Source organism: Lycorma delicatula, chromosome 3 (genome assembly GCF_047948215.1).
Source record: "Lycorma delicatula isolate Av1 chromosome 3, ASM4794821v1, whole genome shotgun sequence".
In the NCBI taxonomy this organism is placed as follows: Eukaryota; Metazoa; Arthropoda; class Insecta; order Hemiptera; family Fulgoridae; genus Lycorma; species Lycorma delicatula.
In genome coordinates this window covers 48,948,787-49,012,816 of record NC_134457.1, presented here as the reverse complement: position 1 = coordinate 49,012,816, position 64,030 = coordinate 48,948,787, and the positions used below count along the sequence as shown (strand labels likewise).

General features: G+C 30.1%; 1 protein-coding gene across 1 annotated transcript; it reads left to right on the top strand.

Moving 5' to 3' along the window:
• Positions 1–15,196: 15,196 nt before the first annotated feature.
• Positions 15,197–52,383, top strand: LOC142321125 (uncharacterized). Its single transcript, XM_075359117.1, has 5 exons — positions 15,197–15,239; positions 21,741–21,845; positions 40,159–40,292; positions 45,560–45,712; positions 51,289–52,383. The coding sequence occupies exons 1-5, from the start codon at positions 15,197–15,199 to the stop codon at positions 51,325–51,327; spliced, it is 474 nt and encodes a 157-aa protein (XP_075215232.1). The 3' UTR covers positions 51,328–52,383.
• Positions 52,384–64,030: the final 11,647 nt, after the last annotated feature.

Genomic DNA, 64,030 nt, shown 5'->3' with positions numbered 1-64,030 from the left:
TAAGATCCAACACATGGACCACATCACTCCCCAGAGCACTGGTGGCATTGGGTTTACTCACGCAAGTAAACCACTCCTCCCGCCAGAATCTCTTGCACAGGACAACTACTTCCTCCTCGTTGACTCTCGATGACCAACACTCTGCTGGAGCTTCAGGACAATGTCTTTAATCTCCTTCTTAGTTTTGGTGTTCTCTTTTACAAGCAGAGTCAGTTTCCTGACTTCTTTATCAACCACCCTGACTGCTTTCAACACCTCAGTGTCAGATCTATACCCCATAAGATCCACCATCTTCTTTCCCAGGCGCTGACTCCCAAATTCAACTGGACCATCCTCCTTAGCAGGTGCCTCTGCAGCCTGCCTACAAATGGAAGACCTAGACAGGCTTTTACGTGGCCTAAACCCATTGTCCTGTAACATTTCACAGCAAAATATCCATTGGTCACATGCGAACAATCATGATCATGTTGAAGAACTGGCCAATATATTCCACCTGACCTCAACTAAGAACACATCTATTTAGATATACTTTTAACTAAAGATGTTTGTCTCTACGTATTGAAAGATTCTTTATTATAATACATTATATTTCTTACTTTTATTTATAATATTTATACAAAGTGTGATGTCAATAACAAAAAATATTAATGTTTGGGTTAAGTTTTCTTTGTCTACACCATTCTTTTTTTTTTCTCATGCGATCATTGTTCTGCAGTACATACTTCACAATCACAATTATTTGCAGTACATACTTCACAATTGTTTGCAGCACTTCACAATCAGTAGCATATTTTATCAAATTACAAAAGAATTCTTTGATTAGTATAAATAAACTTCATAAAGAAATACTGAATTGATTGTATAAAATATTATAATCCAGTTAATTAAAATTCTGCAAAAAAAGAAAGAAAAATTTCTTAGTATATTAAGAGTTTTTTAAAAATAAATTACAGTAATAAACAATCTATGTAGAATTCAAAGTTCATTATTAATTATTATTATTATTATTATAATAACGCATTATTATTGCATTTCATTATTAGAACTTCATGTATTTTGGGAAAGAGCAAAATACAAAATTAATATTTGTCGTTGCCAGGGGAATCCAACAACCTGGTAGATTTTCCAAGATGGAGGAGTTTACTACAGAGTGGTTATGTCTGAAAGGAGGTAGTGTTTGTCATTTTATCTGCTCATACTGACTTACAGTAAAAGTACACGTGTGATTGCAGGTAAAAAAGAAGGAAAAATCCAGTTATTGAAAATGTAATAAGAAGTAAAATAAGATAAATAATAGTAGATTAAGCATTCAATCAACCACAAGGATATGAATACTAGCACTGGAATGGAAAATCTGAATAAAAAAATGAACAAGGCTGACAGTCGGTTTATGCATGTAATGAAGATTGAGAAGGAGCATAACTGAAAGAATCTGTGTAAGAGGAAATACAAGCCTGAATGAAGATCACAGAGGTGATGGCACAGTAAAGGAAGTTAGGGATAATTCAAGAGTATTTAGCAGCAAAGGAACCTTACAAACAAGAGAAGGTTGTTTCCAACAGATAGCTGGATGAAAGGAAAGAAGAATCTGCACTCAACTCACCGGATTGGCAAGTCTTCAAACATTGTTATTATTCATTAAAATGAGTAAATTCCGCTCATTAAAATTCAGTTATCTCATGATATGTTGATCTGAGAGTTAATATGATTATCTATTAAATTATAAAATGATTAAAAAAAATTAATTAAAAGATTGTTTACTATGAATATAAATTATCTAATCATTTTGAGTTTTACTCTAGTATTTTTACTACTCGGTCTGGTGATCAAAAATCATTCTCTGAGGGTTTTCGTGCAAAATGTATCTTGTTACTGTGTCGAACTGTTTTTAACAGTTTTACAGATTGAAAAATTATTGTTCATCAGCAGGTTTACAAGCTGTTGAATAACTATCAGACCTTTATGTCTACTGTGGAGAGGTTGACTCTGTTGAACATACTGTCTTTAACTGCCACCACTGGGAGCAATCGCAGGCAGAATGTTATCAGGCAGTGGGACATCTAGATCCTGATAATGTTACAGGCTGCATGCTCAGGTGCAGGGGGAGTTGGGCTGTGGATAGAGTGCAAGGTGGAGGGTAGTTAGCTACACTACCATCAGATCGCGCCTGATGACAGGTGGAAGAGCTTTTTCTCCCCCTACGGAAAAAAAAAACTGTTGAATAAGGTTTTCAACAAATATCTACACTGCATCTTATGATTTTTTTAAAAAGTGTCCGAATTTAATATCCTGGAGAAAGAATTGATATCGGTTTAAATCACTTCATTATCTTGTACTTAGTTAATTTAATTGTTTTTTGTCTGTAGAGAAATATAATTTAATAATCATAAAATTTTATAAAGATTGTACTAACCGTCATACTCATGCTATTATTAGTAAAGTTAGTTTCATTTAAGTAAATAATCACTTTGCCGGCCTCCATGGCGCAAATGGTAGTGTCTTGGCCTTTCATTTGGAGGTCTCTGGTTTGAATCCCGCTCAGACATGACATTTTCACACGCTACTTGTCATTCATCTCATCCTTTGAAACAATAACTAATGGTGGTCCTGGAGGTTAAAAAAAAAAAAAATCGAGTAAATAATCACTTAGAGAAGGAGTAATACACAAAGTTCTTCTAGAATTATCACTTTATACAAATTCTGTTTTAATCTAAATGAAAATAAAAAAAAGTTTAACATGAATAATGAAGTTTAATGAAAATGAAGTTTAAAGTAAAATGAAAATGTAAAAAGTTTAAAAATTATTGCAAATAGTAAAAGCTGGTGTTTTGTTATTTTAATTGCGAAATTGTTTCAAATAAAACCAGTTTATTTAACTAAGTTTGAAGATCAGCACGATTAGATTTAATAAATATTAAAATATTGATATTAAATATTTTAACATTTACTATTACAGATATCACACACTTATTCTAACCTATTTTTAACTGTATTTTTCAGCAACTATAAAGACAGAATTCATCCACTGGATGATGTCAAGCTACAAATCTAGTGAACGGTTAGGCTTAAATAGATAGGTGTTTTTTTAAATAGATTAAAATTTTTTCAGTGTTAATAATTTACTGTTTTTGTTAGGATTCAGTTAATGGTGGGTATAGGAAACTCAGCCTGAGTCTAACGAAAAACAAATATTAAATGGCTAAAATATAACTGGATTTAGATCATCTTGAGATATAGTATAATAAAATTTAATTTAACAGTATTATTTTTCCAATAAACTAGATTGCAAAAACCATACAAAACTGAGTATTTAACTTTAATTCTCTTTAAAGTAACAATTGTTGTTACTTTAACAACATTAATGTCTGTTGCTTTTCTGTTTTGCTTGAATTATTTATTAGCTAACTTCCCACATTGCATTTTTTTAAGATATAACAATATCTTTAGTTTTTCATTACAAATTCTATCCACCATTCTACTTGCACCACAACATTTCCTCATAATTTATAATTTTTTATCTTGTTAGTTTTTCCTGTATGCTGTTCTGATATTCTATAGCTGGAGTTTTGTCTCTCTTATGTTAATGTTTTGTCTCTCTTAGCGCAATTTATGTCTGTAAAAAGAATCAAGTAAACCCTATGAGAAATTTCAAACTTAGTAAACAGGTGGTTATTTTTGTAACTAGAGATCTCCTAAAAAAGAGAAGAACTTTCTTTCTACTTGTACAACTAGTATTCTTCCCCAAACTTATTTATATGAATATTGAATCTGTGCAATTATTAAAATAAACTGAGTAACTTAGTGAAAAGAGATATTAAAAACAGATTTGAAAAAAGGAGAACTAAAATTTTCTTCTCACAATCTGTTGCGCCTAAAATGGCCATACAGAAAAATTGTTGTGATGCTGTTTTCTCTGCATAAAAATCCCTTGTGCAAAATCTTTACAACTATTAAAAAAAATTAAACTTAAAACTAGTACACTTGATTCACCTTGTGACACATAAAATGTTCCACATAGTAAAAATCTTCACAAGTCTATTATTAACAAATAAGGCTATGTTAATAGGCTAGTTGACTGTTTTTGAGAAACCGGTTTATATTATGCTTCACGGTCTATTTTATTAAAATATAAATGTTATAATACATAAATGATCATTTACACAATGTATTTTGCATTTTTATAAAGTAATTAAAATTTTTCACCAAAAATCTCCAAACTGTCATTGCCTCTCTTATGACACCACACCTTATAAAACAATCAGATGTTTAGTGGAGTCTTTAAGATGTTTCTAAAATGACTAAGTTTAAAATGAATTCAAAGTTTGACAAGTACTGTGTAGTGCCTCAGTGTGAAAGTACTACCATTAAAACTTCAAACAAATTGTTTATTCAACTGTATATATGTTAATTTATTTAGTAAGATCCAAATTGTGAACAAAATCCTTCATCTTTGGGTGGCTATAGATTCTAAACTTCAAAGGCCGGTGAAGAAATTGTATTAACTTTTTCTATATGCTAGGTAGATGAAATTTTATTGTCTAGTAACACAGATTGAAGTCTTAAAGTAGGAGTATCCTGCCCATGAAGCACAGGTCTTAATAATGTCAATGGTAGATTAATGAACTGAATAGCATCTTTTTTAACTAGATATTTTGCAAACAAAAAATTGAAATTATTTTGTTTTTCACACTATACTATTTGAATACCAATCAGCATAGATGAATGAATCCCTTTGTATTACTGTACTTTGTATTAAATTTTCTGCACAAGATATACAGAAGAGATGCAAAGCCCGTGGTTTTTTTTTTCTATTTCATAAGTTCATTTTAAAATATGCCAATCAAATTTTGCTACACCTCATTAACAACCACTTATACTGTCTGGTATAAGTTTGTTACACTGTCCAAAGTATTTGCTCAGCCTTCTATTCAGATTAGCAATTTTTAATGTCATGCAAACAAAACCCATGTAACATAATGCAAATTAAGACAGATTACTTATAAGAGGGGATCCAGTGAGTTTGCTAAATAACATTTAACTTATCAGGTTAGCAGTGCTGTTGGTGGAAAGCAGCCTATCTTTAATAGCCCACCGAGGTGGTCTAGTGGTTAACTCATCATCGCAAATCAGCTGATTTTGAAGTTAAGAGTTCTAAGGTTCAAATCTTAGTAAAGGGAGTTACTTTTATACAGATTTGAATACTAGATTGTGGATACCGGTGTTCTTTAGTGGTTGGGTCTCAATTAACCACACATCTCAGGAATGGTCGACCTGATGCCGTACAAGACTACACTTCATTTTCATTCGCACATATCATCCTCATTCATCCCCTGAAGTAATACCTTATGGTAATTCCGAAAGCTAAACAAAAAAACAGAGAGCCCATCTTTAGTATGACATAAAATAAAACTTGTACTAGACTATGGCAAATGCAGATTTAAGATGCTTACATAATTAATATAATGTTCTATAGTGAATACAGCAACTCTTTTACTACTAAAAGTAGGGTAACAACAACAACATCTAAAATATAGTATTATGCAAAATCTTTACAAATAATTATTGAAAAAATTCAATTTAAAACTAGCGTCATTGATTCATCTTCAGACACATAAAATGTTCCATATAATCAAAATCTTCACAAGTTTGTGTTATTTATAATAAATAAGACTAATTAATTATACTTGTTTATTTTTACTAAAACTGTTTAAACTCAAATGCAGCATTCCACGAAATGTTTTACCATTTATGATGTCAAAAATTAAAATTGTCTTACAAAAAAAAAACCCCTTCAGTTATTTTGTAAAAGAAATCTGATCATGAGGTTTTACATTGTTTTTCTATAATCTAATTAAATTTAAAATTATACTCACTCATGTCATCTAGATGTTGATTGTGTTAATCTTAATCTGATCATCATTTTGACTTTTGAAATTAGTTTTTTCATCTTATTTTTTGTTATACATTCATCACATGTACAATTTTCTAAGCATTACTTTAGTATGTTGTTCCAGCTTTAAGTAGTTGAAATATTGCAATTTTCTGTAGCTGAAACAAACTTGAAACAATCTGGAGAAATATTAGTATAAAAATAATAAAATAGATTAACAAGTTATTAATATTTTAATTCTTTTGGAATCCATTTTTCATTCATTTTTTATTCTTCATCACACCATTTTTTTCAACATCGATTAGTTAAAATATTACATAATCTATACCTGAAAAAAATATTCTGAAACAAAATTAGTAAAAATATCAAGGCGGTTGATAAAAATACAGTTTGGTGTACTTGAAATATACATACATAATAAATAAAACAGTACTTCAGAAAATTCCGATCAGGTTAACATGGCTTAACAACATGTACTTAATCTAATCTTAAATAAATAAAAAAACAATATTAAAATAATACCCTACTTTATAATCGGCCCTACTGTGGATGGGGTATGGAACGCGAACGCGACTTAACATAATTAATTCTAACTTAAAGTATATAATGAATCTGTAAAAAAACACAACACACATAACATGATTAAAAAACAATTACAACCTACTGAGGGGCCTACTGGAGAAACGCGATTTTTCCTTAATTCTAACATGCAAATTTACTCTAACATGCACATATTTGTAAAATAAAACAAGAATATATAATTACCTGAAAAAGAAACTTAATTCTACTGGAAAAGGAGCACTAGTTACGAAGTAAGTGGTCCGTCCTCCCTTTAATCGTTATTATAAAACTAAATAGTTAAGCCACATTAACGCTGTTCACTCTTAACCTATGTAAGTAATCGTTGTCGTACCTGCAACAAAAGATAAAATAAACGATGTTAGTATTATATATGTACCGTTGGTAACAAAAATTTATTTATTTAGTAGCATTAAGAAAAAACATACTATCTAATTGATAGCTATTCTATAGCAATGTTATAATTCAATTTTATTATTTAAAAGAGTGGAAAAGAGCGACTTAAAAGAGCTTGTGTATCTATTTATTTATTGATCTAAGAAAACAAGACCGTTTATCCAAAATACTTAATTAAAAGGAACATTGTTAATCGTTATAATAGAATTAATAGTTAAAACTGTAACTTAATGGTTCAAGAAACTCATTTTCTACATTTTTTAACAAAAAGAAATAAAATAGTATTCTTTCACGTCAATTTATGTTTATTGTTTTGAATCGAACAGAATAGAATTTTTGTGTTTTAATATTTAATTATGTTTATTAATAACTTTTTATTCGTTTTTTGATTAATAATAAATTAAAAGAAAATTTTTCATTACTAAAAGATTTAATTAATTAATTTGGTTCTTTATATTCGGAGAACTTTTTTTTATAAATACTTTTAATAATAGTGATAAACATAGAGTATTTTTATAATTAAAAAAATGTAGCAAATTAATAATAAATGTTAAAAAATGTATTAAAAAGTAAAAATATTTAATTATTTATTTATATTTATTTATATTAATAATAGAATATTATTAATTTAATAATACATTTACAATTATCAGTGGCAACTTGTAACTAAAATTAGGTGGGGGGTGCTGCTCCAGATTTTCCAATTTTTTTCTGGGCCTTTTCAAGGTAGGGGTAAAGTTTTCTGTAAAATAAAAAAACAGAAAAAAACAATGAATCATAGAATAGCTGGAAGCAGGATAATAACCTAATTCTACATTTTATCGCATTCAAGAATATGATTTGTGCGCTTAAAAACCGTATTCGGTTGAACATTAAGCTTAGGATTATATATTGTACAAGTATAAAGAAAAAGGGACATTATATTAAATGTTATTAATAATATCAAGTGGAAATAGGGGATGCTGCAGTTCCACAGTGCCTATACGCAAGCCGCCACTGATGTATATTATAATATATTAATATTAACCTTTTTGTTTTGCTTAAAAAAGTATTTTCAATACGTAAATTAAACGTTTTAAAAACTTTTACACATCACATTCATTAGTATGAATGTGATTTATTATGTAATTGATCTAGTGATGTATCTTATGTAATTGGATTACATAAGAATGAAAAAGTCTATCGATTATACTAACAGTAACAACACCACACCTGTTATCTAAACTGTACATTGTAATGGTTAAATATTTAGAATGATTGTTAAATAGATAACATAAGATTTTTTTTTAATTCCATTTTAAAAATATTTACATAAGTAACAAAAATTTATAAAATAAATTAGTTTTATAAATTTTTACTATAGTTATACTATAGTACATAATATTATAGTTCAATTTTATAAGAAAAAGAAAAATCATAAAAATTTACCTGATGTGGCAAATATTGATTGATATGATGAGATAATCATGACTTTCAGTACTAATCAAGTTCATATTACGTATAAAATATTTAAAGGGTAGATACATAAAGGGTAAGTCAGTTTTATTGAATTAAATCTCTGTAGAAATTGAAATATTTTTATTCTTTTACTTCATTTATATATACATTTGTTATAATAATTTGATGAATAATACACAAAGATATAAAATATAATTATTTTAAAAATGATAATACTTCTCTTACAAAAAAAAATTACGGTTAACTGACATACTATAATATTTCTGTCTGTCCCCTCCCCCCAAATTATAATAGTAGTATAACTTACCTTAATTTTATTGCCCTGTGGTGGTAGAGGCCTTCAATTGCAGCCCACGATAACAACCAGGTTGATTCGTCTTCTTTCTTCTGATTCCTCAAACACGATCGACCAGCACTTTTATGAATCATCTGGATATCAAGGTACAGAGAAATCCACCGGTATAGACTTGGCACCGGCGGATACGAAGCTGAAGAACTGCAAAGAAGGCCACTGTACCGCCGAACTGGATAATGATGCCTTCTTAAAACTAAAAGTTCAAATCAGGGTTTGCTGTTTTTTTACGATCATAGGCAATAATCCATTTTCATGAAACAACATGAAAATAATTAAAGGTATAAGAACATAAGAGATTTATTCCGAACATATTAAAATAATTCAAGTTGAAATTATTTCATACTCGTAATAATCGTATTTAAAAATAAGAAAAAATTATAAAAGATTTTATTATATGCTTTAAATAAATATCTGATTTACAGATTTAATTCACCGATTTTGAGCTTGCCCTGATTCAAACAAAACACATAATAAAAACAAAATAATATTGCAGAAGTATGTAGATGATGACTGAAGATCGCTGAGAGGATAAGGGCCAGGGTGGACTATACCCCCCCTTAATGAAAAAGTATATAGTAAAAGTTAAAAAGAAATTAAATGATTTTCATTAATTACACTAATTCTAAAATTATTTTCTAGCTACCAATTAAATAAACTAATCTGAAAAATCTAAATTAAAAAAAAAGCTTTAAAAAAGCAAACTTTATAATTAATTTTACCGTTAAATTTTAATTCGCTTTATAAAATCAGAGTAATATAACTAAAAATGAGCTTTTATTAAAATAAAAATAAAAATGTTAAATGTAAATTAACTTCTAGTGAAAAGAAAAATTAAATGAACAGTCTAAATATTAAAAAAATTATAATTTTGAAAAAAAAGAGTATTCCCCTTGGGCGGATAATCGGGAGGACTGATGCTGAAGCGATGAACTGAAGAAAATGTAGACTGTAGCTCGCTGGATGGGGTAAAGGGCCAAGGTGGAGTATCCCCCCTTTATTGAATAATAATAAGTTTAATTATTTAAATAAATGTAATTATTGTTAAAAAAAATTAATTATTAATCTATGTTTAAAAGTCATTATTAAAACAAATAATAAATTACATCCCCTTAATGGAAATAAATTCCTTACATAATAAAATTAATTTGAATTGAATTAAAAAAATTTCTTTAAAAAAATATAAAATGAAAAACAATTTAAAATTGTGCATTTAAAAATATTTTTAACTTAAAAAAAAACTATTAAAGCAGTTATGTATTTTCATTAAAAATCTAAATTAAAAATACTATTAAAACTAGAAAATAAATAAAATTTAAAGAAATTATTTGAATATAAAAAGTACAGTTTTGAAAAAAATGGGGTGTTTCTTTTGGGTGGATATTAGGGAGGACTGCTGCTGATGGAACTGCTGTAGTCAGACCTGTAAAGAAACAGCACAAAAATATATATGGGTATTAACATTAGTAACACCCATCTTATACCATTCGCTTATCCACATTTACGGTTTATGCGTAACCCCGTATCGAAGAAAACGGCCGGTGTCCGACGCGGTTGAACGCGTACGCGTCGCGCACTCACTTATTGAAATATTACAACATATTTATGCTTCTTACATATCAGCTGAAGAAATTAATTATATGCAGATCATGTATAGCAATATCTGTAAGACCATAATTGTGTAATATTTCCTACAGATATATACATTTGTATTCTGTAATCAGAGCACACTTGTTTTTGCTGATATGTACTATTCCCTGCAAAGGCAGGAAACATTCAGTTATCCATTGACATTGTACGCTGTACACTGCAAAGCAGAGCACAGATAATGGTACCTGATATATGTTACATACTCAAGTACCAAACATTTATGCTAGTTACTGTTAATTCAACATTGAATTGTAATCTTATTACTATTCACCCTAACTGGAACATAAGACAAGAACAATATTATCATTTAAGTGGCTTTCACACTGAAAAATGCCGAGTTATAATGAAGTTAATTAAATTTAATGCCGATGTATTTATAAAATTCATTACAATAAAGAGTAGTAGATATTATAATTGTCACAAGTTATATTCTTATGAGTGCCATATTTTCATAGTATATTACACAGAGAGTTCCTAATCAAAAATAAATTTATGATTATATGTTTTAACATTTCCAGTCATTCTAGAAGCTTTCACATACTGCTTCATGCTTTGCCACCCAAACCGTTTCAACCTTGTCCTCAAATAACAATCTCTACAATATGTTGTAAGAACAAATTAATTTTTATCGGAATATAATTTATCTATATAATCTAGAATAAGAAAACAAATACTCTAGGAATGGAAGAATATTCTCTTCTGAAAATTACTAGGTGAGCAAAGATAAAGGCAATATAATGTTTCACAGACGGTTAGTTTACCGGGTTAGAACGGTTGTAACTCGATGATATTATTTAAATATCTAGAAAAAACATAAAACCCCCATTGCAGAACACGTATAGAAATATCTGTAAGACCATAATTTTGTAATCTTTTCTACAGATTTTTCATTTGTATTCTGTAATCAGAACGCATTTGTTTTTGCTGATATGTCTTATTCCTTGCAAAGGCAGGAATAATACAAGGTTTACTGGGTTATTTACGAGTAATTCTTATTAACCGTGTCTTAGAAAAATTAAGAGAACGGGAGAAAAAGACGAAAAAAATTGGAACACTGAAATAAAACCGGGTCGGAAGTTGAAAGTTATTTGAATTAATTACCAAACCTTTCCTAACGACACTGCAATTTTCTAAAAAAATCACACAGTAGGAGAACAAGTAAACCGTATAAAAGAAATCGCAGATAAAGTAGGGTTCAAAATTTCCATCGATAAAGCAAAATTCATGACCGATAACAAAGATTCTATTCAAAATATGGAAAAATGAACAAAGTTAATAAATTTAAATATCTCTGAGAAATAATCCAAGTTAACGGTTTAGATAAAGAAGTCAGTCGGTTAAAAACAAGATGACGTTGTTCTTACATTTTATTTTTATTAAAGAATTCTACTGTGAGCAACTTAAAAAAAGAAAAAAATATGATACAAACAAGGGAAAAAAGAAAACGCCCCTAAAACTGTTTCTCATATAATTAATAACTAATTATCTTAACCTCAAACAATCAGATTTTAGTTAATTCTTTGAATACTTTGTCGACCACAAATAAATTAACCAGCAGTTATTCTTAAACTTAATGACCTAAGTTTAAATATATTACGGCAACATATATAATATACATAAAAATCCACCACCAGTTAGTTTGCTTATAAACTACCCAAATTAATAGTTAATAGTTAGTATATGATTAGTAGTTAAGACACAGATTCTTCTTATAAACTACCCAAATTAATGGTTAATAGTTAGTATATGATTACTAGTGAAGACAGGAGATAGTTAAGACAGATTTTTTTTTATGTGTATATTAATGTCACCATAGTTAAGCAAAGCAAAATCTTTTTAAACATTAACATAGAGAAAATATCAATCTGCAACTTTTCTCCAAAGAAATTAAAAATTTAATCTGATTGAGGGGTTAAAATTATAATTATTACTGTTATGTGTATATTTTTATATAAACTATAATTTTAACTTATCCCTTTGTTTTTTATTATTATTATTATTGAATGAACAAATGAAGTAAAAGTTCTTTTTGATTTTCACGAATGTCCTGATACTTTTAGTAATCGTTTCATGTTTTATTGTACAATTTATTTGTACTTATAAACCCTTCCTGCAAGTTTTTACAAATTTTAAGTAATTTTTACATATTGGTTAATATTTTTATTGTCTTTTTCCACAATTAAATCTTAATTGCCTTCTATTTGTAATTTTGGTTTGAATCAACACTCTCAGAGTATATAATCGACTATATATATAAAGGCAAATCAAGTACATTAAGAACACACCGAAATTGTTGTGGACAAATTTCAAACAAATTAAAAATACGAAAAAATTTAGGTACTCGGGTGAAGTTAACAGACTAAATGAAATGGACAAGGGAACAAACATTGTCAGTACCAGTAAATTCTAACATCCTATGGCCTAACAAATAACATATACAATATGAAACAGATCTCAAGGATGGGCAAGATCAGTTACTATACAACGGTAATCCAAACGCAAAGCTCTGAACAAAGGGGAATAGGTAAATTGGAACCTGCTGAAAGACTGATACAAGGAAAATCCTAGGGCCCAGAAAGACTAACGAAAGGGGTCCAGAAGGAGAAGAAAGAATACGGTAATCAAAAGCGGTCAAAAGAAAGAAGGAAGTTGGACATTGAAAGAATGAAGGAGTATTGCAGGGCTAAAAAACTAGCTGGTTAACTAATTTTTGTGATTCTACAGTGACCGGTGATGAAAAAAATTGTTTAAAGATTTTATAAGAGGTGATGGTTAAAGTCGGTTTGTATCATGTGACTTAAGATGCAATCGGTTTCTGTTTCAGCTTTCTAGAAATATGGAACCGCATGAAAATTAAACATAAATCTTAAACTATCTTTCATTGTAAATAATTAATTAATTAAAATGAGAAATAATTCATTCATAACGATTAAGATCTCTTGTGTGATAAATGAATGAATATATCTGTTGATAATTAACATATGTAACAATAAAGCTATGTAACATTTTTTAACTGTTTTTTGAAAAAAAAAGTATATTATTTTCAGTCAAACGGTGGGTTTGAGGGGTTGAAATTGAATTTTCTTTACGTTTTGAGGTATGAGAAGTACAAAAATATCATTCACTTAAAATTTAAGTTCCTTATATACATTAGCGTACATCATTTTCATTGAAACTTAGGTATGCTGTAGTAGTGTAACTGATGTTGTGCATGTGAAAATTTGATGAAGACCGGTTGAGTTATTGAACTCATGTAGTGAGTGCATTGTACTGTGAAAATCAGTGCATTTCATACTGCGAAATAGCGAAGGTCTCATAAATGAAAAGTTTTGTCAAAACTGTGCGAGAATTCATTGTAATTATAGAAGTTTATTGTTTGAAATGTTTGAAGATTTTGTGTATGTGTAAGTATGATTTTTTTGTTAACAGTGCTAGATATCACAATCAGATTTTAATTAACTGAAAATTACTTTTAAAAATCGTGAAAAAATTATAGAAGTATAGACTAAATAAGGTCACTTTTGTGTATGCAAAAAGCCTAACAACTTATTTATGTCCTACTTGAATTCCATATTACTAAAATAATATTAGATGAAAAATAATCTGTAAATATGTACAAAGCATATAGTAAATAAATGTAATATTACTAATAAAAACTGAATTCATTTTGTTATCTAGGATCTATAAGTGATCTCAGAACTAATGAAAGCATAATATTACTGCCAACTTATAGCATAATATTCTACTGGTCTCGTTCCATCATTTTAATAAACATTATCCAATTTAAAATTTTTAATTAAACAGTTACTTAAAAAATTCCAGTAATAACTGGTTTTAATTTTAAACCGATGCATTTTTGATTAAATACATTGAATATTTACATTTTTTTTTTTGTTGAGGAAATGAACTAGTCATTACCCCAAAAACTTCTTAAGCTATAGATGCAAATTAAAATTTTAAGCAGCAGTTTATTCACAACAGCCTTGATATGAAAGCTGTCTATGTAATCTGGTTCATTACCTCAACTGAAATAGTCAGTATATGCAATAATCCTTGGTGCATTTTTTTTATTAATTATTTCAACAATAATTAATTTTTTTGCATACACCTTTTTTCAGCATATGCAATAATCATGCATTTTTCTCTTATTAATTATTTAAACAATAATTAATCTTTCTGCATACACCTTTTTTGTAGTATATGTAACAATCTTTGGCGTACACTTTTTTATTATAAATAATTTAATAAATAAATTGATAAACATTTTACCAATAAATTAATAGATTGTAGAACTATTTTTAAAATAAACTACTTTGCATAATCTTCACCTAATTTAGTCTGTAGCAAATTTCAACTGATTGCATCATCTTTTTTTTTCAAATTGTAGGAATTCATATATTTTTAAAAATATCAGTCATATATATATATATATAAAGAGCAAACAGCTGTATATTGAACAAACTACAAATTATTAGAATTTGCAATTTATAAAAACCAAAATGTTGCCATGAATGCATGGGCAAAAGACTACAGCCTTGAAACAATTTTTTATTAAAAAAAATATATGAAATTTAAAAAATGAGAAAATCATATTAACATATAAAAGTCATAACAATAAATATTATATTAAATAAAATTTAAATGATTTATCTATTTCTAAAAATGAATTTTCTAATTTTTTAACATTGGACAGTCTAAAGCACGTGGCTTTATAATAAATCAGTAACCAGCCAAAATTGAATATTAATTTGTATAATTAATTTAAATACTTAAAAACTATTATTCCTCGCATAAATATGCTGCTTTTCAATAAGTTTACCCTAATTTTACCTTAAATCCAGGAAAATAACTTTTTAAGCTAATACGAAACGATGAACGATGTTGTCGGTTCGGAATCTGAACAAGTTTTGACAGGTTTGTGGGTTCTACAAAAGATTTGAGTCTGATAATAATCATCCGCGGTCATCTATTTTTGTTTACTAGAATATTTTTTTAAAAATACGTTTATAACTTTTAAATAAATAATATTTGTAAATAAAACTAAATAATATATATTAATTAATGTATTAATTACAATCGGTTAATAGTTTTACTTATTTACTTATTTATACAATTAGGTACTATTTTAAATACAGATCTCTTTATTAAAATTTAAGTTGGCAAAATGAGAGACCGTTGTTTTTTTATCGGTTTTACTTAACGTGTATAATTATTTGTAACATGATTTTTTTTTTACAATAGAAAATGTAATAAATAAAGTTACAAATATAAATAACAAACAACATTAAATAAAAATATTTTCAAAATATACATCTTTAGAAGAAATCCCGTAATCAGTTTAGTCTGATAACCTCATATGTTTCGTGATAACCAAATCATATGTTTCGCGATAACCAAATCATATGTTTCGCGATTTCTAATTTACTTAAACCGTTTTGTCTACCTAACCTACACAAGATAGGTAAACTTACTTATATGAAAAACTATGTTCGTAAAGGTATTAAATTCTTGTTGTGTTATTTTAAATTAATTAGTTAAGCTTAAGTATATCAAAAATTAATTAAATTACAAATAATCTTTTTAGTTTTAATGTAGTGAGGTTATATTATTTTTTCCTTCAGTTGTGTGTAACTACTCGTGACAATGTTAAAAAAACTGCTGAAAAATTAATTTTATCTTGCGGGGTTGATACACGCAACCAAAAAAATTACTGAATCAGAGATTTATAGAGGGTTAAAAATTAATCCACTTTTATGGAATGAATACAGTATGTGGTTTCCAATACGATAGTATTTAGAAACGTCTTTCATTGAAACTGTTCCGAAATCGACGATTCTTTCCACTTACTTCAATTATTTTTTTTTAATTGATTATCGTAGATTTCTATATTAAAAAAATATCGTTACATCGTGTCCTCTAACCAGATTTTTTTTCACAGTTTTCTTTTATATAAAAAACGCTTAGCCCTTGAATATAACACCGTCTGATAAAAAAGTTTTTTTTTTTAATAAAAAACACTTATCATCATGAATTTGTTTGATTTTCAGAAATATTAATTACTAAATTAATACATCATTTTTCTTTCCGACCCTTCATTATTTATGTTACCGCCCTCAGTAAAAATTTAAATTATTACTTTTTTGAATTTATTTGTAGTTATTTTGTAATTTAGATCTGTAATTCAAGATGTTTCTGTATTTTAGGTTAATATTATGCAACCTAATCTATTTGTCGGCCTCCGTGGCGCGAGTGGTAGCGTCTCGGCCTTTCATCCGGAGGTCCCAGGTTCGAACCCGGTCAGGCATGGCATTTTCACACGCGCTACAAATTGTTCATCTCATCCTTTGAAGCGATAACTTAACTATGGACCCGGAGGTAAAAAAAATTAATCTATTTTACACGTTTCATTAGTATGTAACCTCTGGTGTCATTTTTATAATACATTTAGCTTCAATTATTGTAATATACGTATAAAATAAAACAGATTGTTAAATTACGGGTTAATATTAATTTTATTATAATAAACGGTATGAAAATAATAATTGCGAGAAGATAGTACTGTCGGATAAAACGTTCTGGGTTCGATTTCGGGTTACGCTTGACATTATCTTACATTATTATCAAAATTCATAAGTGGAAAAAAAACAATTTAAAAAAAAATGCGCGTGATAGTGAGCGGTTAACTCGCATGGTGCGAGTGATAGCGTCTCGGCCTTTCATCCAGAGGTCGCGAGTTCGAATCCCGGTCAGGCATGATATTTTCACACGCTATAAAATTGCTATTTCATCTCATTCTGTGAAGCGATACATAACGGTTGGTCCGGAGGAAAAGAAAAAAATATGCGGGTACTCTGGATGTTGTCATTGCGAGTAAAATAAATTAACTTAAAAAAAAACCTATTATAAATGTTAATTCATGTCGGATAACGTTATAAATCATCCTGCAATCATAAACGGAACTGCTTGCCGACGCGCTGTCTACATTTTACTTTGCGATGTGATATGCGAGTCACCCTCTCCAATCGCCGCCACACCAGTCCTTGATCAAGGTTAAACTACTAGCGCGGTGCGGTACACCCGTTGGCGTAAAGTACATTTTAACAAAAATAATAATTAACGAATAAATACGCGTACTTACAACATAAATACGTAAAAGATACTTTTTAATACGATATAATTTATTTCAATATTGAAATAAGAAAATAAATTTAAAAAATTATAAATATAATTAACAAACTTAACCTACGCTCGCTTCGCTCGCTAGTCAAGGTTAGCGAGTGTAGGTTAACTTTGGTTAAATTACATTTATAATTATTACAAACATAATTATCAACAGACAAATGCTTCAACATATAAACGAATGCCTCATTAACCTTGACCTTTATCATTTTACCATCATTTCTCCTCCTTAATATTACCTAATAGTAGTATATGTTATTTTGTATCGATTAAAAAAAAAATATATATTTTTTGTGGCAGGCATTTTACGAAAAATTACCCAAATTGATTTTAAACGGAGTATTTTATAAATATTACAAATGAAATTATGTTTTGAAATGCGATTATGTTATGAGAATCCAACCCAGGATCTTCAACTTAAGCTTTTTTTTTATTAGCGATACTCGGATATACATTACGAATTTAAGTACTTATGATCCAAGCCGGGAACGAACCCGAGACCATTTCATCATATCTCAAGATTGTTTTTTTTTTAATATTGTTTTTTATCATAATGCATAATATTTTTTAATGAAACTGTTAAATAAAATTAAACTGCGTTCTGAGGAAAGATTAAGTCTATTTTTTAACGTTATTTAATGTTTATTATAACATTAAGTATGTGATTTTGTGCTGAAACCGAGAATCAAAATCGCGACTTTAAATTTTTCAGTCTTTTTTAATAGGTGATAGCTAAATAAAATTTTTAAACCCGAAAATCAAACTCGCCGGCTTTCATTATATCTATCTTTTTTAATGAACTTATATATAGATGAAATTTACATTAGAAAAATTTAACTCTGTAGAAATCAAATCGAGTTTAAATTTATTTATTTATTTTTTAAACGATTATCCGTGCAATAAATATCTTTATAATCGAATCTTCAAGTTATGATTATTTTTTTTTTAACGCGTAAAACTCATACAAGTATTACAGATATGGAGTGATGCCCGAGCTGTAACCGAACCCTAAAAATCAAATATAAATTTAATACCAAAATATAATCTTCTTTAAAAATAATTCCAAACTTTTTTTTTTAACATAGGACGGTTAAGAAGTTATAACGAAAAGAACTGAAAATTATATGACGCTTTAACTCTCGACCAGTACAAAACCTGACTAGTTCTGCTCGCGGAAACGATAATACTATTTTAATTCAATAATTTATTACTATTAAATATTCACTGTATTAGGTTGGAGGTTGTGTGGAAAATTTGAAGTGAATTAAAATTTCAAGCGTGACCGGGATACGAACCCGGGACCTTTCGGATAAGAGGGAAGATATTATTACTCCACCTCGCCGGTCGCCGAGGTGATTAGTTTATATGCGCTCAAGTATTACATTACATTTACTTACATAAACTTAAAAGAATCGTAATAGAAAGTACATGCGATAGAAGATAAAAAGTCTGAAATTTTATAGGATGTGATTTTTAGTGACGGTCTAACAAAATAATTAATTTAAAAATATTAAAAATAATGTTTAATTTTAAGTTTGCTTTCACCGGTTTATTTTATTTATTTAATTAGTTTTTTGTTGTTGTTTTCACTTGAGCGTTATACGTAAATATAATTATTGAGAAAAATACTAATTCTAAACCGAGAACTGAATCTGAGATCTTTAGTTTACTCTTATTTTCAGTATATGAAACCTGGCTAAAATTGTGATCCGGTGTCAAGTCGAGAATCAAATCCGTATCTTTCAATATATCAGTCGGTTTCTCTACTGCATTACCGAGATGACAAAATTGATTACAGAAATGAAATGAGACACGAAAAATTATAATTATATGTTACTTGTGATCTCTAAATATAATTTTTGAATTAAATCCATACTAAATGTGTGTTTGCGTGTTCGTGTACACAAACATAAATATTAAACTGTCGTTGTTGGTCGGTTGGTTGTGTTATGAGAGATGAAACAACGCAGTCTACGAAGTGCACTTTAGAGGGCGGGCTTGTTTTCCTAATTTATTTTTGCTGTGGCGGTTGACGGTTTGTTGTTTATCCGGACGTTTGTTGCAGGGGAGCGCAGAGAAATTACGTGGTGACAGAACGAAGCTTATGAAATACAGCGGTCAGTCTCGGCTCGGGTTTACGCAGTTCAAATTAGGTTATCGTTTCTGTGTTCACTGTTGTTTAACAGCTATTGTTACATCATTATTTTAGATAGATGATCCTTAATTATTGACTGAGGTAAGTTTTTCTTATATTATTTTAGTATACCTTAAAATAAGTGTTATTATTTTTGTTTGCCTGTTATAGGTACTTATAACAAAACTTTAATTATTATGACGATGCAAAAAATGTGCTAACAATGAAAAATGCTTAACGGGCATTAAACTGAAACAGAAAGACCTGATTAACCAAATTTTATTTGAAAATTACAAACGTCAAACAAAACTTTAATTGTGAGGCTATTCCTCTGAAACGTGTTGTTTACAAAAATAAAAAAGCGTTATAAGGATACCTTTTACGCCACATACGTATATTCGCTCAAATATGACTGCAAAAGTTCTTAGTGGGTACCAAAACGTTGGTTATGCATTTTTTTTTTGTCTTTTGCCATGTTGATTCTATGTGATTGGTGTATACACCAGTTTGAGGGTCAACGAAATTTTTAGAATTATAGATTGTAAAATGGGTGTATCCAAGATCCTTAAGATTACTGTAAGCTAACCTAACCTAACCTAACAATAAAAAAAAAATTGGGGTGGAACAAACTGCATAAGTACCCTATAGTATCCATACTTATTGTGTAATGCATTTTAGAATACAATTTGTACTCTCTTATTTTTACAAAATAAATTTATAACTATTTCTTCATATAATATCCAAACATTTCTAAAACTGTTTTCTATTTTATAATACCAGCGAAATAATATCTCAAAGATAAACAGAAATGAAACAAGTTAGACGCATGGTTTTAAATTTTAGGTTAATCGGCCGATATAAATAATTAATGAAGTAAAATTACTGCACAATCTGAACCTACTGTACGAAGCAAAATATGGTTAATGTGTTAAAAACGATTATTTTAGGCAATCTAAAATCTTAGTTGCAAATCATCTGTCAGGGACAAATTCTTTACACACTTTCTGGACCCAAGCCGAGAATCGAACCTTACATCTTCGATATAACAGGCAAGTACGCCTGTGCCATCAATGCGGTGATAAATTAAATTAATTTCTAGTTTTGATTTCAGTTACAAAGCAATATTTGTAGTTTATAAAATAATATTGTGTTTCTAACCTAGAAAAATAATTTATTCAAAAATGTCAAGTTCTACCTCTACAATTTTTTAATTAAACTGTACAGTAGACTATACAAATTATTATTTTTTAGATATTTTAATTAAATTTCATTTTTTTATTTACAAAGATACTATTAAAAAAAGTACAAATACGCCTTGGATCAAACCAGACTGTTTTCATGTAACATGACAAAGGTAAAGAGGCAGTGGTACATTTTCCTTAGTCTACTATTGCAGTAAATGTAAAACCTCTTTTTGCTCTTTTCCTTGATTTTTTTCTTTCGTTCATAAAAACTCTAACTTTTTAATTCATAAAGATAACTCGCATTTTACAAGTAATTCACTGCAATCTTAAATATTTAAAATGTGTAATCTCTAATTTGTACCTTTTGAAAACTGCTAGCTGATATATGTTTAATCATTTTTAATATGTAATACATAGGGTTCCATATTTCAATAAATGTAAGTCGCTCGGTTTACTATTTTGTTTTTTTCGAAATTCAAAAGGCCGGTAAACAAAAAAAACTGTAAAAAAAGTGTTTTCCTAGTTTTCTTCGAAGATGTAAATGTTGCATTCATTTTTCTTTAAATAACTTCTTCATAAGCTAACGTAAAAAGGTAGAAACCAGTTATATTAAGATTTATTGTTGAATTTTATTGAAGCTTAAGTTCAGGTGTATGCTTTCATTTGCTAGATTACATATTTTTTTTTAATTATTAATTTTAATTTTAAAAAGAATAATGCCTGATCTCGGTCTAAGTAAAACTATAATTAGTGTAACAAAAATATTTTTCCTTCTAGAAAGAAATTGTTTTACTTTATATGCAATTTAAAAATCGATATAAAAAAATAAATATATATACATACTGTATATATGTGTTATACAGACATTGAAGATTGAATATCTAGCTTTATACTAAGACTTAGCATTCTTCTTTGCAGAATCAGAACGAGAAACAATCTACAAAATTAACCGATTGAAAGAAGTAACAGAAAAAGCAGGCTTGCAGATCTTCTTTTCGAAGTCAGAAATAAAGACAAGTGCCGGTAAATATTCCAAAAAGTCAATAGAAACAAAGCTTGGCAAATATGATCACAGATCATTTTAAATATCTTTGAGAAACAATTTGTAGAAAGGTGAATTAGCGATTAAAACAAAAAAAAAAAACACAAATCATAACAACATAACTTACAGAAAAAGTATTTATTTTCAATAAAAAGAACTTTTATATAAATGTAAAATTTAGACATAGCACAGTTGTACAACCAGTTATTCTGTACTGCATGGAAACTACAGATGTAACTGGAATAGAAAATATACTCAAGATAGAAATAAGATTTATAATAAGGTTATAAATCGCAGAAGGTTAAGATTTATAAGACTGAGAACAAATAAAGAGATTATGATAAATTGAAGACCTGGAAGTAACAATAAGAAAGCGATGACTAAAATTCTATGGACAAATGAACCGATCAAAGCTAAACAAAACAAGTCTTTAATAATCTCTGGAATTATAAAGGTCAAGGTCGCTATGTAAATAGAAAAGAAGAACATTACAGCAGATGACTGTCCAGATCTGTTTCTCAAACAGGAGGGGGGGGGGGTGCTTGATAACACTAAATGGGGCATGCAAATATATCTAAAAGAAAAAATTATTAAAAAAATTTATTTATTTACTGAAAGGAAAGCAAAACAAAATACATTTTGACTTAATAATAAAATACACATTTACACTGATATAATACACTTATAAATAGGATGGTATCAGTAGTGCACAATGTATTTAATAATAATTAACTTATAAATTCTAAATTAAAAACAAGTTTAATAATTTTACACTGGTCAACAAAATTAATTTTTTTGTTTGTTAAATAAAATGGCTATTTCTTGTAGTATTTTTTATGCTAATTCTTATATGTTAATGAATTTGGTACTTACGTAATAATGCCACCGCAGCTACAGCTTTATTTAAAAACAAAGTAGTCAATCGGATTTCAGTGGAAAATGGGCCGATATAGAGTTTAACATAGATTCAAATCAGTCTCTTTATTAATTTTAATAAATGGTTATTTATATTTATTTATTTTATAAATATAATTTAACCAAACTTAACCTACGCTCGCTCACTTCACTCGCTAACCTTGACTAATTACCAGGAGTGTTTTGATTATTTAAATAATAAATAATTTCAATAATTACTGAATTTATTAAATAAATTCTCAAAAAATTACGGTGTTAATTAGTCAAGGTTAGCGAGCGAAGGTTAAGTTTGGTTAAATTATATTTATGAAATAAATAAATATAAACAACCATTTATTATAATTAATAAAGAGACTGTTCATTTTCCACCAAAATCCGATTGACTACTTTGTTTTTAAATAAAGCTGAAAAGCTGAAGCTGTGGTGGCGTTAATACATAAGTACCATTTATTTTTACATTAGTTTGTTTTTTTTTACAGATAATGAACGAGCCTGTAAATAATTTTTTAACAATGAAGCTCTGCCTCTTAGTAAAAATATTAAATTAGAGAATGAACCGGATAATGTAGGAGTTATGATATACATTTTTTTACCAAATCATAGGACGGGAACGAATACATCATTTGAGCATGTAAGTTTAAATTTTTTTTTTGTTGTTTATTTGGCTGTCTGAGGATTATGAAGCAATATTTTACATTCATTCCTCATATTTCTTTGTTTTCTTTCCTGATTTTCCATCAATTTTTCATTCGTTTACTTTGTTTTTGCCTTCTCTCTTTTGACCAAATGTTGCTGTTTTTTGTTTCTCCTTCTCTTTGAAATCTATGAAATCTTGTAGTGGTTTTCTGAATATTGTTCTATATTGCACAATCTCCTTCAGATATCTTCATTTCATTTAGGAACACTAAAATTTATTGATTTGCATTGTTTTTGCTGTAAATATAGTTGAAGATCTTTTTTCTGAGCTTGAAAAAAGATCTGGCTCTTCATTTTTTGATGTAATCTGACATTTCTCAATTTCATTGTGTTTGTAAATATCTTTATTACTTCTTAATTTGCTTCCATTTTCTTGTACTTTTAGTAGTTGTAGCATTTTTCTCAACTTTTTACTTACTTTTTTTTTTATTTGACTTATTTCATTTGATTTCAAACTAAAGATGCATCTGATGCAAACTGGTTGTTTACGCCATTGCGTAAAGTTGCGTTATTTCCTATGAATTCAAAGCTAGGGTTGGGCCTTGTTTGTTACAGGCTTGGTAAATTCATTATGTTCCGTATTGGGCTTGTCATATTTGTATCTGTTTGATTATATTTCTTTGAGACCTGGCGTCAGCCAGACGAGAGATTCTGTCATCTTAATAGTGACCGCGTGCTCTTTTCTTGTATTATTTATTGTTGCCTTCACGCACCTTTTCTTTCTTTCGCTCTCATACTAATACATGCACACATCTCTTGTTTTTTACACACTCTCTCTCCTGTCCACTGCCTAGGTTTGGTTTCTCCCTCTTTTCATTCACGCCATCTTTTCGGCTGAGTAGATCAGACATTCACCATGTACAGTCGACTGAGACTTTTTCTCTCAAACTTTGTGATAATTACTTTCATCATATTCATACGCATAAACGTCGTGGGCATTCTCTCTTGCTCTTCTCGTCAGCCTTTTGTGAATTTAGCAGATTCCTACATTTCGTCTCGTTTCTTCGACAAGTTAATTTTCAAGTTCAGTATATCATGTCTCTGATGAAAGTGCTTCATTTACTACAAACCAGCCAATTCTATTGACGCCGAATCTTCTCCAGCTGCTTACTACAATTTCATCAATGCAGAATTTCTCCAAACTCATTCCTACAAATCTGAGACACCACGTCCTGCTCAACCTCTAAACCACGTTTCACCCCTGTATTCCTGATATACCATTGCAGACAGACTACGCTTAGGATTACTGTATATATTCATATGTACTTGCTTTCACGAGTTCATCTCTTGCTAATATTTGTGTGTGATACAGGCAAGTGCAAATTATTCATATTAAACGTTTATGTTATCATTGTTCGTGTGTATCCCATTTTATGGGTTATTAAATGCAAACTATCGTTCTTATCAAATCTACTTTTAATTTAAACACTACTTCAGAATTATAAAACTTATGTGCAATATATTTCATATATTATTATTGATAACTATTATTATATTTTGTGTTGTTCATCAAAAGTTTGTGTTCAAACGTCAGTTACTCAGAGTAAATTACCATTACTTGAAATGTTTATTGCAATTAACTCGTATCATTTAAACTAATTTAACTTGTTAATCGCCGAGATTAAGTATTATCTACTCATGAACTATATTCATATTACTTCTTATATTAATCTAAAGAAAATTACTCAAGATGTGAAGTTACGTTTTTGGACTTTGTAATTTTATATTTTCAAGAAAGCTTACTACGAAAATGAACTCTATTTATATGTTTACTTATTTCAATTTGATTATTGTAATTAAATCTTTTTTATACTGGAAGATTATCGTGGCTTTTTTTCTACTAAACTAGAATTACACGTTTTAATTATTTAATGCTAAGCTGGATGTTCATAATTCAGAAAAGGCCAGTGCCAATGATACGTACGAATTACTGTAGTTTATTTTTCTAGGTTAATGACATTTGTTCATTGCTGATTTTCATTATTACAGCATATGTCAGTAATGCAATAGTTTTCCAGTCATATTATGTTTATTGATTTTTGTTTTTCTAAGTATATAATTGTAAATAACGTGGTTTATGTTCTCTTGTTTTCAGGCTTTGTTAAATTGTAGATTTTCAAAATGTGTATTTGAAAAATGTATATTCATGTATTTTCTCATTTAATATCATTATTCATATGTTGATTCATCTGATATTTCTTATATAGAATTAAGTTATGTTTATTTCATAATTTCTTCTAATTTTTTAAGGTTATGATTTAACATAAGTTCAGTTGTTTTCTTTCTAATTAAAGTCCAAATTCTTTTGGCAAATACAAGCTGTGTGTTCTTTTATTTTTGTTAACTGTACCCAACATGGGTCCTCCCCAGTTTTATTTAGTGGTGTGTTCAAATTTGTTTCATCTTCTTACCACTCTCTTATTGCTTTCCCTAGGACACAGATAAAATATTTTTAAGCTGATTCATTCCCTTGTCTTACTAGTGTTTTAATTTCTAATTCTTCTGACACCTCTAATTTTGTATTTGTCAGAGTCTGTTTAATAATGTAAAATTGTTTCGGGATTTATACCAAATAATAAGGTTGTTAAATAAAGAAGAAATTCTGTTGATTGAGTTGTAAGTCTTTTTGAAATCTATGAAGAGAATTACTTAGTTTTTATTATACCTTGTCATTTTTCCCTTATTTTTTTAAGGTTCAAGATTTGTTCTGGACTTCTATTTCTGAATCCTTCTTGGTATTCGCCCAGTTGTTAGTCTATAATTAATTTCATTCTATTTGGAAGTGCTTTCAGATTTAAGAGGAAATCCTTTTGTAGTTATTTATTCTGTTTTATCTTTTTGTTTGTGTAATATATGCATTAATGCATTTTTCAATCTTGTGAAATTTTTTTCAGTTTTCTATATCTCTTCTAGGAAGAAGTTCTTTACTTTTTCTTGTCTATTTTCATGATTCTTTCTGTAATTCTGTTGCAATCAAGCTATCACCTGCTACCTTGTTTTTTTTTCTGGATAATCTTTCAAAGTACTTGCTTCAGTTTTGGAATTGTCTTTTTTGTTAAGACCTAACTTTCCATTTTTATCCAAAGAAATGGCTGGATGATTAACAGCAATTTACCACTTTATTTATTCAAATAAACGGGCATGAAACCCATTAATACAAAATCAAGGTATTAACAGTAGTACTTAATCTAGTATTATAAATGTCTAACCACCTTAAGTTACTTTACATAGTAAAGGTAGCCTAGTAATAGGTGATCTCCTTTGAGAATCGACTGAAACAAAAATATTGAAAATTACATCTAACCAATCTAGTTGTTTGTATATGAAAGTCAAAAGGAGACAATAAATTAGGATAGCCAATAAAATTTTATTGGTAAATATTAAATCTATCCTCATCAGATGTGTTTCATTACTTGCTACTTTTAACAAATTTGAAATATGAATTAAGTTATGATGAGCAAAGTGCATAGAATCACTGATTTTATAGGCAGCACGTTTAAGAAAGATTGTATGAGGTATGTCTGTTGAATTTAATTGCAAATCAGTAAAAGGTCACCAGACAACAGAGCGTTTAGTACTGGATATAAAAAAGCATATCCTTAAAGTTCTGAAGAGTTAATATTTCTAAAATTTGTAGAGAATAACTTAGGATAACTTGCTATCAAAATACAGCGTCGTTCACGGGAACCGGATGTCTTTGAAGTGGGTTGTACGTGGCTGGTGTCTGACGTTTCCTTTGTTCATAGCATTTACATTTTAGTCGTTGAGATGGAGCCGTGGACGCTAGACCAACGCCTGTACGCGTATGACAGTTTTGTGCGAAAAGACGTATCCGTAACTGCTGTTCAGCGAGATTTCCGCCGTTAGTTTAATATCCATCGTAATGCAAGTGTCCCTTCTCGTAACACAATATTGCGATGGGTAAACAACCTTCGAACAAGCAGTTCAATATTGAAGAAAAAACCACCGGATTCCCGACAAACTGCTAGCACTTCGGAGAACATCGAACGAGTAAGGGAAGCCATTGTTCGAACCCCACGCCGCTCTATTCAGAGGCATTCAGCAGCGCTTCAAATGAGCACAAGTACGGTAAGACGAATTCTGCATACAGACCTGCATTTCCATCTTTACAAGATAGCCGTCGTGCAGCAGTTAAACAAGCAAGATTTCACGCAGCAATTACAATTTTGTCGACATATGCTTACCATTTTTGAAGAAAATGAAAAATTTGTTATCTTTAATGAGTGACGAAGCCCATTTTCATCAGAATGGCTTCGTCAACAAACAGAATTGCCGGTATCGGGCAGAAAGAACTCACATCAGCTTCCTGAGAGACCACTTCATAGCCCAAAGGTGAATGTCTAGTGTGCAATAGGAAAGATCGGTGTTATTGGACTATATTTTTTTGAAGAAAATGACGTTGCCGTAACTGTAACAGCTGATCGTTACATTGCATATGTTGAATACGTTTTTCATCCCTGAGTTACAAAACCGGGGAATCGATTTTCAAAATGTGTTATTGCGATGGAGCGACAGTGCACACAGCGAGGGCAATGATGGCTGTTCTCCGTAACTTGTTTCCGGGACGGATCGTTTCCAGATTCGGTGACATTCCTCGCCCCCCTCGGTCCCCCGACTTGAGTAGTTGTGATTTTTTTCTGTGGTGGTTTCTGAAATCACGTGTGTATGGCAATAAACTGCGTACATTGGAGAACCAAAAGATCGCAATTCATCATCACGTCACCCAGATTGATGTAGACATGCTGCAAAGAATTGAGGCCAGTTACCGTGAAAGGCTGCAACAATGTATTGCCCAAAATGGACATCACTTGCCGGACATAATTTTTTGTTCATGAGTAAGTAACAAATGCTTTGATTTAACAAGTATTTCATTACCAATAAAACATTTTTAAACTAAATATTCAATTTTTTATGATTATTTTAAAAACATCCAGTTCCTGTGAATGACCCTGTATAAGTCTTTAACAGTAGCTATATTTTGTGTTGTAATATTATTCAGTAAATAATTATGTCAGCATTAGCAGACCTTCCAAATTGAATATGAAAACATTCTTTTTAAGTTACAAGAAATGCAATTTGTCGCATCATTTTTGCATAGAGCTTAAGTCAATTTGAAGTAATTGAATATCAACTATATTTGTAATAGGCTTAAACAATTTCATATCATTTGCAAATAAAAAAAAAAAATGGGAATAGCAGATTATTAAACTAATGTCATTTATAAATATTATGAAAATTGGAGATCCCAGATGCATGACTTGTCACACTCCACATCTAACATAAAAGACTTAGAGGTAAAATTACCAATTTTAATACAAGAAATTCAACTTGTACAAAATAAATATACACAAGACAATAATTCATTATTAAATATACACAAAGCAAGCATTCTAATAAGTAATTTTATTTTAATTATATCAAATGCACCACACAATTCATTATAAATTGCTTCAAGATAATAATAATCATTTAGCGCATCTAGAATATCTTCCATATATGCACATAAGTTCATTTGTGTAATTTACTTTCAAAAAAACCAAGTTGTTCAGAAGTATAAATTACTGTATGCATGTTCTAATTTCCATACTAACTAAAATAAACTAAGAGTTCGGCAGAAACATTGCATTTGCTGATAGGACAATAATTATTGATATCTGAATGTTACGACTAGGAAAACCAACAGTATTAAAATAATTATTGAAGAGCTTAGTTAAGAACTGTAAAAAAAAGGCAGAGCATTTCTTAACTAAAAGATGAATATTTTCTGGGTCCATCAAAGAATTATTAAATTGTCAAATGATCTCATCAGCACCATTCTTAGTTAAAATAATTTAACTGAAGCATTCATATCAGTTAAATGTAATATCAGTCTAGGAAAAATCATTGTTAGTATAGACAGTCTCGCATGTTAAGCAAAATGTTCTACAATACCATCCCCCTCAGCATATTCATTTTAAAAACGAATATGAGATGGATGAGATGTATTGTTGTCATTTTTATTAGTAAATTAAAAAAAAAAATTGGGAACAGTATATAAAAATTTCTCAACTTTAACAATGTAATTTAATAATAAATCTTTATGACTCAGAGTATTACATTCAATTTGTTTTTAAATAATTCTTAATATTAAGTAGATATTTGTTGTATTTGAAGCCTATAGAACTTTTCCTTATTAATATTTGCGATAATAAGTTCACTACAGAAACGCTTTGGAAAATTAATTTTTTTTATAAGTACTTTTGTTGTATACTTATCAACAATATTAATGTTCAATTAGGTCAATCCATTTCAAGTGACCCAAAGGTGGTTGGTTGCTTGACCAATTCAAATAAGAATGAAACTTACCCACTTGTTTTCTACGTATCTCAGGACCTTAAAACTATTTTCTCTAAATTTTTTATTTAAGTAGTTTACCTATGGCGGCCATTTTTGTTACAGTGCGCACTCCTATTTTTGTGATTGTAAGGGTTTATGGAAAAAATCTTAACTAAAAACCTATTGATCCTGGAAGGATAAAACAAAAAGCAATTTATTCATATTTCCTCAAGGTAAAAGATTGGTCTAGTTAATTTTTTTATCTATCTCTCTTCTTTCTATGAGAGAATTACCTACAAATAAAGCTGAATATGAAAAACTGTGAAATTTCACTTTTGGTAATTTTTTTCAAGAGGCGTGGATGGCTTACAAAGTTTGAATTATTTTTTTTTATGTATAAGTATATGTTAGTAGATTTACCGTAAATCATATTAATGGTGATATACTTAACCCTAAATTTTTATGAATTTTTGAAAACTAATTTTTTTTAAAAATGCGTATTTTGTCTTCAAATAACTGATGGGGCTGATGATAAAAATCTCAAATTTGTACAACTTAGTGTTTTTGTAGATGGACCTGCTCACATCCTTACAGAGTGTCACAAATTTCATCCTGTTTTCAGAAGTGTTTATTAAATAAGTTTGACTTAATAACATTATATTTGCAGATTTTAAATCAGTTAAATTATTACATTATTTTCAAGTAATTTAGCATAAAACAATGTTCTGTAGGAATTTATGTGGATGAAGAGTGTTGTAAAACAGTGTATGGTATAGTACCAAAAGAACTCATAAAAATTTGTGAATTTAATGATGAAAACAACTTATTTTTTATTTGTTAATTCAGATGTTGTCACTAATGTTTGTAAATATCTTGAAAAAAAGTTAAAATGTCAAAATTCAGTCACCTGTATGGACAGCTCTGTTGTGACCATTTGAGAACTCAAAAAAAAACACTTAGGAAAAATTTTTTATCATACACTACAAAATTCGATTCCCATGCTCCATGCACAAGCTTCAAGCTTATGGGGTGATGTATAAAAAATGAATAATAATAAATAAATATTATTTAGGATCAAACTTTAGTAAATGTTTAATCTTACAAAATTAATATTTTTGTAATCTGGTATGTATTTATCACATATAAGATTAGAATCCAAAATCTTACGCAAGATTATCTCTAAAGATAAATTATATTTTATTTATCACGATAAAAAATTCCATCATAAGAAATATGAATGCTACGTCAGTAATATTAGAAAAACCAAATCAAGTGAATTACCACAACAATTTATCAATTTGTTTGATTGTAAAAGATTACGATTTGTAGAAAAATCTGTAAGGTGAGGACCTAAATTTGGAATAACATTTAGCAAAAGAAACATTTTGTAGGTTTTCCCATACTAAACCTTGCACATTAAAGTCACTTAATAATAATAATTGAACTATGACTGTACTGTTAATGTATGTGGTAAGTGAATTAAAGATACAATTTATCTTTATAATAATAATTACAAACATATTTACTTTGTGGCATTCATTTTTTTTTGTTACAGAAAAAAGATTTACTATGATTGAAAGAGGAACTAGGAACTGCTTGATGTTAATAGTGATATTCCAAAAGATCCTTTGGCAATTGAAGAGACCAACTTAGTTAAATCAGAAAATATAAAAGTTGAACATGATGTGGTAAGGGTTAGATTTTTCATACTGTAGAACACCAATCCAGATGGACCTTTGCAAGGCTAAATCTGGAAATTTAAAAAAGGTTTTATCATATTTATTGGACTGATCATTCTAATGTTTAACGGGCAACACACAAAATAAAAACAATAAAATATGAGAAAAAAATAAAAAAGATCTCAATAAAATTAAAAAGAAATTTTGAAAATAAAGAAAAAAATATATTTTGAACCCCCTCAATCCATTCTACCAAATCTACTCCTCCATCACCTTGTATACTGTAGGATATGGTTGAAGAACCACCTAACCCCAGGGCATTAAAGTTCTTTAAAATCAAAAATATGAAAAAGAAAAATTGGATCTCATACAGCTAACTTTTATAAATTTTCCTGAAATTATTTATCTTTAACTACCTTTACTTATGAACATTAATCAGTGGAAGATTAGAGGTCTTTGGTGTCCTGCACTGAGGATATAGAGTGTCGACGTGCGCACTTGAACCACTAATTATGTGCTTTTAAGAAACACAGCTCCTCTACAACAGGATACAGTAACACTGAGAGGCTATTTCAGTGAGAGATGTCTAGTAGACAGTAGAGAGAATGGTGGATGTTGGGTAAAGTTAAAAAATAAAAAAACACACAGCTAGTATTTGCCAAAAGAAATTGGACTTTAATTATGTAAAACAACTGAACTTATGTTAAAGCATAACCTTAAATTGAATGAAATTATGAAATAAACATAACTTAATTTCACATAAGAAATATCAACTGAAATCAGCATATCAGTAATAATATTATTAAAATGAGATTTACAATTATATACTTAGAAAAACAAAACATCAATAAACATAATATGACTGGAAAACTATTGCATTACTGACAAATGCTGTAATATTGAAAAATTAGCAATGAACAAATGTCATAAACTTAGAAAAATAAATTAAAGTAAATCTTGATTGGCATTGGCCTTTCCTGATTTATGAACCACAAACTTAACGTTAAATAATGTAAAAATGTAATTCTAGTTTGACGTAGAAAAATACACAATAATATTACAGTACAAAAGAGTTAATTACAATATAATCACACTGAACTTAATTGAGCACATGAAATGGGTTGCAGCTGAACAATGACAGCCTTCTGTAAGTGACCTGTCGTGACTGTACTAAAGTGAAATTGAAACTTGAACGGCATAGGTAGGATGAACTGAATGTTCCACAAATTTGAATGATAACATAAAGGTTTAACGTAATTAGTAATAAAAAACTGAACTGTGTGTAATAAAAAAAAAAACTGTGTGTATTAGTAAGGGGACGAAAAAATAACGGGTGTATGAAAAGGGTAGTCAGAAATAACTCGATAGAATAATAGGCGCGGTCGCTAAGGATGACGGTGGGAGGGTCGAACACAAGAACAATAATAAAAACAGGTGGGCTTTACAGACCCAGCAATACGAAACCAAGTGGAATTCAAACATTCCTTGTAACAAAGCAACGGGACCTACCCTAGCTTGGAATTCGTAGAAATAATGGAAAAACTTTATGCCAGAATGGCGTAAACAGTGGAGTTGCTATTTTCATGAGGAATAAGGTTTCAGCTGTAAGGATTCCACTAGCCACCCTTATTCCTGTTGTTGCTGTAAAGGTAGGTCCCCTTCAAATTTCTTATCTGCAATTTGTATCTCTCATCGAACTCTTGAGTTCAATGCCTTAGAAATCTCAAATTTCCTTACACAAATCCCATCGCAGTCATTAATAGTAGGAGACTTCAATGCCCACCATATTTCCTGAGGCTCATTTTTCTGCTCCTCTCAAGGAAATATAAACAGAATGAGACAAGACTTGACTTTTGTCTACTGAATGATGAATTGCACACATTCATGTCCTTATCATCTGATACATTGTCTAACATTGACTGCTCTGTATTGCTGAGTTTATTCCCTTATCTTAATTGGTCTGTTTGTGATCACCTTAATGACAGTGATCACAGACCAGTTATTATTGCTTTTGGTGTTGGCTGCAAGTTGGAAAAAATGCGACAGATGGATTGTTGAAAAGGTAGATTGGAATGGTTATCATAAAGCCTTCCCATTACAGTATGATGATGTTGCAAACATCTTCGATCAACTTTCCTCTTTTTCATCCATGATACTTGAGAATGCTAATAGAGATATCCCACAAAACATCAAGTAAACCTAGGCGTCCTTCCGTTCCTTGGTGGAATGATGGTTGCCAAAATGCTATTAGGAATTGACGGCAGGCACTATGTAAATTTAACCGTAGGCCTACAACTTAACATTAAATTTATACCGTAGGGCTAGAGCAGTATGTTATCGAGTATTCTTGGACGCTAGGAGGAAGTCATGGAAAAAATACGTAGACACCATCTCACTCACTACTCCCATGTCTATATGTGGAAAAAGATCCGTGCAATTTGTGGATCATCGAAACAATCTATTCTCGGTCTTATTCATTAAGAACTCATTACATCACCTTCTGCTGTGGCAAGTAACTTGGCAGATTTATTCCATTCGGTGTACCTCACCTCATCGTACAGTAATGAATTTCTGAGGCTGCAATTACAAGGTGGAAGAACTATTGTTAAACGTTAGTGATTCGGTTGGTGAACTAATAAACGCTTCATTTTCATTCAATGAGTTGTCACATGCACTTAAAAACTCATGTGACACCTCCCTGGACCTGACAATATTCTCTATATCCTCATACACCTTCCAAATTCAGCACTACAAGACCTATTGTGTATTTATAATGCCCTATTCTTCTCACAAGTTTCCCCTTTGACCTGGTCAGAAGTCATTGTCGTACCAGTGCTCAAGCCTGGTAAAGACAAAGGAAGCCCTTTAAGGTACCGCCCTATCTCTGACAAGCATCTTATGCAAAGTAATGGAGAGAATGGTGAACCGCAGGCTTACATGGTACTTAGAGAGATATAACCTTTTATCTTCAGACCAGTGTGGTTTCCGACAAGGACGATCTTCCATTGACCATTTAATGTCATTAGAAACAGCTATTCAAAATGCTTTCCTACTATGCCAGCGCCTTGTTGCTATCTTCTTTGATATCAGGAAGGGGTTCAACCCCTGGTGATGTCATATTCTTAATCCCCTAAAAGAATGGGGAGTAAAGCGCAACATGGTTGCTTTTATCGACGCTTTCTTAAATGAACAAACTTTCTGTGTTCATGTTGAAGATTGTGTATCGGGTAGCATCATCTTAGAGAATGCAGTACCTCAAGGAAGTGTTTTAAGTGCCACCTGCTTCATGTTAGTTATTTGTTGATGATTTTGCTGTATACATTATGTCATGTTCAACAGCCACAGCAGAGAGACTACTACAGAATGCTATATCTCGCCTTGAAGCTTGGTTCTGGGTTACCGGCTTCACCTTCTCATCTGAGAAAACAAAATGTGTAGTCTTTTCTCGGCTGCAGGACCCTTCTATTCCACAAAATTTTTCAACAAAGAGCAAATTGCTATCACTCCTGATTTCAAGCTTTTAGGTTTATTTTTTGATAGTCGCCTTATGTGGGTCAATACATCAAAGAATTAAAAACAAAATGTTCCAAACTTTTAGATATGCTGCAAGTTCTTAGCAACACCAATTGGGGAGGCGATTGGTCATGTATGCAACATTTTGGTCATTTGTGATATGTGGTTGTGTCGCCTACTCTTCAGCATGTCGTACTGTGCCTAAACTGCTGGATGCTATACATCGTGCTTTCCTTCGGCTTGCCACAGGTGCATTTAGATCAAGTCTTTATCGTAAGCTAACTTGATTGCAATGAGCCATCACTTTGATGGCTCATTTCAATCAATAGAATAGATGGAACCAGTTTTTAGCATCACATTTTGCCTGTATCTAAGAAGAGTCATTTTGCCTGTATCACTTGTCTTTTGACTCAGTCCTTGGGAATCCAAATTTAGGAAAGTATGAGGACCATCCACGTTGTACTGCACCTGTAGGTGTTTATACCGCACCTGTAGCTGCTTGTACCAGATGGCTATTGCACCTTATAAATGTTGACCCCCTTTTATTTTTTCATTATATCCGTGCTCATATGGAGAATAGGTGGAGAATCAACCTTATAAATTTTATGTTTGACCTTACGATTTACATTAAAGAATCAACATTATTATCTTCCAGCAAATGTTTCACTACATTCTCTCCAAGATAAACCCAGATGCAGTCGTATACATTGATGGATTGAAACAGAATGATACCATTGGTTGCACTTTTGTTGTCAGTGATAGAACATATGTTTGGTCTACCTGATATTACGAGTGTGTTTAACACTGAACTATATGCTATAAATAAGGCTCTGAATATCATTAACCCTAAATATTGAAATATACTTATTTGCAGTGACTTGTGCTCTCGAAGCCTTAGACAACTTTTATTCCAACCATCCTATCATCAACAAAATCTACAATCCAATCGCTGAGTTGAACCATTGCAACACACAAATGAGTTTCTGCTGGACCCCTAGCCAAGTGGGGATTTTGGGTAGTGAGCATGCAGACTCCGCTGGTAAAGACGCCAGTAATCAACCTGACTTCACTGCTCTTATTATTACTTCTGACTATTAATTATATAAAACAGGCTCTTCAAGCAAGAGGTGATTGGACGGCTGTAGTTAACAAACTGATGCAGTCTTTTGTAGATCGAACTTGACTGACTTTAATTTTCACATCATGGTCAGACATGTGTAGAAAATGAATCCTGTCTTCTGTTTTGTTACTGTTTCATCTTTGTATTGTTGAAATCATAACAGGGATGTGTTGTCCCTGTTATCTTTCCATTTCAAGAATATATTTTTTTTGTTCTTGAACATTCGGCTAACTACCTCACTTTTTTCAGTTTGGTTTCTTTGTTATTTGTTTTGGATTTCCATTTTCATTAAACCTTAAGGTACCAACATATGTATAACAATCAAGTAGATGTGAACATTTGTGTACAAATTGTCAGAATAAAATGTTCTACCAGCATCAATTAATGTTCCAGGAAGCTCATACACGTAATTTTCTGCAACCCCTTTGCCTGAAACTGCTTCTTTTCCAGCATTTATCATGCGATTCCATGTGTAGCCATAGATAAGGCATAATTTGAACAGTTTCACCTCATACTGATGTCTTTTGTTTCCAGTAACAAAAAACAAGCCGTACTGTGAAAGCAGTTATTTTTGATTGATTCATATTTTTTGCTGGGGATTCATTGCATTTTGGATGTTTGGGAGAAGCAAGTCGATGAGTTGTCGAACATTGTACAATCTGTCATCTTTGGTGCATTTTCATTATTTGAACTATGAAACATTCTCAGAAGAATCTCAAATCTGTTGTGGGACATTAGTTTACTAACCTGGTTAGAATACAACATACTTGCTATATGCATTTTACCAAGACACATCCACAAAATTATCCCAAAAAAATTTTCAATTTATTTATATTGATTGGATTGAATCTTTTGTTCTGCGCAAAAATTTGTTTCATTCACCAATAAATTGTAAATTGTATCATTGATGAAAGGCAAAAGGCTTCTTGGAGGTTGGTATCTGTACCTTTGCTGTTATTTCATCATTAACTAACAGTGGAAAGGCATTGGGAAAAATAACTGGTTTTCACCAGAAGGTCCCCATAAAATATTACCTTATATCTAAGTTATTAACTGCAGTTAAGATTAGATTCATTCTCTTTCGCTGTTACCATTGTGTAGTGCATTGTTGAAAACATTGGACCGTTGTAGGTCCAATGGTGCATATTTCAAAATACTCTGTTTCATCAGGAATTCAAGAAATCGGAGTATTGCTGCTATTATTTATATCAGCTGAATTACTAACAGAATCAGACAAATTCATAGTTCCATCATAACCTTTGCTTGGCCCACCCTCTATAAACCTTTGATTTTTTGTTCTGTCATTTACAGCTGGTTTGTCAAATTTTGATCTGTATTCAGGATTTTCATCAAAATAGTTCCTAAAATCAGCATTATCACTAGAATCATTTAAAAATAAATTATCATTCAATATATAAATTGCATGGCAGTCTCTTGGGAGATTATTCTATTGCCAAACGTATGAAAAAATGTTCATAAAAACATAGGTCAGAAAACTGTTCACTTGTGAGATTTGAGGCAAATCTCACAAGTGAACAAGTGATCTTTTGCGAGGCGCAAAACATTTAGCTCTGCTTTCTGCTCCCTTTGTGAAATTAAAATATACAAACAGTTCTGTGTATAATTGAGGAGTAAAGTTTATGGTGCTTCCTGCTTCCTTTTGGTGTTTGATCTAAGAAACTGAATTAAAGTATTCCCAGACCTCTCTTTCACTTAGTCTTTAATAAGAGTGTGGTAAAAAAGAAACATTTTTATTAGAAAATATACTTTTTTTTTAGATTTGGAACAAAATAACTTTGTTAATTTACCAATAAACAAAGAAAAATTTCTTGTTAACTTTGCAGAGAATTTACTTGTGAGAAATTTATGTAAATAATGTCTTTTAAATTTAAACACAAATCTGAAAAGTTCAACTTTAATTAAAAAAAAAAAATGCACAGTCTGGATTGGAAAAGTGATGTGATTTTAAACTGAACAATTTTCAGCAGTGTTTGACAAATAATGAAAATTATAAAAAAAGAAGAAAACTTATCAATAACAGAAAAAAGAATAAAAAATATATTTCAAAAAATAACAACCACATACTTTTTGGTTTTTTCTAAAAATCATTAAACATCAAAACTCTTGTTACTTGATAAATTTGCAAATATTTCTTCAAAGCAGTACCTCAGTGTGGCTGTCATTCTGTTCAATCCATAGTTCAGCTCGGCAAATCCATGCTAGTTAGGCATGTCTAATAACATCACTATTATTCCCAATAGTAGCTCCTGCTTTTATCTCTATGCACAGAGCTCAACTCTTTGAAGTAACTGAATATAAACTACATTTGTAATAGGGATAAACAATTTCATATCATTGGCAAATAAAAAAAAAAATGCAAATAACTTATTAAACTGTCATTTATAAGTAGTAGGAAAATTGTTGAACCAAAATGCATGCCTTGTCTTACTCCAGATCTAACATAAATAGGCTTAGAGATAAAATTATCATTTTTAACACACAGAATTCTGTTTGAGTGAAATTAATGTATCCAAGAGAATTTATTAAATCCACACGGAGCACGTTTTCTAATAAGTAATTTTATGTTAATAACTACATCAAACGCACAACGAAAATCTTTATAAATTGCATCAAGATAATAACTGTAATTTAGCACATCAACAATATCTTCCAAATATGCATCTAAGTTCATTTGTCTAATTTACTTTCCAAAAAAACCATGTTGTTCAGAACTATAAGTTACTGTATTCAAGGTCTAATTTTTTCTTACAAACTAACTTATCCAAGAGTTTAGCGAAAAAATTACATTTGCTGATAGGACAATAATTATTGATATCTGAATGTCACAACTAGGAAAAACACCAGTATTTAAATAACGATTGAAGAGCTTAGTTAAAAGTGAAGCGATCATTATTGTTAAATCTAATTTCAGTCTAGGAAAAATCAGTGTAGATACTTCCAAATTTTTTAGCAAAAACTTCTACAATATCAGCATACTTATTTTCAAAACTAGTAAGAGATTGGTAAGTTCTACTGTGTCATTTTTATTAGCAAATTTAAAAAATCTTTGGGATCAGTATATAAAGATTCCTCAAGTTTAACAATATAACTTAATAATAAATCTTTACGACTAAGAGTATTACGTACAATTTGTTCTTAAATAATTCATAATAAGTAGATCTACATTATTTTTGAAGGTTGTTAATAATTCTGATAATAAGTTCACTAGAAAATCACTTATTTTTTTATGTTTACTATTATTTATTTTAGTATTTTCACTAGAGAAAATTAATTTTTTTTATAAGTACTTTTGGTACATATTTTTTAACATATTAATATATGGTTGCAATTCCTCAGCAAAAATTTCTATATCATGATCAATATAAATCCCAGTCAGCATGGTATTTTTTCATACGCTACATAATCAATTTCTATGTTCCACGCACAAGCTTCAGACTTATATATGGTGATATATAAAAAATGAATAATAATAATAAATAATAATAATAATAATAATAATAAATTTTTGTTTAGAGTCAAACTCTCATTTAGTAAATGTTGACTCTTACAAAATTAATATTTTTATAATCTGATATATATTTATCACATATAAGTAGAATTCAAAATTTTAGGTTAGATTATCTCTAAAATATTATCATAAGAAATAAGAATGCTGTCTGTAAAATTGGAAAAATTCATGAAGTGAATTACCGCCGCAGTTTATCAATTTATTTGATTGTAAATGATTACATTTTGTTGAAGAATCTGTAAGGTGAAGAGCTAAATTTGGATGAAGCCTGGCACATTAAAGTCACTTAATAATAATAATTGAACTATGGATGTACTGTTAATGTATCTGGTAAGTGAATTAGAGATAGTTTTCTCTTCATAATAAAAATTATGAATAATTATTCGTAATTATTTATTTTTATTTTAATTAAATTAAATAATTTATTTTTAATTTTAATTATAATAATTGTTCATAACAAAATATCATAAACATGCTTTACTTTGTAACATTCATTTTTTGTTTAGTGTTACAGCAGAAAGATTTAATAATACTGAAAGAGGAACCACTTGATATTAATAGTGATATTCCAAAAGATCCTTTAGCAATTGAAGATACAAACTTAGTTAAATCAGAAAATGTAAAAGTTGAAAATGAAGCGGTAAGGATGTTAGATTTTGATAGAAGTAAAAATGTAAATCATTAAAATGTAAAACGTAAGGATGTTAGATTTTTCATATAGTGAAACACCAATTTTCCAGATTTAGCCCTCTAATTACTCCAGCCCATAGCTCAGTCCCATAAAGCAGTGTAGTGTACGTCACTCCCATAAGTAACCTTCTCTGATGCAGGGTCGGTCTGCCACTGTTTGGGAGGAGGCTAGCAGTCTGTCTTGCAGTCCTCTCAGATTTTTTAGCCACTCTATGGCTTGCATTCCAAATCTTAGCGTAGTGTCTATCCATATGCCGAGGTGCTCAATTTCTTCATGTTCCCTACACTCAAGCCTGTGCCCCATTAGGTAGAATCGAATTATTCTTCACAGATTTGAAGGCACTCCATAATCCTCTAAGGCCTGAATTATGGTAATGTGAAAAATGCAGCTAAATGCATTTCCCACATCTGTAGTAACAAGGACAGAAATTCCTCGCTGACCACCTCTTTCAGCTCTCCCAGCTGCCTCACACCTTGCCTTGCTGCCACAGCATCGAGTACGGACTTCCCCTGCGTAATCCATACTGATTAGAAAAAAGTTTGCCACCCCTCCTTGACTGCTTGAGATATTCTGTTTGAAACATGCGCATCTATCATTGCTAGCAGTACCGGATCCCTTCCTGGTTTTACCACAAGTGGCAGTTCCTGGTGCTTCCAAATATCTCGGAATATGCCTTCCATAAGGCAACTGTTATACATCTCAAGAACAACCTTCAACTCAGCCCAGACTGCTACACCACCTTGACCACCGAATTCAGCAGCCAGTCAAGACCCAGCACCTTTGCCGAAGATAAGCACGACACTGCCTCCAATAGCTCATTTAAAGTGAAGGGGGCAGGCTTTCCCTATCACTTCTATCATCAATCTCTAGCTCCTGTCTGAGAGGAAAGAGCTTGTGTATATTGCAAACCTTCTGGACATCCTGAATGACATGGGCTCTGGGCTTTATGGCTATCCTTTCCAATATGTTGTAAGGCCTGTCCTAAGGATCAATTTCTACATTGCAATTAGCTTCTTCCAGGATCTCTTTTTAGCTTTCCGAATCCATGTAACTAGATCCTTACATTTGCGATATCTGTCTGCCAGTATATCTCTTTAAGGGCATCCCAACCCCATAGCAGGAAGATATCCACCTTGTGACATTATCAGTTGCCACACCACCTCCTCTGTTCCGAGCCCTGAGGAGCCTTACCGGAGGTTGTCTTTAAACCCTCTAACTGATTACATCTCACAGTCGTCAGCCAGGTCTCGTTCAGGATGCCACTGATGTAAATGCCTCGGCAGACGTTGCATCAGTAAAATACAAGTCAAATTTTGCCGGAAGCACAGACCCCACGCATAGTCCAAATTTGACAACACCGTTTGTGACTGTGAATGCCTCAAAAAATGAACGAGTTATAAGTTAAATCATTGCTACACTCATACCAATCAAATTTATGTTTTACGCAAGGTAGAAATTTAGACCTACATCCAAATAAGCCAACCAAATAAGTTAGGTGACATAATAAGCTAGATGAACTATACCCAATAAATTAGGTGATTTTGTTAGGTCACCTAACAAGGGAATGTAACCTCATTTTTGTCCGCACAATAGCTGGGGACAAACCCTTCATTCCCACCTGGTCCCATCATGGAGTCTGTTCAGACAAACAAGATCCAGCGCCACAGCTGTCTGCATTAATAACCTTGCCTTGACTGTGAAGCCCTAATCTGTGGACCACACATTGAAATCACCTGCGAGGAGTGCAGGACAATTTACAGGAAGATCCCTTGCAAATTTCTCTCATACCTCTCAGTTGGGATATTCAGTGATATATAACAAGAGGTAAATCCCCCCCGACTTGCCCTGATGAAGCTCTCCTGCAGGTGCACATCCTGGATGGGTGAAGTCCCACATGTTTAGATGGCGACACGCCTGTCTCCTGACAATACCACTTTGGTGGGGGGTGAGTGACATATGGCCCTGAGATGAGTATGATATTTGTTTGCTGCCATCTCTAAGGCATATCTGGCCAGTAGATCATGAGCCAATACAACATGATTCAAGTTAACTTGAATTATCCTCATTTCCGTATTTTAATCTGGCCAGTCCTCATTAGCAGTCTCCCTTCCAGTTCCTCTAGGGCATGCAGTAGATCCTATACAGTGTTCTTCAATGCCACAGGACAGACATTTGGATGTCTCCTTGGAGTCCTCCACCCTGTGGCCCTCACCTCCACAGATAAAACATGCTCCAGTCCTTTTGTTTCAGCAGCTACTTCTTGCCGTATGGCCTGTCTCAAAACACCTGAAGCACCTCAGCGGCTGCTCCGTTATATCGATGTGACAGAAGACCATACTAATTCATATGCAGCCTTCTGCACGATTGACACAGATAATGTTGCACGGAATTGGCATGTGGCAACCTTATTGTCGCCAGAACTTAGAACGTCAGAACTGGTTACGGTGCAGGAGAATATGAAAATCCGTGCAGGAGAACCGATTTAAGAATCTGTTCTCCTGCAAACCGATTTCGTTCAGTATTAAGAATCTAATCCAAGGAACGACTCGTTCACGATTCTTCCCATTACTAGTGAAAATGTTAAGAATATATCTGTATCAGTGTTATTTATTTGTTGTTCACTTTTATTTATCTGAAAAAGTAAGTAATTTGATGCCATTCTAATATAAATTAACAGAATTTAAGTTTAAGTTTGAGAGTTTTTTTTTGTATTAATGAATTTGTAGTTTGGGCTTTAACCAGTGATGTAAATTTGAGTTTGAGTGTTGTAAAATCGTTTATTTAAGTAACATGTCGTTTATTTAAGAAACGTATATAAAACATATGAACAAAGTACATAAATATTAATAGTCCGTGAATATTAATTCTTCCACTTCTTTCTTAAATTTAATTTTTGTAGGTAATTTGTTGTTAGAAATGATTATACATTGAATAAATCCATGACGGCCAAAGTTAGTGATACCATCACCTTAGAGATGCTAGGAAACTTAAGGGATTGGTCAACTGGCTTTAATTAACATTTGAAAATGTATTATTAAATCTAAAATTTACTATAAAGTCTGTGTATATACATAATTTGAAATTTGTGACATGATATAGAACAAAAATGGGTAAACAAAGATTTACATACCAATATTATGAATCTGTTTCACTGACAGATAAATAGAACTTCAATGAACTTGTGCCTTTTGACATTTATATATTTTAAAAAGGTTGCCTTGTTTGTTTTTTTGAATTCTACATAATCTGATTAATGCTTAGTTAGTATTCTTCCATATTTTTGGTTACCTTTATGATTGTGGGCATGTTGAAAAAAAAGGGGCATACCAATTGGAAAAAGTTTTGAAATCACTTGAATTGATTATAAATATGAAAACTTCACCTAACAAGAGTGGGCTGGTGGTTCAGCTTACAATGTTATTTATTAATACCTTGTAGTTTGGTTTTCAGTGGGTAACTGGTAAAACCTAATAACGGTTATGCTAATGAAACTTGCTGAGGTAAATAAGAATGGCAGCCACATTGAGCAACTGCTGTGATGAAATGTTTGGAAATTTAACACGAACAGTTTTGATATTTGATCATTTTTAGAAAAAAACCAAAAAGTATGTAATTTTTGTTTTATTAAATGTATTACTTGCTCATTTAGTACTTGTGTGTGTTTGGTGTCTCACACTTCATATCTCCAGAATTACTGGACCAAATTTAACCAAACGTTTTCAGATTACTTCTGTTCAGAGGGCAATGAGCCATTCATTTTTTAACATAAAAGGTCAAGGGGGTGAGGCTGTAGAGCAAGGTCATCCTCATTATCTTGGAATTTCACCTAATTAAGGTCTTACTTTTCTTAGGCACATTTGTTAACAATTAAAAATTAACATTATCTAAAAAAATCTTTTTCGAAATTGCTCCCTACTCCAAAAAATGCTCTAAATTAGTGGCTAAGTGGTTATACTGGATCTGCAGTACCCCCCTGTCACCACAAGGAGTGCTAGAATAGCACTGATGTAAAGCAGTAAGTGGGTGCATTGTAATTAGAATTATTAAATTAAATAAACAAAAAAAATTATATTTTTAAATTAAGTTGTGTATCATAAGAAACATGTGTGATGTGAAAGTCCTACAACTATGTTATCAGCTTTTTTTTATTCAATTCTTTCTTTTGATATGTTTTTTATTTGTTATTATTTACATTAAATTGTTCAAACATTGATGATGAATTGTTCTGTTTAAAATCTTATCACATTTCTGATCCAGATTTTTTCCATTATGTTTTTTTAAAGTTTCAAAATTTGTGTTTAATTTTAATAGACGTTATTTATATTAATTTAGAAGTAAATTGTCTGTAAAGTTAACTAGACTTTTTTATTTGTAAAGTATTAAAGTTATTGTATTACAAACTAAAAAAGTGTATTTTTCAACAAAACCGTTTCATGTTTTGAATACTTTTTTTTAAAACCTAAGTTAAGAGGTCTGGGATTGCAATTTACACCTAAGAATTTTAGTACAGTTTAATTTCACAGAGGGAGCAGAAAGGAGGGTTAAAGGTTTCGCGAACCAAAATTTGCTAATGAATAGTTTTCTTATGTACGTTTACACGAATTTGGTTACTTATCTTATGCTATGGAATCATTTCCCAAGAGACTGCTGTGCAATTTGGAATCGCCCTTATTTACCTCAGCAAGTTTCATTAGCATAACCATTCTTAGGTTTTACCAGTTCTTGTAATTTGCTACTTATTACTGACAATTGATCTATCATAAAAACTAAAGTTTGAAAACTAAAGTTTGTACAGCTATCTGAGGGTATGACTACACATTCCAATATAAAAAGAATTCTGTTGTAAGTCCTATGAGATTCATTAGGCATTCTTGTAAGGATATGCATGTGACCCATATGTAGTTCACCTGGCCTCTGATTTGAAGAATTTGTGTGCCAAAGGCTGTCACATGGCCTCGCAGGCAAATTTAATGTGAGTGATACATGGCAATCAGTGTTTCAATGTTCGCCTGTTCTTTTGTTCTTATCCTTTTCATTAAGAAAGCTTGCATCAATATCAAATATAACCTCATTCAGGCCACCATAAAACATTAAACCAAGAATAATCATTAAGGAATTGCAAGAGACGTGTCATAAAGTCTTTTTTTTTAAATAGTTTTTTTATTTTATTAAGATTATTTATTTTTATTTTTGTTTGTTTTTTTTTTTTTTTACAGATAATGAACGAGCCTGTAAATAATTCTTTTAACAATGAAGCTCTGCCTCTTAGTAAAGATATTAAATTAGAGAATGAACCGGATAATGTAGGAGACATGATATGCATTTTGTTACCAAATCACAGGACGGAAACCAATATATCATTTGAGCATGTAAGTTTTTATTTTTTATTTTTTTTTCAATTATATGGCTGTCTGAGGATCATGAAGCAATATTTTGTATTCATTCCTCTTTTTTTTGTGTTTTCTTTACTCATTTTCCAACAATTCTTCATTCATTTACTTTGACCAAAATTCATTTGCCTTCTCTTCCGACCAAATGTTGTTGTTTATTTTTCTCCTTCTCTTTGAAATCTTGTAGTGGTTTTCTGAACATTGTTCTATATTGCACGATCTCCTTCAGATATCTTCATTTCATTTAGAAACACTGAAATTTATTGATTTGCATTGTTTTTTGTGTAAATATTGTTGATCTTTTTTCTGAGCCTCAAAAAAGATTTGGCTTTTCATTTTTTTATGTATCTGACATTTTCAGTTTCATTGTGTTTGTAAATATCTTTTTACTTCTTAATTTGCATCCATTTTTTGTATTTTTAGTAGTTGTAGCATTTTTCTCAAGTTTTTACTTGCTTTTTTTTTATTTGACTGATTTCAAACTAAAGATGCATCTGATGCAAACAGGTCCTCCCCAGTTTTATTTAGTGGTGTGTTCAAATTTGTTTCATCTTCTTCCCATTCTCTTATTATTTTCCCTAGGACAAAGATAAATAATTTTATGTTAATTCATTCCCTTGTCTTACTAATGTTTTAATTTCTAATTCTTTAGAGACACCTCTAATTTTGTATTTGTCAGAGTCTGTTTAATAATGTAAAATTGTTTCGGGATTTATACCACATAATAAGATTGTTAAATGAAGAAGAAATTCTGTCGATTGAGTTGTAAGTCTTTTTGAAATCTATGAAGAGAATTACTTAGTTTTTATACCTTGTCATTTTTCCCTTATTTTTTTAAGGTTCAAGATTTGTTCTGCACTTCTGTTTCTGAATCCTTGGTATTCTCCCAGTTAGCGTTTACAATTAATTTCGTCTATTTGGAAGTGCTTTTGAAAGGATGTTTATCAGATGTAAGAGGGAAATCCTTTTGTTGTTATTTATTGTGTTTTATCTTTTTATTTGTGTAGTGGATGAATTAATGCATTTTTTAGTCTTGTGAAGTTTTTTCAGTTTTCCATATCTCTTCTTGGAAGTTCTTCACTTTTTCTTGGCTGTTTTCATGATTCTTTCTCAAATTCTGTTGCAATCAAGCATTCACCTTGTTTAATTTCTGGCTAATCTTTCAAACTACTTACTATAATTTTACAATTGTCTTTCTTTTTAAGACCTAACTTTCCATTTTTATCCAAAGAAATGGCTGGATGATTAACAGCAATTTACCTCTTTATTTATTAAAATAAACAGGCATGAAATCCATTAATACGAAATCATATTAAAAAAAAAACAAAAGATAAATAGATAACAAAATTAACATTCATATGATAGAATAGCTTTTGATGAGGTATTAACAGTACTTAATCTAGTATTATAAATGTCTAACCACCTTAAATTACTTTACATAGTAAAGGTAGCCTAGTAATAGGTGATCTCCTTTGAGAATCCATTGAAACAAAAATATTGAAATACGTCTAACCAATCTAGTTGGTATATGAAAGTATTAGGATAGCCAATAAAATTTTATTGGCAGATATTAAATCTATCCTCATCAGATGTGATTCAATACTTGCTACTTTTAACAAATTTGAAATATGTATTAAGTTATGATGAGCAAAGTGCATAGAATCACTGATTTTATAGACAGCACGTTTAAGAAAGATTGTATGAGGTATTTCTAATAATTTTAATTGCAAATCAGTAAAAGGTCACCAGACAACAGAGCCATAATTTAGTACTGAATATAAATAAATATAACCTTAAAGTTTGGAAGAGTTAATATTTCTAAAATAATAAAATGTACTATTTTGAGTGATTTTGATAAGTATAACCAATGTATTTAATTAGGATAACTTGCTATCAAAATATATACCTAAGCCTTTAACAGTAGCTATATTTTGTGTAGAGCTTAAGTCAGTTTGAAGTAATTGAATATCAACTATATTTGTAATAGGCTTAAACAATTTCATATCATTTGCAAATAAAAAAAAAAAAATGGGAATAGCAGATTATTAAACTAATGTCATTTATAAATATTATGAAAATTGGAGATCCCAGATGCATGCCTTGTCACACTCCACATCTAACATAAAAGACTTAGAGGTAAAATTACCAATTTTAATACAAGAAATTCAACTTGTACAAAATAAATATACACAAGACAATAATTCATTATTAAATATACACAAAGCAAGCATTCTAATAAGTAATTTTATTTTAATTATATCAAATGCACCACACAATTCATTATAAATTGCTTCAAGATAATAATAATCATTTAGCGCATCTAGAATATCTTCCATATATGCACATAAGTTCATTTGTGTAATTTACTTTCAAAAAAACCAAGTTGTTCAGAAGTATAAATTACTGTATGCATGTTCTAATTTCCATACTAACTAAAATAAACTAAGAGTTCGGCAGAAACATTGCATTTGCTGATAGGACAATAATTATTGATATCTGAATGTTACGGCCATTTTTGTTACAGTGGCACTCCTATTTTTGTGATTGTAAGGGTTTATGGAAAAAATCTTAACTAAAAACCTATTGATCCTGGAAGGATAAAACAAAAAGCAATTTATTCATATTTCCTCAAGGTAAAAGATTGGTCTAGTTAATTTTTTTATCTATCTCATTTCTTTCTATGAGAGAATTACCTACAAATAAAGCTGAATATGAAAAACTGTGAAATTTCACTTTTGGTAATTTTTTTCAAGAGGCGTGGATGGCTTACACAGTATGAATTATTTTTTTTTATATATAGGTATATGTTAGTAGTTTACCATAAATAATATTAATGGTGATACTTAACCCTAAATTTTTATGAATTTTTGAAAACTAATTTTTTTTTTAAATTCATATTTTGGCATCAAGTAACTCTGATAAGGCTGATGATAAAATTCTCAAATTTGTACAACTTAGTGTTTTTGTAGATGTTTATGGCAAATAAAAAAGTTTCTTGTGCTAGTACAGTTTAATAGTTTCTTATTGTACTAATAAAGAAGTTATAACCTGTCAAAAATCATGAAAAACCTGTTAAAAGCAATACTGTTTTGAGTCAAAAAAGTGGTGCTCCAATGGGGTTTCTTGTCTTCTTGGCACTTCAATATTTTTATACTAATTACTATAGTTGAACTAGACTTGTTTGAGCCATTCAACTGCAGTGTTCATGTTATAACAGGCGCTTGAAGTTATTTCCAGTTGTCAGGAATATTAATATTGTTGCAACATGCTCATTTATGCTTATTGCATCTTTTAGGTTTGCAGTTACAGACTGGTCAGTCTGACAGTAGTCAGGACCTGCTCACATCTTTATAGAGTGTCACAAATTTCATCCTGTGTTCAGAAGTGTTTTTAAATAAGTTTTACTTAATAATATTATATTTGCAAATTTTAAATCAGTTAAATTTTTACATTATTTTCTAGTAATTTTGCATAAAAGAATACTCTGTAGAAATTTATATGAATGAAGAGTGTCGTAAAACAGTGTATGGTACAGTACCAAAAGAACTCATTAAAATTTGTAAATTTAATGTAAAAACAATTTTTTATTTGTTAATTCAGATCTTGTCACTAATTTTTGTAAATGTCTTCAAAAAGAGTTAAAATTTCAAAATTCAGTCACCTGTATAGACAGCTCTGTTGTCCATACAGGTGCTGCTTGTAGCATTTTGGGTGTATCAACTCAATCAAAACTGAAAACATTCAGTATGGATCAAAGGCCATCAGCATTCAAATTTAAAATATATACGGTACCACAATAAATAAAACTTTCATTGCTACAAAAACGCTATTTCATTGAAGAACAATTAAATTTTTGCTACAATTTATTTTTTCTTCGATAGTGTTTACAAAAATGAACCAATACAAAAATAAAAATGAATTCTTGAAAAAAGATGTAGGCTACTTATTGAAATTTAGTTTTGGTAAGTTTTGCTAAAATTTTTGAATTAAAATTGAGTTTGGATACTGGTATTGGTTAAGTTAATAAATTAGACGTATCATTAATAATTAAAAAAAAAACTATTTTAAAGATATTGAAAACATCAACTTCAACAATATAGGGGCTAAATATAAAAAATTGTAAACTGCAAAGAAGACAAGAAACCCCCTTGGAGCACTTATTTAGTCAAAATGATATTGGCTTTTAACAGATTTTTCATGATTTTTGAGAGGTTATAACTTTGTTATTAGTACAATACTCAAGAAACTTTTTATTTGCCATAAACATTTACAAAAACAGTGCAACAAGTTGTGCAAAATTGAGATTTTATCACCAGCCCCATCAGAGTTATTTGAAGCCAAAATTTTAATTAAAAAAAAATAAAATAGTTTTCAAAAATAGATAAAATTTTAGATAGATAAAATTTTAGGGGTAAGTATATCACCATTAATGTTATTAATGGCAAAACTACTAACATATACCTACATATAAAAAAAATAATTCAAACTGTTTATGCATGCCATCCCTGCCACTTGAAAAAAATGACCAAAAGTGAAATTTCACACAGTTTTTCATGTTCAACGTTATTGGTAATTTTCTCATAGAAAGAAGAGAGATAGGTAAATAAACTACTAAACCAGTCCTTTACTTTAAGAAAATATGAATAAATCGCTTTTTGTTTCATCTTTCCAGGACCAGTAGTTTTTTGTAGTTATGATTTTTTCTGTAAACCTTTACAATTACAGAAATACGTGAGCACACCGAAACAAAAATGGCTGCCACAGGTACTGTGCTTAAATAAAAAATATTAAAAAAAATGGTGGAACAAGTGGGTAAGTTTCATTCTTTTTTGAATTTTCCAAGCAACCAGTTTATGTTTTTTTACGACATTTCAAATGGATTGACTCAGTTGCATTTCCTCTGCAAAAATTTCTATATCATGATCAATATTAAATCCTGGTCAGCATGGCATTTTTTCATACACTACAAAATTTGATTCCCATGTTCTACGCACAAGCTTCAAGCTTATGGGGTGTTGTATAAAAAATTAATAATAATAAATAAATATTATTTAGGATCAAACTTTAATAAATGTTTAATCTTACAAAATATAAATATTTTTGTAATCTGGTATGTATTTATCAGATATAAGATAAGAATCCAAAATCTTAGGTAAGATTATCTCTAAAGATAAATTATATTTTATTTATCACGATTAAAAATTCCATCATAAGAAATATAAATGCTCCATCAGTAAGATTAGAAAAAACCAAATCACGTGAATTACCACAACAATTTAACATTTTATTTGATTGCAAAAGATTACAATTTGTAGAAAAATCTTTAAGGTGAGAAGCTAAATTTGGATAACATTTAGCAAAAGAAACATTTTCTAGGTTTTCCCATACAAAACCTCACATATTAAAGTCACTTAATAATAATAATTGAACTATGACTGCAATGTATGTGGTAAGTGAATTTTTAATTCACTTACAATAAAGATACAATTTATCTTTATAATAAAAATTATTAACATATTTACTTTGTAGCATTCATTTTTTGTTTTGTGTTACAGAAAAAGAGATTTACTACGACTGAAAGAGGAATCGCTTGATATTAATAGTGATATTCCAAAAGATCCTTTGGCAATTGAAGAGACCAACATAGTTAAATTAGAAAATTTTAAAGTTGAACATGAAGTGGTAAGGGTGTTACATTTTTCGTACAGTAGAATACCAATTATCCAGATGGACCTTTGCAAGGCTAATTCTGGATAATTTAAAAAAGGTTTTATTATATATATTGGACTGGATATGATTATAATGTTTGTGTGGGAACACACAAAATATAAGAAAAAAAAAAGTATTTCAATAAAATTAAGAAAAAAATTTGAACATAGAGAAAAATAGATATTTTGAATAGAGAAAAGATTTTTTGAACAATAAAAATATTTGATTTGTTGTTCTCCGAAATAATCAGGAAGATGGCTCCTTCCAAAAGATCTCGCCTTACAAAGTTATAACAGGTGCAAGTGATTCCCTGAAGAACATCAAAAAATTATGTGACCAATCAATTCTGATTGAAACATTTAATGATGAACAGAGATGATTTATCTTATGTCTCCATAATATGGGCAAATAAATAATATAAGTGCAGAATGCCACAAAACCCTAAGTACGAGTCTGGGAGTAATTTTCTACCGAGACCTTATGGATATAGATGTCATTGAAATAATTTTATGAGCTTTGTGCCCAAGATGTTTTAGAAGTGAAGCGAATAATTAAAAGGCAGAATGGAATGGAAGAACAACATCTGTTATACTGATTTTCAATCTTCCAATCCCACTGGGAAAAATAAAAATTGTTTGTATTTTTCAGTTTGAGTACAACCTTTCATTCCCAACCATTGACGATGTTTTAAATGCCAAGGGTATGGTCTCACTACAACATCATCTTACTCGAAAACAGAGATCTGAGCTCGATATGCTAAGAAAGTCCACAATGATACTAACTGCCAAGAAGATGAATAATGTGCTAGTTACAGTGGTTTGCTTACAGTTCGCTTGCATACTGCCCAACCTTTAAGGAAGAAAAGGCAATTCTCAGAATCTTTACTGAGCAGAAGCTTTCTTTTCTGGCGGTACGCAGAGAATATAAAAAGACAATAATTCGTTGAACCTGGTTGAACCAGATGTATATTTTGCCACCGCTACATCAAAACAAGCTCCTAAAAATTTAGGTAATCAATCATGTGGATCCTGCAATGAGCTACAAAGTCTTGTTCAAATGTTATCTGATCAAGTTGCACCACTTCGGAGCTGACAAAAATGAACAAAAAATCTTTTGTTGCAGTTAGTGAATCCAACAGTGGGATCCCTATGAAAGTTCCTGTCCCCAAAGTTTTACCTCTACGGGCAGGAGTAATCTTAGATGGCAGTAAGCCATCTAATACTTAGTCACCTGTTAAGGGAACCTACATAACAACCCCCTCTGGGATGTCATCTGCTGCATCCCATTCTACCAAATCTCCTTCTCCATTACCTCGTATACTGAAGGATATGGTTGAAGAACCACCTGACCCCAGGGCATCAGAGTTCTTTAAAATCAACAATATGAAAAAGAAAAATCGGATCTCATACATCTAACTTTTATATATTTTCCTGAAATTGTTTATCTTTAACTACCTTTACTTATGAAAATTGTTCAGTGGAACGTTAGAGGTCTTTGGTGTCCTGCATTGAGGATATTAGAGTGTTGGCGTGCGCACATGAACGACCAATTATGTGCTTTTAAGAAACACATCTTCTACAACAGGATACAGTAACACTGAGAGGCTATTTCAGTGAGAGATATGACTGTCTAGTAGACAGTAGAGTTGCTATTTTCATGAGGAATAAGGTATCAGCTACAAGGATTCCACTAGTCACCCTTATTCCTGCTGTTGCTGTAAAGGTCTCTATCCACTTAAAATTTATCTGCAATTTCTATCTCTCATTGAACTCTGAGTTCAGTGCCCTAGAAATCTCAAATCTCCTTACACAAATCCCATCGCAGTCATTAATAGTAGGAGACTTCAATGCCCACCATATTTCCTGGGGCTAATTTTTGTGCTCCTCCCAAGGAAATATGATAAATAGAGTGAGACAAGACATGGACTTTTGTCTTGTTTTGTGAGAGCAAATTGCTATCACTCCTGATATCAAGCTTTTAGGTTTATTTTTTGATAGTCACCTTATGTGGGTCAAACACATCAAAGAATTATGAACTAATTATATCACGACCAGTTACAAGTATTACAAATTCTTTGCCTCTACTATCCATTTTCTGTAAAAAACAAAATCAAATTCTTCCTAAGATTTTACTTTGATTTTAAAATAATTAAACAATTGAACTCAGTTTATTCTATTTCATCATTGTACAGATGCAAGCAATTAGGCCTATTCCTGTGCCATTTTGTTATGACAGTAAACCTTAGTTACGCTGATAGTGTACATTAATAATAATAATAATGTTTTTATAATTTCAACAGCGTGGTGAAAACAGTATCTTTTTTCTCTTTTATTTTTTACTGAGAACGGTGGGTTTGACAGAAGCATTCTTAAGTTTAGGCAAGTGAACGGCAGACAGTATTCAGTGATCCATAAGAACTGTTTCGTTTTACCTTATTTCATATCTTTCCAAGATTTAATTCCTGAGATGTTTCAGGAACTATAAGGTTGCAAAGAATGCAGCTTATTTTGTTACTCTGGACTCTTGATCTTCTTTTATTTGTATGCCTTTGCACCCTTAAATTTGCAGAACTTTCTGATTTTACCTTGGTGACATGACAGCTTAAACTACTCTGAAGAAAAAAAGCTTGTTATTTCTCTGTACTGCATTAGATTAAAATTCACATGTACTACTTGTTGAAATAAGCAGACTACTTATGTAAATTTGAACACTTATTTCTAATGTTCTGCCCAGGTTGAATGTGCAAAATGCTCAGAAAAATTTATGTGTGAAGATACAAACGTAAATGTGTTTCTATTTCTGTTTCCTGTACTAATTTAAAAGCTTGGCTTAGTATTAAAATAATAATGAATATAAACTGATTTTTAAATTATTGCACTCTCTCTCTCTCTCTCTCTCTCTCTCTCTATATATATATATATATATATATATATATATTTAGCCCACCAAGCTGGGGTCTAGTGTTAATATGTGGCAAATCAGTTGTTTAACAGCTCATTTTTGAAGTCAAAAGGTTCTAAAGTTCAAATCCTAGTAAAATTTAGTTGTGTTTATAGAGATTTAAAATCTAAACCATGGATACCTATGGACTTTGGTTGTTGGGGATCCATTAACGATATGTCTCAGGAATGGTACGCCTGAGTGTACAAGACTACACATTGTTTACATTTCATACATATCATCCTCATTTAAATGGGCCATGGTGGGGTAGCTGTATCGTTCACTAGTTGGTTACTATTTTCTAAAAGAGTAATGACAATATTAGTGCTGTAGCCATGAGTAGGGTTTTTTACAGTTTGTATGTCGGCACCTACGTATGCTACCATGATGACGTTGATAATCGAATTATAGCGATTGCTGTTGATTAAATATTCAGTCTAAGAGTAATCTTTTTAGGTAGATTTCATAAGAAAGGTACATATTGTAGAGTTCTATGATTCGATTTCCGGAAAATTTTGACATATCTTCGCGTTTCACATTCCCAAGTCCTAGTAAAGTCAGATATTTTTACACGGATTTGAATACTAGATCGTGGATACCGGTGTTCTTTGGTGGTTGGGTTTCAATTAACCACACATCTCAAGAATGGTCGAACTGAGAATGTACAAGACTACACTTCATTTACACTCATTACATATCATCCTCTGAAGAATTATCTTAACGGTAGTTACCGGAGGCTAAACAGGAAAAGGCTAAACATGGTGATTTTGGATCCAAAATCACCATCAGCACAAAGTTGTATATATATATCACTTTCTTGTATACACATATATAACTGCTGCTAGATAACTGCTGTAATTTTGCGTCAATCACTTTCAAATTGTTCCCTAAATAAAAATCGGCCCAGAATCTCGGTCAAGTTCGTTAACGGCCAAAATCGGATCACTTGGGTGGAGATGTGGTGTCTTCTTCGAAAAAACAAATATGTAATAAAAAATATTATTACATTCTCTATTTAAAAATTAAATTATCTATTTCAAAAGTAAATCAATAAAACATTTCATTTAATAGAACGTAATAATATTAAAAATGATTAAGTTATAAAAACAAAATTTATTTTTAAAAAAAATACGAATAATACACGTGTAATGACACGTTTGCAATAAATTATAATATGAAAAGAAGTTTAAATTTAATATTATATTATAATAGGACTAGGTTTGGGCAGCTTACACTTTAATAACGCATCATTTAATATTTAAATGACTTGAAAATAATGAGGTGATATTTAATAATTAAAGGTCCGATGTTTAATATAAACGAAGTGATGGATTTAAATGGACTTTTATTTAAAATCAGTAAAAGATCTTTTAATAATTAAAAATAAATTATTGTTTTTATTTTTACGTAAAATATATATTTTTTCAAACCAAATGAATTATCTACTTTTAAGGGGTTGTAAATGGGTAAAACACCCCAAATTACAAAATAGTTTATTTCATTATATTTTTGAACAATCTAATGTTTTAAGTAGATTTCATAAGAAAGCTATCTATTGTAATGGATATATGATTCGACTTCCGGAAAATTTTGAAATATCTGCGCATTTCACATTCTCCAGACCCTGAAACCATCGTCAGCTCAAAAGTTTATAAATATATCCTTTGAAAAAATGACGATTTTTCCTTCTTTCTCCCCCTGTCGGCCATTTTGTTATTTTTATATAAAAATTAGTATCTCAAGTTCGGATAGACGAATCACATTAATATTTGATAAGCGTCTTGGTTATAAAGTTTTAAAATTATAAAAAAATCAGGAATGAAATACCTTTGCAAATTAAAAAATGGCAGCCATACTTATTATTTTTCAATCCTTTTTATCTCCGTAAATATTAGCTTATCAAAATGTATGTTTCTTTAAAATAAGAAGCTTAATATTTTATCGAGTAATTACTCTATAAGTAAAAGATAAGAGAGTAAAAGATTATATCAGGAGATGTATCCTAAGAGAGTATCTTTTACTCTATAAGTAAAAGTTTAGTTATTTTTTAATTAAACTTTATAAGGTTAAAATAACTTTCTTGCAAATTTAAATGAAGATATTTTTCCTTATCTTGCAACAATACTTATGCAAAAAAAATGCAGATAATCAGGTAATATGCTTTACTTTATACTAAACACAAAGATATGTTCTGTGGACTTACACAGAACTAAACTTGTTCACTTAACTAAACATAAACAAATAGAGAAGTTTACTTCTGAAGAAAAAAAGATTATACTGAAAAAAGGAGTGTAAATAAGGTAATAGGAATAACCAAAAAGATATTCAACAAACAGATTTCTGGCGATTATATATAATGTTTGATGCAGTATCCCTAAAGCTGTTATAATCTATTAAAAACTAATGAATAAGCCATACATGACAGCAGTTTTGAAATTTATGTTAAAATGAGCTTTATACAGAAGGATAATAAAAATTCAGTATTTCCTTTCTATAACATAAATGATGATAATATTATTATTATTTTCCACTATATATTATTATTTTACCACTGAATACATATAATAATTATTTATATGTATAAAAAGTAATAACATAAAATATATTACATTTAGTGAAGAAATAGATAACCAACCAGTGCTGTTGCAAAAAGCTTAGATAACGTTGTAATGGTTTACAATTTAACAATTTACGGATTATAGACAATTCCTTTCCTCTATTCTAAATGATAAAAATAATACATAAAAACATATAAAAGACAAGAGGTAGGAGTCACAATTTGTGTTCAGCTTGAATTTTCATTTACAAGTATATGTATCTTACACAAATTTCTCAATAAAAATATATTCATTGGTAACAGGTCAAGTATATTTCGTCGTAAAACAATGGGTTGTATACATTACCACAATTCATAAGCATAATTAAAAAATAGAAATAAAATAAATTTGAAACAACTTTTCAAACATTTAAAAAATTATAAACAGAGAATTCACTCCACATCCCTTTAAGGAGATGGAGTATGTAAAAAAAATCTTTTACTGACTATGAGTAAATTAAAAAAAAAGAAGAATTAAGAGAATAAAATTTTTACCTACTCTACGTTAACTGGAAAATTTAACGTTAAAATTATATCTCAACATATCACCTAAATTTTAGAGATAATCTATCATCATTTTCAAATTATAGTATACATTATTATAATTCTCATAATTATACTGATGCACTTTATAAAATACAAGAATTAAAAAAAGAACTGCTTACTCTGTTTTAATTTTAACCATTCTTCTCCAGTTAATCTTATGTCTTCAAATTTAGCATCCATGTATGAAAGAATAAACCTTATAGGTTCAGCAAGACCTTTTATATTAAAGTAAGTTAATTTATACTCTGCCATCTTTAATTTTTATTCTGAAAAGGAAAATAAATGAAAGAAAATAATAAAATAATAGTAAGATTTTTTTTAAGGAATATATAATTTAGAAAAAGAGAAGATACAATTAAATGTGATTTATTATTACCTGTAAATAAATAAGAATTTAAGAAAAAGATATGTGCAAAGTTCAGACAGTGAAAATTTTCTGTTAATCTTTGTAAATTAAACTGAAATAAGAAAGTTGTAAAGTAAATAAGCCTGAATAAACAAAATTGTTGTATATCTTTATCTAACTGACACAAATAACAATTTATCAAAGTTTATTTCTTATGTAGCTAATAATATTTTACTGAAAACATGACCTTGAGTATACTCATGTGCACTCAAATAAAACAAAATGGTATGCAATTCAAACCCACAAAAAACACTTACCGTGTGAAAGTATCCCTCAAAAAACAATTGTTCCAAATATAAAAAAATTATATTTTTAAATTACAAAGGCTCACTTACACTTACACCAGGGCTGTTTCAATTATAAAATGGTAAATAACAATTTACTATTATGAACTATGTTGTATTATGTATTATTTTATGTATTAAAAATATCCTCATATAGATCATACAAGCAAATAAGCAAAATACAAAAAGTACTTGTGGAAAAAATATTATTACCTCCATAAATTCTTTATCATAAATAAATCAATAAATATAACTTTTATTCTAATTAGAATATAAAAATAACACTGATATACATAATTTTTGAAATATGCAAAAATGTATGTACATTTTTCCTAGAATGCGAATACATGATTTTATCTCTTTTGTTATGCTGAAAATGAATATGAACTCAGCATCTTTCTATTACCCACCATTTTTGAAAAATGTTTAAATTTTAATTAACAAATTTTTTTATTTTTCAATGTGTAGAAATGATTTTAAGCTCCTGTATTGTATTTTGTTAGCTCATTTTTTATTGTTTTACTTTGTTAACATAATTTGTAAGCTATAAATAAACAATACTAGACAAAGAATTAAATCATATCATAGTCACATATTATGATATCATATCTAATACTGAAGAGTGAGCCTTCATGGACAAGATTATTCATGTCCATGCAAGTCAAAGTATGTAGCTGAAAACACAGCTGTGTTGTTTGTATTAAGCACAATTAAAAAAGTATATCATTTGTACTTTCACTGTAAAATTGGTGATCAGGATAAGACTTGGCCTCTTTATATAGTATGCACTACAAATTGTTCTGTATATTTAAGAGGATGGCTGCAAGGTACGCAGAAGCCTTTGCTGTTTGGTGTACCTATGGTTTGGGCGTGAACTGAAGGATAATGTAACTGATTGTTACTTTTGTTTAACAAATGTGTCTGGAATTTCTAAAAAATCTAAATATGCTGTAAAATATCCTTCATTGCAATCTGCAGTCATGCCTGTACCTCACAGTGAAATTATTACAGTTCCTGAGCCACCTGTGAATATATGTTTCAAAAGCAGTGATGAAGAATGAGGCAGTACTGAAGAACATAACATTGATTTTGATTTTGAATTATCTTCCAACAAGCCACATCTTATATCATAAGGTGAATTAAATGACTTGGTTAGGGATTTAAATTTATAAAAAATTAAGCTGAAATGTTAGGATCAAGACTGCAAGTTTAGAATTTACTTCAAAAAAATACAAAAATTTCAGGATTTTGAAGCCAACAAAAAGAACTTTCTCACTACTTTATAGATGAAAATAATTTGGTTATATTGCACATATATTGATGAGCTTATGTTGCAGTCAGGTCAAGTTCATAAATCTGAGGACTTTGCGCCTTTTCATAGATTTGTCCAAGTATAATTTAAAAGTGGTTCTACTACACAACGGTAACAAATATCCTGCAATACCAATCGCTTATGGTATTAATTTGGAAGAGACATATAATGTGATGAAAGACGTTCTTGAAAAAATTATAAAAAACATAGCTGGAACATATATGGAGATTTGAAAGTTATCAAATAAGAGAGTTGGTCAGAGATGATATATTTAATTCAAGGTTAAATAATGTAGAAAGTGCAGTTTGGGCTTCATTTAAAGAGGTTTGTAAAATTTTTCTCGGCAAACAAAAATTCAACAATTACTACGATATTATTATTAACTTCTTACTTCATACAGAACTATGGCATGTAATATGTCTGAAAATAAATTTCCTCCACTTGCATCTGGATTTTTTCCCGGACAACCTCGGAGACATAAGTGACGAACACAGTGAACGTTTCCACCAAGACATTTCGATGATGGAAAGCTAAAGGGAAATGGAATACTAATATGCTAACCGATTACTGTTGGACATTGATTCAGTGTATTAATGCGGATATATAATCAGTGTAAGTTACATAGATTATGTTAATATAAGATAAATTATAAGATCAAAAATATATGTGTTTAAAGAATATATTAATTATTTACAAATAATTATATGACATAATATTAAGATAAATAACTAAATTTGAAAATTGACTGCAAATTAATTCACAATTAGCCACTATTGAAAATTATTTTAAGCACATATTATGTACCCATTGAACTGGATGCAGGTAAAATTTTTTCCTGCAATGTTTGTGTTTCTAATTAGAATTATTTAAAATTTCATCAACAATGTAATATTGTTTACATACAAAATTAATTGTTTAAAATATCAAATTGATGGGAAGATTTTCCAAAAGATTCAACAATTTATTATTACTCCAGCAACAGTAGCAAAATAAGCCGAAGAATTGAGTTGAACAAGTAAGTTGAATTGAGTTGCCAAGTAAGTTTCACTGTTAACTAACAGTGAAACTTACTTGGCAATGTTTGGAAATAAATTACTGACTGATTTGGATTTACTGTGTTCTGGAAAACCAGAATGGTTCATGCAGGATAGTGCACCCCTGCACTATGGTACACAAGTTTGTGATCGGCTAGATGAATACTTCCCCAGTTCATTGGTCATAGGGGACGGGTGGAATGATCCACCCATAGATCCGTTCACCTATGATCCGTCCATAGGGGACGGGTCCTCTTACCCCTTATTATTTCTTGAAAAAAAAAATCTGATGTGGACACCACATGATTGACTTCCTTGTACGCCTATTAAATTACATATATACATTTTTTGCTGTACTTCATTTGAAAGTGAGATACGGTCCTCCAATTCTTTAATAAAGTGAACAGTTACACAATTGCTGAAATATTAGTTTTTATTAAAATCAAATATTTATACAATTATTAATTCAAAAATCTTACATGAAATATTAGGATAGAGTAAAAGTCCCTATATTACTCATATTATTAGATCAGTATTATTCATATCATATGAGTTACTGATTAACAAAAATTTCAGATTTCTGGTATCTCATAAATAAAAGTTAATAATAATTAAACTATTCTGTTTAGTGTGCTCCTGTACACTAGTTACAAATGTTAATTTTGACCTTACAGTACAAAATATTCAGATTTTATTATTTGGTGAATAATCAAAAATTAAAAAGAAACAATCATACAGGAAAAAGAAAGATAACACAAAGAAATATATTTAAAAAAAAAAACAATAAGAAGATGAATATGAAGAGGAAGAAAATGTTGGAAACAAAGAAAAAATAAAAAGATTAAGAGTAGATGTTAAATATAAAAAGGAAGAAAACATTAAGATCAAGGAAAGAATAAAAAGATTAAGAGAGAATGATGAATACAAAGGAGAGAAAATTTGAAAACTAGAGAACATATACACAAATCAAGATCAGAAGAATTATATCAAACCAAAGAGCAATTAAATGATTGACAACAAAAAACAAATGAACAAAATGATGATCAACTCCTATTTAAGGAGAATATTGTCCAACAATATCAGAGGAGTAATGAACTAAAACATAAGAATTTTTTGTAATTTATTAAAAGATTGGGCATGTATGCCTCAGTATATATGTACAAAATTAAACAATATTATGTACAAATATTATATTAACAATATTATGTACAAAATTAAACAATATATATATGTGAGGGTCTATTTTTTAGTCACCGTGTAGTTAACTTAATTAGAAAAAATTAAACAAAAATTCCAGAATAAGTAAATAAATAAACAGAAATTAAACTAGAAAATCCAAAAATAATACGATTCTAAATTATAATTTTCAATTACTATTAAATAATATGTTTCACCAAATCTGTTACATATGCACATATGTAAATTACATTTACACATTTTTAAACCATAAAAATTTTTTTCAGTAATAACTTGATTTTTTTTCATTTTTTTTTTTGTTGTTATTACTGAACTATTATTTATTGTAAAAGTTTTTTTTACAATCACAGGTTAATAATTATTAATAAATCAATATACTTAAATTATAAAAAAAAGGAGATGAAATCTGATTCAAACCGATGTGCCTTCCCTTGTAAGATCCAAATATTTCATTAATTAAAATTTTATATTTGAATTAATAATTTTTGCTATAACTCTGGGACCAATGAAAATAAGTACCACTTAAGATATATCGTTGAAAAACTCTCAATGAGTGCTTATTACTGCAGTTAAGAAAAATACCAAAGTCCAATTTTTGGGGGATTATGAACTTTTTTGAACACTTCTGGTTCAGTTAATTGCAATCAAAAGGGGAGGTTCACAACTAGATGTTAAATAGTCCTAAAAACAAAATTTCAACATCCTACGGCTAATCGTTTTGAGTTATGCGAGATACGAAAGAACGTACAGACGTCACGCCGAAATTAGTCAAAATGGATATTTCCGTTGAAATCTGAAATTTTTCGCGATTACAATACTTCCTATACTTCGTTCAAGGAAGTAAAAGGATTTCCCACTCCTTATTGAAATAAAAATGACGCGTTTTCGATGGCTCATTGATTACGAAGTAGTGATACACTTTGCGTTTTTATTTAATTTAATTACTATTAGTTTATTAGTAGACAGAGTAATAAAGTGAAAAGTATTAGTAGCAAATAAAATGTAAAAATAATACTCACAATAATAAAAAGTACAAGCTAGTATAACAAACAATTGATTTTTACTACTACAAAATTTATATATATATATATATGTTAAGTATATACTCAACGAAAACGTGAAGGTCCCCTACTGCGTGTATCCCTACCAGTTTATTACTTAAATAAGATTGAAGAAGATGATTAGTAACATTTTTATTAAATTATTTCTCTTAGAAGCTTCACTGCATATTCTAATGTTTACTTAAAAATAATAATAATATGAAATCATGGAATTATAGAAAGTATTACATAAAGCAACAATAATATCACACATAATTGAAACTGATGATACTTTAACAAAAAATTACACTTATAAGGATGATTAATAATATTTTTCTTTTTTTTTACGTCACCATTGCTTAATATTAGATAACTTTAGCCTAGTCAAACACACAAGCTTATTGATTCAATTCTGATATTCATTGTATTTTCACGAAAAATTCCAAAACTATTAGTCAGAAAACTAGTGTAAAACATTATTTATAATCCTTCATTCTAGAGACCTAATAAAAGCTATTATACAGTTAGGTATTATTACTTCAGAGGGATTAGATGAATGACAATTTTTTGTAGCGTGTAAAAATGCCATGCTTGACCGGGATTCGAACCAGGGATCTCGAAAGGCAGAGACGCTACCACTGCGCCACGGAGGCCGGCAAAAAAACAGTTTATTAAATATAAAAAAACAATCAAATAATAAAAAAATTGGGAAAATTTATCAAAAAATATGAAAATAAATTAATTTTGGAAAAAAGATAAAAAAAATAAGTTATATAACAAAAAAATCATGTCGATCAGATAATAAAAAAATCTGGCTAAAATATAACTCAAGGAAATATTATAAATCAATGTGATTCCAGCAATTGGATGCAAAATGAATTTCCTGCAACCAGTCGTTCCTGATGTGTGGCTCAGTAAAAGTGAACTAGGCGTGGGATTCGTGCTTTCGCGAACTCGGTTAGCTAGTTCAATGAGTAACGATGTAGGACATTCTAGATGTCCGAACGAGGCCTACAGCGAAGGCAAAAGCTGAATTTAAAAATCACCGATGTAAATGTCTACTGAGGCATTTACATCGGTGGCATCCCAACGAGACCTGACTTATTACTGTGAGATGTAAAAAGTTAGAGGGCGAAAGACGACTCCCGTTAAAGCCCATCAGGGCTAGGAACGGATGGGTGAGCGAGCGGAAGCGTCACAAGGCGGGTGTCTTTCCCTACGGGGTTGGGATGA

Excerpts from the sequence above, each read along its gene's own strand:
- LOC142321125 (XM_075359117.1), top strand. The coding sequence starts at position 15,197 with ATGAACGATGTTGTCGGTTCGGAATCTGAACAAGTTTTGACAG. Across the intron at positions 21,846-40,158 it reads AGAAATAAAGACAAGTGCCG|TGTTACAGCAGAAAGATTTA; the intron begins GTAAATATTCCA and ends TTTTTTGTTTAG. Across the intron at positions 40,293-45,559 it reads TAAAAGTTGAAAATGAAGCG|ATAATGAACGAGCCTGTAAA; the intron begins GTAAGGATGTTA and ends TTTTTTTTACAG.